A 72,089-nucleotide genomic window follows, 5' to 3' on the forward strand; every position below is an offset into this window, starting at 1 on the left:
AATATACCTGTTGTCCTTGTTTTTATTTAGATTGTGCACTGCCTAACAGGCAGTTTCTCTGGTATACATCAAAATATAAAACATAAAATTATGTTGGCAACTTTTCCACCCCGTTTCTGAGACTGAATCAAATGTAGGACAAATAATATTTCTCTTCACTTTTGCCTATTTCCCCAATCAGATGTTAATGTATTGCATCTTTCGGATTCTGACCAAGATAATGTAAAATTAAAGTACCCTTCCCTCACAGCTTACCCATTTTTAAAGTTTAAAAGTTTTTCTGATTTCCTCCAACATTATTGAGCAATGCAAACTTCATCACAATTTCTAACAGAAAATATTTAGGCTAAGAGTTTTGAGGTCCTGAAGATAAACATTTGAGTGCTTTCCCAACTTGGTGTGGAACCTCCTTCGTCTGGCATTTGTTCAATATGTTTTGGAAAGTTGCTTTCAGTTTCTCTGCTCATTGAAGCTGGAGCAATCCTAACAGTTTTCTCAGTTCAAACCTCTGGAGTTTTATCATTACCGTGATACCACATTCATGTTCAAAGTGCTGATTTGTGTTTCCCCTGTAAAGTGTTAAAATTTCTGTTTTTCTTGGTGATAACATTTATAGTGAGCTATATCAATAGTTTCTAACCAAAGAGGGAAAAATTAGGCACTATGATATCAGGAAGTTGAAAAAAAAGAGGATCAATTTCTTCAAATATTATTCCCAACATTTTTAATAGCCATTCTAACATTTTCACATTACTTGAAATTGGTATTAGATATTTATATTTCATCCTAGTGCTAAGAAGGCTTTGAGAATAGACACGTGATGCTGTGCAAAAGGGGATTGATAATAAAATAGGGTTAACAGACAGGAAATGCTTTGGCAGTGGATGAAACTGGATTGCTGCTCTTTGTTGCTCTAAAAGAACGACTGAACAACATAAATTTGATTGTGACTCCCTATAACTCCTAATGAACAGGTATGAAGATCGTAAATAATGAAAAGAACAATTAATTGCGTTTGAGAGTTTAAGCAGAAAGTGGACATGAGCGATTGAAACTATACAGTTGCTTCAAACTGAGGCCAAAATATTAGCAAAGTAATATGAATACCCCTTTATTGTTTACACTAATGCTTTCTTTGAGCAAACAGATGTTCTAGAATTGTAAATCAAATACATCTCATGAATGCTAACATCCTCTGGAAAATAACTAGTTTGCTAGAGTTGGATTATAAAGAAGTTTAATTCTTTAAAAGGGAATTTTGTAGCTAGCAGATTTACTAAATCCAAAAGTTCCCTATAGTGACATATTTTTAAATTTTTTAGAAATTAAAACCAGCATTATTAACATAAAAATGTCAGTGCCTGAGTATTTAAAATTACCATCTTTAATAATTCTTTTTTAAAAATATTCACATCTGAACTAGAATTATAATTGCTTCAACACTATGAAATAACATCATACAAGAGACCACAATTATGTCAAAGCAACCGTTTCACTCTGGTAAGGACAAAATACATATTTTTGAATGTGCAAGTCAAGTGAACAATCTGTCATTCATATCTTCAAGCTTTTCAATGGCAGGTCTTTTCCCCTCTGGCACTTGTGGTTTCGATGTATCACCCGCCAGGAAAGGACATTGTTCTGGAAGGTTTAACAAAAAAGTATTAAAATGTAACCACAAAAAAAAAAAAAATTCAAGTAGCATTAAGGATCTGCTTTAAACCCACAAAAGAAATGAAATCTAAGTGTAAGTCAATTATGACTGACATATGTCCCTTAACATATGCTAGATACTACTTGCTGCACATGCAGGAAGTTATTAAAACCATTTAACAATACAGTTTGCATGATGACAGCCAGATCAAGAAGCGCTGTCAATTAAAAAAAAAAAAAGAGATAGATAAATTCAAAAATTAGGGGAGATAGTACAGGGATGAAATTAAAAGTCCAGGTGATCATGTAAACGTTTGTGGTTCACTTGCTGGACTGTCAGTCACATGGTAACAAGCTGACAAAGAGCAAAACTTTCCCTGCAAAGAGCATAACTTTCCTCCTGGCTGCCCACAGCATGTCCTGCAAACTCAAACACAGACATGTGTAGAGAGGTGACTTTCTGTATTGAAATGGAGTCAGTGCTAATCCTGCAAAAGTTACTGGGAGCTGCAGGTGGTTAAAACTTTTGTATGTATGAGTCTGACTTGTGAAAATTTTGTTTGTGGATATTAGCATTTGGTTATTGTGAAAACTGATACTTAGTATAAAGATGTTCATGTTGCTTTAAAGATATAAACAGGTGAAGAGAACCCTGAAATTCAGAGCCTATGCTTTGGAAAACCTTTAAATAACAAGATGAGTCTCTTCAAGGATTTCCAGGAGTGAGAGAGAGAGAATGAGAGAGAGAATGAGAGAGGAAAAAACAGAGGGAAGAAAAGAGGGAGGGAACTGGAAGCAATATGTTTCTGGTACTCAGCTTCTTTTGCAGGAGGTACAGCTCATTAAAACACACTCAGAATGGTGCTGCTAGGAAAGCAGATTTTGAGTGAATGTTGGTGAGGTCTGCAAATCAGTTGAATTCTGCATCGTAAGCACATTCACTACCTCCTGCAGTCAGAGGGGCTGTGGCTTAGCACACATTTTTTTGCTGTGAGACCCAGAGTTGTTCACACAGAGAGACCAAAGCTCCTCTGACAGATCCTGTCTAAAAGCCATCCAGCCATGCTCATGTAACAAGAGGCTCCAACTAATGAAATTATCTAACATCTCTGGCAGGGTGGAGCTTCAGTGGGTCTAGGACAGCTCTATTTCTGTCTCCCCATATAGAGGTAACAACCAAGACATGAAATATAAATTATTTTCTATATTTTGATATCTAAAACTATTGTAACTTTGATAAAAGACTGTCCCCTCTCAACATCACTTCTTCTCTGTCCCTTTTTACCTTGATTTTTACTACTTAAATTGCAATTTTTTCAGTACATCTATTATGTACTTTCAGTACATTCTGTTATGGCACCTAAACAGTAACAGAGAGATATTAATCTCTGCGCTTAGGCTCAATGGGAAGAGAACTACAACTTGTGGTGTAAATGGTAAGAACATGCTCTAACCCTTTCCTAGCACATTCCATCCTACATATGGAACACCTTGCCCTGGATTGGCACTCAGCCTCATAAAGGCATTGCCTCCACTCTACATTGGAGTAGGACACAGAACAATTACAAAACTTCCCCAAGGTCATTGTGAAGTCTCTGTCAAAACAAGAATAGAACACACATGATTGCCAGTTTCTACTTTAGCTGTATAATGATTATTTTCCTGACACACAATATCTCTTTATGCATATGTCCTTAGTAATAAAATATAGGGAAAAGAAATACATCAGATATATGTGATGCAGTCTGTAAGCAGAACTCTCTCTAAACAATATGTCTTTCAAATTTTTCCATGAGGCATCAACATCTCTTTAAGGACTTTATCATCATTACTGACATATAATCATTCCTTGCAGGTGGAAAACATTGTGCTGAAAGATAATTGGGATAGTTATTGGATATGACTCCTCACTGGTTTTAAGGCAGTATGAAGGCATGATTGCATTCTGCTCAAAGAAAAGAATTAATATTCTCTGCATTTATGTCAGATTGAATGATTTATGGGTATTGTAAGTACTGCATTAGATTATAAGGTCTAACATTATCTGATAGGATGCAATGCAAACTTAAAATATGGATGCTTTCCCCTATGAGAGAGGAAAATCTGTTTTGGCTGTTGGAGTCATATTAGCTATTGGTTTATTTGGGTGGGGTAATTTGATCCCAACTTATGTGGAGGAAACTCTCATCTCACAGTGCCACACCCATTGTAAAGGGAACAAATGTTTTGAAAACCCTTCCCAAATAAGTGGGCATATTTATGAAAAAATTCTGGTCTCTGTAAATGACTAGTTTGCTGACACACTTGTGAGCAATACACCATTCTTAGGAATCCTGTTTGTCACAGACAGCTTGGGAAGAAAATGGCTAAGAAAACTCTGGTTCCCCAAATAAGGTCTTGGGCTTGAGAGTATGTGGTAGAAAAAGGGTGCAGTTAGAGGGAGACACTTCTCTAACCTACAAGATCTTTTAGGGAGAAATCCCTGCCTGTGTGCATGCTGAAGGGGAAAAATTCCCTATGCAGAACAAGAAAAATAGTATCTTTATACAGCTAAGAAAGCATTAATTTTGTTGATTCTCTGTTCTCCAGGACAATACTCACATGTGCTCTGTGTGGTGGTTCAGCTGTTTCTTTTCATTCAAAGATTTGTATCACACCTGAAGAAGATTAAACAGGTTAAAATATGTGCACTATGTGAACAGCAGGTGTGGGATACCAAGCAAATGAGGACAACTACATTTCTGTAACAAAGCTAATATTTTGTCTTTAATTCAAAATTGGTCTGACCCAAAGCCCACTAGAATCAATGCAAGTCTCTGCATTAACTTCAGAGGGTTTTGGATCAAGCCCAGTATCATTCCTGTTGTTAGGGCTCATTGTTTAATTTTAGCAAAAGAAAACTCTTTCATTTCCTTTTTTAGAATTAATAAAATTACAAGACTAAATGTCAGTTGTGCCTATTTTTTATTAAAAACTTCCTCAATGGATACTTTGTCAATAGAATTGTTACATTGTGGCATATTTTTAAGATCTCTTTCAATGAAAAGGGATGTTAGAAATTAACAGCCCCAAAATTTTCATCTCATCCTTCCCAGGATGGGGGGGAGGAGAAAAAGTAAAGAAACCAGACATATTTTTATTGCCTAGGAAGAACTTTGGCTATTGTTCTTTGCTGCTTTCATGGGATATAATGTCACTGTATGCAATTCTACAGGCATTTCCAGTCATTGTTTCATATAGAGAATTCCCATTGAAGTCAGGAGCACGCAGCTCCATGGCAGGATACGGCTGTAAGCACAGTGAATTTTATCCTAATGTAACAAGTCAGAGGACTGCAAAGTCATCACTAAGCCAGGTGATGACACCACTGGAGCTGAATTTCCTCTGAAAAAAAATAAGAAAAATATGAAGATACAAGATACCAAGTCTAGATCTCCCTGCTGTTGCTCCACAGCCAGAGAAACTCAGGTGAAGCGTTTGTAACCTTCTCACTCTTCCAGTCATCTCAAAAAGCTGAAGAGGAGAAAGCAAGCTCTTCCACTATACAGACAGAACATCTTTCGAATTCCAAAATTCCAGTTCCATCTTTCCCTGGACTAAACCAAAGCTTGCTGCAAAGCTGTCATGCCATATCTGCTCTCTTTCACAGACATCTGACAAAGAAAATCACATGGACCTTTGAAAGATGTATGAGACATTGAGTTTTTTACTTGTTTGGAGGTTTTTTTTGTTTTTTTTATTACAGTCAGCACTTTATTGCTGGATCCTTACTACCTCCAAAAGTCTGGTTTAATGGTAGCAGTTACCATCTCAGCCTAATTCTCAAGTGATCTGCCACCTGCCTCAGTGAAATGAAAGTGGTGTCCACCTACATATTTTCAGTTTTAATACATGTGAGTCCTTAACCATGGCAGCTATCAAGAAATAAGTCCAGAAGAAACATTCTGTTATTGGAGGGCAAAACTCAGCCAGCCACACCTCGGACACAAGCTGTTGGGAATATTGCAAGGTGTCCCAAACACTGCTTATGGCCATGAATATGACTACCTTCCTAAGTAGGTCCTAAAACCAAATATGTTGCATTTAAGACACCAGTGTCATGAATATGATTTCTCCAAACATTCAGTCTTACGGCTATCTTCAATTTTTCATTATTATTTTGTGCCTGAGGTGATTCTTAAAAAGAAATTCTGATGGAAATGATTTTGTCAGTTTTATGAGGAATGGAAGAACGAAGGATATAGTCTCATTGTAAAAGTAAAAAAAGGTGGTAACACAGCTCCTGCAAAAATGTCTGCTTCTGAGATGTGAAATTCAACATGGGTCTCCTGTGCATAGTTTCTGGGGAAAAAAAATAGATTGAGTGATAATAAACAAGAGAAAAATCATTCTTGTGCTTGCTTAGTAGACAAGTAGCCTGAGGAAGAGTGTGTGTGATATCAACCATGACAGGGGAGAAAGTGGATGCCATGTCATATTGGTTCTTGGCAAATCTGGATTTTGTCCCCCTTTGTGCCACTGGCCTCATAGGTGACACTGAGAAAATCACTTTTCTCTACTTTGTCTCTGCTTCCCAACTTTAAAATCAGGAAAACATATACTTAGCATTTTTTTCTTCTTTTTGTTTTTTATTTCCTTCTTTGCTATGAACTCTCATAGCAAAAGACCCCTCAATTAAGGATTCAGAGCTAGATAGTGTTGATATTATTATGGCCAGCCTAAACTAACATGAGAATAAATCAGAAATTATGACTCTACACATTTTTTAACACAAATTATACAGTGTTCAGTGTGGCACAAAATTGTTTTGTATAAGACGACAGAGAAACAACAAGGTAATATGGCTACTTTTCTTAAAGCAGCAATTTATTTAGGTTACTTCAGATTTATGAAGTCCAGTTTGTAAGTCTTTTATGTTTTCTCTAGTGAGATTACACAACTGCACTCCAGGAAACACAGAAGGCTGGAAACACCAAAAGAATGAAACACAACATTTGAAGTCAAGTTTTTCAAATAGAAGGTGGTTCCATTTTATGTCTGTTTAAAAAATACTTAATTGAAATTTTAGGAGATAAAATGTTGCTCCATTTAGTACTACATGTGGTAGTACATACATTTAGTGTATATGTGGGCACACATGTGCACCTATATACTTTAATTAATGTTTGGTTCTGTAAAGCATTTAAAAAGCAATAAAAAAGAATAAAATCTGATCTCTCAGCTTCTTTAATTGACAATATCTCATTAAGCTGAAGGATTCATTCTATTCCAAGTGCATGGCAAAAGACAAGTCAAAAAACTTACTTGGAGCCAAGGGCAACAGGGGAGTTGCTTTTTTCAAGAAACATGGCTGTAGAAAACTTGCAAAGTTTATGGAATCTCTCTGGTTTGTATTGCTTTATGGGATTTGACAGAGGAGTATTGTTTCCAGAAGTGTAACTTCTTAATGTGTTTCCCAGAATTCTGAAAATATTGTATGTAGGCAGTAGTGGTCTAAGGGTCACCTGCATCCTGCTGGAATAAACTTACCTATACATGGATAGAAGTGGGTAATGATATATAAAGATATACTCTTCTTTTTTTTTCAATAGATTCTTAAGAATTACTCAAAGCTGTTGAGATACCAAGGATGTTTTTATCACAGGGGAAGTATACTTTAAAAGCTTTTGTGTTGAGCAAAACTTTCTACTTTGCTGTTTATTAATATTTAGCAGACAGCACAACACCCTTCTTCCCCTGCCTCTTCATTTCACTAAAGGCCTCACAGATATCATTCAAATGAGGTCTGAATTTCTAATACAAACTAACTTGATCCAGAAGTCTCTTCTCAAATAAGCATTAGTACAGTTTCATATGCTATTTCCATGGATGTAAAGCACACACGACAAATATTTTAAACCACTGCTCTCCTGTGCTGGCCATGTGCAAGCAATTGATTCCTTTTTTAAAAAATAATTAGTTCTTTTTTTTTTAATAATCTGTGAGCTGTAAAGCACTTATCATGGCTGCCACCCAGACTTTCCAATAACATTAAAACAAAGCAAAACAAAAGAGCCCTCAAATATTGACTCAGTAATCTATCTCCCTCCCTCAAGGAAAGCTTGCCTGCCATAAAATTCCAATCAGTTGCACACACACAATTATGAAAATATGGGCCTCAAAACTTCATTCAAAAGCCTGATTACACTAAATATAGATCAACACGTAATTTCTCCTTCCTTTCTATTTTTAAATCAAGTTTTTGACAAACGTTGAAATTATAATGAATGGTTTAAATTGTTTTTCTTTCTTTTTTGCATCAGAGGGTTTGTGAAGGGTTTCATGGGTTTAATAGCTATGTATTCTTTATTGCTCTTTTAAAATACTAATAAAAGTGATGAAAAGGCATGAAAAATCATCACTGATTGCATAGGAATTCACTTAAAATACGATCTTTCCTTTGCTCAGTTATCATCTGTGGTGGTGTTTCCTTACAGAAATGGTAAAGGGCTAAAAGTTCTTAATAAAAAACACATGCTTTTCTTTACCCCACCACCACACTTGAATGTATTCCCCTGGGGAAAACTACACCAGGCTAACCACTGCAAGGCAGCCTTATGGTAAATCAGATCCTTTTTTTAAATGTATTCCCAGAAGACTCAGTTTAATACACTGTTTCTGAGAATACCTCTGTGAGATTGTCTTTTCCCTTTGATAGTCTTGCTCTTCAGATTTCGAAGCAATCTCAGCTGGTTAAAGGCAGGAACAGAAAACCCCATTTTGAGACAATTAAGCACTGAAGACCAGAATTACTGGTCCAAACCTTAAAATACAGTGACACTGAGAAGAAGCTCTTATCACACTTACGGCCAGGTCTCAAATAAAATGGACCCTCTAGTTAAAAAGTGAAAAATGGCTTGGTAAGGGTTTCTTTTTTATGTTTTGAAAGTAGATGTTCATTTGAGAAAATATCCCCATCCCCCGAATAAAATGGGAGTTACTGTGGTCTCAGCAGCCAGACTTGTCTTGGAGGAAAAAAAATTAAGCCAGATCTTCCATTTGAAAATGGCATGTTGGGGTCTGCCAGTGATAATTGATTCCACATAAAACAGCTTCACTTCCTTGTTCAGGAGCAGTGACATAGCCTTGCACATTAAGGGGGGCAGAGGGGGAGAAAAGGATCTTAATTCAAAGACAGAAAGAGAGCCTAGAACAAGCATTTGACCTTGCTCTGAAGGGAAAAAATAGTAAGTGCTAAATGAATTTTTTTTAAAAAAAATGTGATTGGAGAAATGAGAGTATCAGATCATCTGGGTTTCTGGCAAAGCTGATTTCCATAATGGTTACAGGGACAAAATGCCTTACAATACACTCCCCCATTGTCCACCATGCAAGCAGCTTCAAAAGCACACCAGGAAGGGACTTCTTCATGGTGGTGATAGGTACAAGGAAGGTTACTGGGTTAGGAAGAGGCTCCTTTCCTTTGTAATTTCTCTCTCAGACTGTGAGAGGTTAAAGTGGTTAAGCAGTTTTCCTTCACTATGTATTATGGCTCATTCCTACAAGCAATAAAATGAAGGAATTACTTGTAAGGGCAGAAATGTCATTATTTTTGCACTCATCCTGACCCCAGCATCTAAAAATACAAAATGCTGGAATCTGTGGAGCAGGTGACATTTTAAAAAAGGGCCCAGGGAAGTTTAATAGTGTAAAGGCTAAATGTACTTAGGAGGTGGAGGAACAGAAATAGAGAGATATCTCTGCTTCTGACCTAGGCCTAACAAGATTGGCCACATAATTCATTTCAATGACTCCTTGTCTGTGCAGTTTACCTCTGGGTTTAGACAGAAACATTTCTCTTTAGCATAATGGATCACAGTGTCAAGTTGCCTACCTTCTGCCTCAGAATGGGGTTAATTTTAGCCTGATCCTCATGTTGAACACACAAGGAATATATATGACTCATCAACCTTTGCCAAAAGCATAAGATACATTTCTGAAACTCAAAGGCTATCTGCTGTTTGAAAAGGTTTGCCTGCCTTGTATTAATCGAACTGAGCTTCCTTTAGGTCTCCAGCAGCCCTACAGGAGCTACACAAGAAGGTATATAAAATTTCTAAAACACTGTATAACAGTTCTGCAATCCCTTTTTTTTTTCTTCTTTTTTTCTTCCTAGCAGCTTCACCATACACCCAGCCAAAATCAAGTACTTAATTCTGCTTCCACAGGGATACTGCATTATTTCTAGTGTATTAGCTAGTATTTATCCTACAGGCTCTCATCTCTGAGCATGCTACAGCCTGGAGAATCATGCATTTGAGCAGGTGTTAAAGAATTAATGGAATGGTAAGCAAAATATCTTTTTACTCCTTTTGACTGGAAGGCAGACATGGCTAAATAGTGAATCACACAAGTAAAATTTCAAGGAATCTATGAGAAGTCCAGTAAGGATGGCCATGTAATTTGAGACCAATTAAGAAATTTTTCTGTATTCCCCTTAGTTTATTTTGCTATAATCAACAAATATCTGCTAACACTGACTGCCCTCCACTCTAATTTCCAACTCTTCTGTGTAGTCAGGCCACCTACAAAGGTGTAAGCAAAGTATTCAAAGGGCAGAATAGCGCAATCTTAGTAAGGGAATTTTAAGCACTTCCCGTCTCAGAGGACCTGGACTTTTTTTTTTTTTTTACATTACTTTTTCAGAGCAGATTTGACCTAAGGCTAAAATCCCTGCTACACTGCAGGTCATAACAAAAAACTCATGGGCTTCACCACTGTCAAATTTTCACTTGAGGACCCTGTAGCTCGCTTTGCTGCTGCAAACAGAACTGAGTCCAAAGAGCAGATATGTCAAGCAACGTGGTGTCATTTCTTAAGAGGCATCTCTTCACCTGCTGCAGTAGCAGCCTGTTTTGCATCAGGAAAGATGCAGTTCCCTGTGACGTGATCCTGTGTTCCACACGGGCTGCTCTGCTTCCCCAAAGCATAATGACTCATCAGATTTAGCCAAGAGCCCTACCAAAAAGCTTCAGTCACACATTGCTTTGCCATTTACTGCTGTATTTACCTTGCCCTCCTTACAGGAATGTTTTTCCCTGTGCCCATCTTCCCAGCAGAGAAACCAGGCAGACTAATGATGGGGTGCTGCAGCTTTGGCAGCATGCTTATGTAGCAGTGTCTTCCTTTCCTAGTTCAGAGAAAATCAAACCCCACCTCTTCTTCTCTAGCCCCACAGGGACAACCCTTTAGTCAAACCATGGCCACTGCTTGCTGTCAGAGCCAGCTCCCACCAAGGGCAACACCAGCTTTTTGCCACCTAGCCCCTCCATGCCAGCTGCAGTGGGAGTTGCTGTCACTGCTCTGATATTTTTTTTCAGAAGTAAAAGTCAACCCCTCTGAGATGTAGAGAGCCTCCTGTTATAAACTGGCATAGTTCCATTAAATTTATGCTGAGTTACACCATTTGCAACCCTAAGTCTATCCTCTTGTGTATATGAATTATGAAACAGATTTTAGTTACAGTATCCCACGTTGCTCCTCAAGTAATAAACCATATAGTATTCCCAATCTCCTTAGATGCATGTTCAGTAATACCTTATAATGTTTTTTATAGTTTTTCTACCTTCACTAATTTCATTAACTTAATGGTCAATGTCTTTATGCTTATTGAAAAACCTCAGGTTAAAAATGGTTGTTACAGAACAACAGAACTACAAAAGAAAATCATTGATTGGAATACAACTGGCAAAAATAAAGTTCTTTAGTTATAGTTTTTAAGCAGAGCACATAATCAAGCTCCAGATTTTGGATGCATATGAAATATGAACCCTAATCTAAATGAAAAGTAACCTCTGCTATAATGGGATGAAACAAAAACCATAGCTCCAAACACTCCTAAAATTTGGGGGTTTCTAAATCTGGATTTGAAATTTATGGCTTGTGCCTACTCAAATAAACTTCTATTTAAAACCATATTTCAATAAACTTCTATTTTGTGGTTTGAGCCTATTTAAGTAAGCCCTTTAAAATTGAGTTCTATTTATAGGCCCCCAATTTATTTACAGTATCATTTTTTATGATTTTAGGATTAGCTATATCTTTATGTAAATAAGAACCTTTGTTCAGAAGATATTTCTCCCTTCTTCATCCATGACCGTAATCTAGGGGATACAGCAGAAATGGTTGCATCATGTGTTTATTATTAAAAAATAAATCACTTATTGGCAGTGCTTCACAATAAGAACATACAAGAAAGATGAACATGAGAGGATGAGAAGATTTTAGTTCCTCTTGTTCCCATAATTTCTTTCTTTTCTTCTTGTCTTTGACTATTGCTAAAACGTATTTTTACACAATTTTAAAAACATCACCCAAAATTAAATTATTACATTTCTTTAAAATATTATTTCTGACAGAATATCTTTTTAGTTGCCATTCTTTATTATCCACTGCCATCAATGTTTGTCTTTCCTTTTTTCTTCTTTCCTCATCTCTTTCCTTTCATTTTACCCAAAACTCTAGCAATCTTTTTCCTTCTGTTAGTACCCCTTCCCTCCTGTTTGGGACCAAAAAACAGTGGTGAACTCAGGTGATCCTCAGAGATCAGAAGTGTATGTGACTGTGCTAGAGTCACCTTGCAGTATTAGGGCTTTTATAGCTTCCTTCTTATCTCCTCATTAGCACTTGAACTATACCTCTTTTTCATAAGACTCCAGGCTCTCTCTCAGGAGAGATGAGCAAAGAAATAGATGACAGTTACCACTTCTAGGTTTTCCAAAAGTTGGCAATCAAAGTGAGAAGTCATGAATCTACAGTACTGCTGCAATATCATTTTCTGTAGACCTAAGACACAAATTGTCATATGATTCCTTTAGGCTCCCTTACCTCATATGCTATGTTTTTGTTTTAACAAAGAAAAGGTCCATCCTTTTTTTTTCCATTTCAACTGAGGAGATATGACAAAAGGCAGAGTTTTCACGAACTAATTACAGTCCTTTGGAAATTACCTTTTGTGCTAGGAAAATATTTTTTTTTCCTACTGATGAGAAAGTAAGCAGTATGAATAAAAAGTACTATTTAAAGAAAGAGTACAGTTACATAACCTTTCCACAAAATTCAGATAATTTTTTAGCTCCATTTTGCAAGAAGTATGGTACTTCCGCAGAATTATACACACAATAATCTATAAAAAGTTTTCTATACAGAAAAAAATAATGGGTTTTTTTCCCTTTGGAAGAGAGTATTGCCTTATGTCAGTGCACATTCACCATTCAACAAAGCCACCACATTTTGCCATATTCTAGCAGCAGAACATGCCTGCATACACTATTGTGTCCCTAGCTTGAAAATCAAGGAGAAATGTGTGGACATACTTAATGACAGAACCCAACCCTTCAGGGTGCAGGTTCACAGTCACCATAAACTCATGTGGGGCCCCACTATCACTAAAACAGGTCAGAAAGTAGTTGCCTGTGCTGGAAAACTGTGATCATTATTTCATTTTTTTGTTGCTGATGAGGTCTAGAAGGACACACAAGTAGTCCTCCCAGCTTGGCACAGCATTTACCAGAACCACTGCCAGAAATTTGGTTGAAATGCAACCAAATCTGGTGACATTTAAAGAAGGTATGTATGTACCAAGAGGGATCATGTAAGTTAAAGTGTAAGTTAAATTATTTCACAAGCAAGATCTACACAAGAAAGCATTTACTACAAACTGTGTCTGCAGTGTATTCCCCACCTAGGGGTAGTGCCAAGAAAGCAAAGGCATGAACCAGCATTCAGGATAAGAATAGGGTTGAGGATTTTTCTACTGCTAAAAACTGCATGCAAAACTGTTATCTATTCTCCAGTATTTGGCCAGTGTGTGAGAGAACCCCACGGGTAGTTTGTAAGCATGAAGGTGGGGCTCAGGCTTTCAGGTTCCCTCAGCAAACCCAACTAGCATGGAAAACAGACCAAGATGTGTATGGTACCCTAAAGGCATGAATTATTCATATCATTCATTTTACCTGCTACCTCCCAGAACCCCTGAGTGAGCATTTCCTTTTCAAGCTGTATGTAAAATGCATTGAGAAAGCCCTAGTTGTTTGGATGGAGGTACCAGATTTGCATCTGTATTAGAATATTCTTCCCCCCTCTCTCTGTCTCCCCCAATGCAGTGAACTGAGTCATTATTTCTCATTTTAACAGAAAACAGCATATATAAGAAAAACCAAACATCATGTGAATCATGCACAAAATCTTTTTATTTTTTTCCAGGAAGGGTAGAACCCTGAAAAGAATTGTTAACAAATAGTGGCACACTACTTTTGGTGCCTTTGTGCCAGCCAGAAAAAAAAAAGCAGCAACAACAAATAAAAGAATCGCAAAGAGGCTCCATGGTTTATCAACTATACTGCTGAGCCTCTTGGCCATCACCGTAAATCTCTTCAAATTCTTGCTCCTGTTTTGATGGAAAACATTCAGTTCTATAATAACAGTACTTAGATAACCTGTACTTGACCTGTCTTTGGATAGTGATGATTTTCCATACAAGATGTTTTACTGTGATAACACAGTGATTCAGACACTCTATCTTAAGGCAGCTGGTGTACAAGTGCTTGGCTCTGGAAATTTTTTCTCCTCTGCTATTTGAATGTAAGCTGCGTGCTGAAGGCCTTTCATGCCAGGCACATTTTCAAAGTATTCTCCCAGTTAATGCATTTCCATTAGAATTCCACTGTTTTTTATTTCAAGAACACAGCACTGCACCCATGGGAACTGAGCTTTTCAGGTGTTAAAGAGGATTTGTTATAAAGAAAGTGATTATAATAGGATTTAATGTAATTGAAAGTCAAGGTACAGTAGCCATACACTGTATCACAGACAGCATTAAACTTGTTTTGTGAGTGAAGGAGTTTTGCTAAGTAAAACCAGGGTGGAAGACCTCCTGCTGTTGTGCTCCGTTCATTAGCCAGTACTGTCCTGACTGCTTTGCTCCCCAGAGAGGCAGGGCGAGCAGCAGAGCTGAACAACCAGAGGCTTGTAACAACATGAAAAAAACCTTCGGAAATAGCAGAGGCAGCTCCCACGGATTCAGCCCATCCACCCAAGTCCCCATCCTGCCGGTTGTCACCAGCTCTGGAAGAAGTGTTTCCAGCCACAACCCCAGGTAGGTCACACAGATGGCCTGGCATTGCAAGGCAATGCTTTTGTGCATTTTGCACAGCACCAATGTGAAACTAATTTGACTCTTCCACAAATTCACTGCATTCCTCTGTACCATCTACCCCGCTGGCAATCAAAGAAGTTGTCAAAACTCTCTGGAAGAACCCTGTTCCCCTTAATTGCTTTCCTTGCATCCTTGAAATCCTGTGGACAGATGGGCTTACAGTATCTCACATATTTAAATAACCCTTATTATCAAGTAATTGCCATTCTTCAGAATTTTCATCTTCTTTTTTTTCTTATCATAGCTTGCACTCTTTACTTTTGGCTCCATTCCTGCTCTCTCTCCATTTTCCAGAGGATCTTGCTTACCTCAAACAGCATTTTGAACTTTAATCCTAATTTGTTTTCTCTTTCTTCCTGCTTTCTTTTTAGCTGCTTCTGTGAGTGCTACAATGTCCTTAGATAACTTCTTTCTCGATTGGATGTGGGTAGTAGAAGTCACTGCTATTATCTTTTATTACACTTCTTCCCTTTTTGCTATTCTTCAACATTATGCATTCAGTAACTTCTCCAGATCAGAGGTCAGGAATTTAGACTCGCTAGCACTTGGGCACTTTTATACCCCTAGCTGACTTGGTCAAAATGTTTTTCATTTAAAAGACAAAAAAGTCTCTTTGAACAAAAATGTACTTTCAAGGAAAGAAAAATACATACTTTACAATGTTTTCCACAGCAAAGAAAATAGTTCCAGAAAGAAATCCATTCAGATCAGACCAACCCCAACTAGACTGAGGCTTTAACCAAGATATTGCTCCAGTTTTCACTTCTCACAGGAAATCTCAAACAAAAAGCCTGACATTTTTCTTTCAGATTTCCTAGAGATATAATTGGCATTTGGAGGTCATGAGAAACGTAGGTGACTGCATACATCTGCCCTTAAAAAAACAGCGACAGCTCTGTATTTTGGGTCTTCATGAATCTGGTACTTCACACTGAACAAAGATGTTTAGAAAAATTAAGCATTTCCATGCACTACAGTGAGAGCAATTTTCTCACAAGCTGTTCTTTCCTAACTGACATAGAATGCATGCTCCAATTTGAGTCAACCACAAATCAAACAACTTGGGGTTTGCTGCATGTATACAAATATGAACCAGCATCATAATCATCATTACACACCACTCCTTTGCTTGCTGCCTCCCTGAAACGCAGGCCTCTCAATGGTGTTGCATGGCAGCAACTGCAACAGCAAGAGCAGCAACCAGAGAGCTCCAGTTTTAAGCAACATGTTCCTGGATGGTTTGCTTTTCATGCCTCTCCCCTTCCACAGCTCAAAAGCTGCATGAGTGTAAAGAGCTGATATTCTGCTGCGAGCAGGCATCAACCAAGGAAGGTAGGCTCTCGTTTCAGAAAGGTAACAAATGATGTACCATCACCTGAGGAGGTGGAGGGTGTTGGTCACAGGAGAGAGGGGAGGCTGTTTTTTTCAAGGCTTCCTTGCTTCTTGTCTTGCAATTGCACTTTAACATTCCCATAGATGCGGCACGTAACAGGTTCATCATTCCCATCCTTCTCTTATTCTGATTACAGTCCAGGCAGCATCTGCAATTCTGAGCCACCTCTTTTTTTCCATTTCCCAAATGTGCAGTGACCATGCACTCCTAGCATTCCTCATACACAGGTGAGAAAAAAAAATGTTTGCACTATTATTTCTTTTATTTCTGCCACTTCACCTCTCTTTTTTGAGACAGAATTTGTATTCTTTCTTTCTGAGGAAGAAAGAAAAAAAACAACAATGAAGAAACTTCATGACCAAAAAAAAGTGAAATGTCACCAATAATTAGTTAAGATCACCAACCTGAGAAACCAGTTTAGAACATACATACAGACACACATACATGCATAAAACAATTAGTGTTTCAAGCTTAAAATTCAGGACCTTTGATGAAAATGTGCAGTGGTGAGAGGATCAATTTCTGATGATGTTCTTGAGGGGCAGAAAGAGAGATAATAACTTTGATGCCGGCTCTTTGTTTAAATGACTATTGTTTGTAGTTAGCTGCTATTTAATCTCCACTACAGAGAGGAACCACTACACAGCTAAACTCTCTTCTAATGAGATCATTATTTTCTTACCACTCTTCAGAATGAATGTCATTTTACATAGCAAAACTACAGAGGCAGCGTTTTAGAACAGTGCTACCTTTTATCTAACCAGCATAAGAGGCACTTGAGAAAAGGACAAGGAGGGTCAAGAAGAAAATGTAAGCGGCAGAGCTTCTTTGCCTGGCAGGCAAGGGAAGGACAAAGGAAGAGGTCCATGATAACAAGACTGACCGTCATTATCAGTGGAGAGGGGTCCAAGCTGCAAAGTTTCATAAATACTTGCAGCCGGTCTGGCCCAGTATATTAAAGGGATTTGTCTGGATTTAATACCAACCTTCGGGGTTTAGTCACATTTTTAACTACCACTACATATTTTTTAAGACTTTGACATTTGCCAATTATTATCCAGCCTGGAAAGATACCAGGAAGCTTAGCAGCGTCAGAAACCTCGCTGCTTTTGCGTACTGCCCCTTTAAAGAGAGAAGTCTCTCCCTCCCAGACAAAGGGGACATGCATGCGATATGTGCCATTTTGCATTTCATTTTGGCTGCAGACTCGGGGATGAGAGCCGGTGCATTCTGCTGCAGCGGTTTCAAGCCCTCCTGCCCGCCGTGCCCCTGGGCCAGATGTCGCCTGCCTTCCCCTGGAATGGATGTCTCCATTCTTCCCCTGGAGCTCCGGCAGCACAACCCAAACCTGTACCCGTGCCTCAGCCGCCAAGAAAGGGCGGCTGTGCAGTGGCACACCGCATCGCTGCTCGGGCTTGGGATCCTCGAAGCAGGGAGGGAGAGAGAGAGGGAGAGAGAGAGGGAGGGAGAGAGAGAGGGAGGGAGGGAGAGAGAGAGGGAGAGAGAGAGGGAGGGAGGGAGAGAGAGAGGGAGAGAGAGAGGGAGAGAGAGAGGGAGGGAGGGAGGGAGGGAGGGTGCGCACTCTTGGAGGCAGTCACGTTTAAAATTGCTGCGAGTCGCTGCTTTGGTGCCTGCCACTCGGATCAGTCAGGCAGGGCATTCATATTCATGGGGCTGACACTCTACCTGTGCCCCTCTGCCTTGTTAATAAATGAATGGAGGATTTCGAACAGGAATTTGCAGACCAAGTAGCTGCCTAGAGCCAGCTAATCAGAAAAAGTAGTCCCAGTCCCAGGGAGCAGGTAGAATATATACTGACAACCCTGAGCATTCAGAATCGTGAAACTGGCCCAAGGAATCATGAGAGCTACTTAAAAATCATGTGATTTTAATAAACAATTCGCATGGGAATGCTTTCATTTGCTTTTGGATTTTACAGATTCCCAGGATCATGTTTATAAACTTTTAGCCAGAATTTAAGGCCCTGAAGGCTCTTGTTAAAAAGGGAAAGACAGAAAGATCTGCATCCCCCCCAAACCACACCCCCCTCAATCCCAGCAACACGATCCACAAGACAACAAAAGATGTGATCAGAAATCCTACCACTTGTCAGATTTTTAAAGCCACCGGAACAAACCATCATTTAACCTCTTTCTCCCCCTCTCCCCATATTCCTCTTTAAAAGCGTGGAAGTTTTTGCGTTTGCACCTTCTGTTGTTTCATTTGTTCCCCCCGTGTTTCTCTAAATCTGAAATAAGTCATCTCTTCTGCCCTTTGTTTACGGGAGAGCGTGTTCGAGAAGCAAAAGAATCAATGCTCCACTCATCAAATGGAGGAGTGTTCGGCATTCATAACATGAATGGATGGAAATAAATGCCTCTGGCCGCCGCTCTCGCCCTGCTGTTCCGCGCTCGGGCTCCACCAGGCCTCAATCCGAGCGGTGTGTGGGGAAAGGGGCCTCTCTGGAGTCCTCCGTGCAGCGGTCAGAGCATTCAGGCATGTGCAGACATGCCAGTCCCGGCCTGCGCTTTTTGTTTTTGTTTGTTGTTTGTTTTAACAGCTGCTAATAATTATATTATCCTGCTACAGAAGTACTTCTGGGAAATGGGGATCTTTGAAAGCACCGAAGTGATAGGAGGAAGATGCCGCTTCCCTCCCCCCACTCCCCTTCACCATGTTAGTGTTCAGATACAAACAGCATTCCTGCCTCATTCCCCTCTGAAGTTAAAAAGACTTAAATTCTTTACAAGGAAGGTCATCCTTTCGTAGCCAAAACCCTGTTTGCTTTTGCCTTTCCACTTGCTTTCAAACGAAACAAAAAACAGCCCTGAGAGTGCGCAGCAGCCCACTTCACCAACTCAGAAATTAAGCATAACAAGCTCGGGGGGCGAGGGGGGGCAGACTGTGGTGCTTCAGTTTATTGATGCGTGTGCGTGTGTGTGTGTGTGTGTGTGTGTGTGTGTGTGTGCTCAGCACAGGGCACTTCCCTGCAGCTCTTCCACAAACGCTGTGCAGAGTGTTCCCAACGTGACCCGATGGTGAGTTGGAAAGCTCTGGGCACTGGGGCAGCAGTCACACGGTGTTCGGGACCTCGGTGTGCTCGCTCAAAGGAACACTGTCAACTGCCTTTAATAGTGTTAAATATAATTTATCGATTCTCCATTGTTTGCAATAATAACCTCCCTGAAGCTTGAGAATAATGTTTTCTTTTCCCCTGCAGATTTTGTCCTGTCAAACATTTCTTTTTTTTCGTGGTGTTGCTAATAGACCTTGAAATTAACATCGCATTTATGTTTAGGATCTATACCACGATTGTTTGTGCTGGTGTGCTGCGCTCATCCATCAGCAGAGCAAAATAGGAGAAGGAAGATGCATCTGAGCCCATTACCACCCTGGGAAAAAATGGGTCAAATTCTGCCCTTAGACGTAGGCACAGAACTGTCATTAAGGTCGGGGGAGGCTGGCTGCATATGTGTCACTGAGGCAGAATTTGGCTCAGTGCTTACTAGCCAACTGGTGAAGCTAGAGGGGGCACAAAATGTTGGGGGGTGTTTTAATATGTCCTATTTCATATGTCCTATTTATGTCCCAACTGGCTGTTGGGGATTTTTGTTATCATTCTGTGACATCAGGTATGTTTAAAGTGAAGAAAAGTATCTCTAATTATCTATGAAATTAAAATAAGCCTTAAAGTGAATTAAATTGGGACCTAAACCCTTTGAACAGTCACCTAAAAAAAATTACCAAGCTCAAAGTAAAATTCGAAGTCTGCATTTGTCAGACTTGCTTGTGCTTAATAAAATGGAAGTCATTCCACTTTACATTAGCAATTAGCATTAAAAGAGCTTATCATTTATTTTTAACTTTTTTCCCCACTATAACAAAACTTCAATAAAAGTTATGTTGCTATTAAAAGTACATTGTGTGAGAACCTCTGTAAAACACAGTTTCAGGGTCCCATTAGCAAGCAGGAATCAGGAAATATTTAAAGGGCCCCTTGTTATACCTGCTAGTATCTCTTTCTTTCCCATGGAAAATGAGAAATGAGCTGGAATGTAAACAGGGGGGAGGAGGAGAATAAGAAATGCACCAGAATGCATTTGGGATAGCCAAATCCTATGGCTTTGCACAAGGCCTCAGACTTTTAGGGAGGGGGTTTCCACCGCTTGTAGAGAGCTGATGATGCATGGAAGGCTGACGCTGCAAAACAGCCAGCACAGGGGGAAGGGAGCAGGGGGAAGGAGTAGAACATATAGCTTTTCACCTTTTGGTCTCTCTTCAATTTACTCTCTGTGCATGTTTTGAAATTACTCAACCTGAAGAAATAATCACACTTGTAAAACCTGTGTGTATCTAGAAATTGCCAGAAATTCATCTTTATGTAGTGCTCACACACAGGAAATAAAAGCTGGGTGATTTATGGCATTTTATTGCACTTCTTGGCCATTGCTAATGTTTTCTTCATTGAGAAATGGCAAAAGCTGCAGTTTGGATTTTTATTGTGCAGTTCGCCAGCCTTCACCCCAGCCCCCTTCCCTTTTTTCTTTCCTGGGTGAACTTGCTTTGAGTTTAGGAGATGAAAGTTTATGGAGGCAGATGAGTGTCAAGGGGACTGAATCCAAACACAGAGCCAATGAGCATGTTGCCAGATTTTATCTACCCTCACTGAAAATACAGTATCCAGAAAAAGATGAGTGATTATAAAGGAGAGTGACTTAGCCTCTAACTTACACAAAAATTCTTGGACGGGTTTCTGGTTTTCTTTTTTAAACAAACAAAACAATGTTTCCTGGTTGGCAGTTCCCAAAGTCTTTCCCTTTTTTTCCCATTTTTTGGCACATTGCTGAAAGGTCATGCTGATGTATTTCCAAAACATGCTCATTGAGTACAGCTTTGCAAAAAATAAGAGCCCCTTTCTTTAAAGCCTGATCCCTCTCTCATTTGAGGCAGGAGACAATATTTCAGCTGTTTGCTGGGATACAGGAGTAGAGCCCAATCAGACAGTCAAACTCACTGTACAATTAAATATAGACTGAGTAGCACCAGCTAACTCCTAAAGCTGCTGACACCATTATACAATCCTGTTTACCATTGCTTGTGTCTGCCAGACTATAATGGTTCAGTCTAACAATGCTTGTGCTACTTTTCAGCCTCAAGTGAAGATTTCTGATAATGAGGCAAGGGCTAAATCAGCTGTTTCTTGTGTTAAAATACTCTAGTGATAATGCCTTCAAAAGCCCTTGTTCCCCATGCACTTGGGGGGAAGAACCTAAAACTCAGTGTGCTTTATTCCTGGGATGAGCCATATTCCACCAAGATGTTGCCAGATGAAAATCCTTTTGAACATTGCACTGTCCTTATGCTCAACGGGCTGCAGTTTTAAACTGTTGAGTTTGTTTAAGCACCATGCATTAGAATACATACAGACAGGGCTGCTTAAACTAAAGGTGCACAAGCACGCTTTGCCTGCTGCTTGCAAACATTTGAGTTTGTTTGCAGGAATACTGTCTTGCAATGTGTGCACATGTACGTAGGCGCACGTGTGCGTGTGTGCGTGTGTGTGTGTGTGGCTGTCGTTGTTTATTTGGCTTAGGCAAGCAGGCAGGAGGATGGGTAAATGGACAAAGAGCTTAACTAGAACTCAAGGAACTTACACTCTGTTCTTGGCACAGCATCAGGTTTCCTGCATGACCTTGTATAAGTCACTTATTCTGTCGTGCGCCTCCATCGTCCTTGCCTGTAAGAACTTTCCTTCCTTCCAGTACTCTTATAATGTTAAAATCCATTAATGAACCATGCAAGAATTGGCCAGAGGGGCAGAGAGGAGGGGTAGCTGTTAAAGGAAAACTTTCTTGCTACTTGACTTGAAGGATCTCACTCCTTCTAGGTAACTTTAACTAAAGAATAAATAACATTATCAGTATCCACTGTTGTGTCGTAGTAGTGCTCAGAGGCAATAGTCATAAATTTGGAATCTGTTGTGCTGGGTTATGTGCAAGCAAAGGACCAAAGTATGATATATTTAGCCTCAAAATTACCATCAGAAGGATTTTCATAATCAAAGTCAACATTGCAGATCTTTGTGCCCGGCACTTGTTTTTCTAGAATTTTCATATTTAAGGGAACACAGTGTGAACTCACTGAACTCAAAAACACTGAAAGTTTCAAGTGCTGCCCTGATACGAAGCCTGCTGCTCTCTCTTTTAGTTGTTTTCAGTAAGGAGTGAAATCTTGCTGGCTTCTGGATAGGGCTTTTGTCTAAGGAGTTAAAGCAAACACCAGTGTGTTGCCTTTAAACTCCAGTCCTGATCCCAGTGAGTTTGCAGAGGGCTGAGAGGCTTTGAAAAAAGGCAGGTTTTTTGTCACCTTTGACACGCAAACATCCCGGCAAGTTACCTTGTTGTTTATTTCCACTGTGCAACCCCGAACACACTGCTTTCAGGGTGCTTACCTTCCATAGCATGACCTTTCAAGCAAATATATCCCTTCAAACTTTGGAATTCAGCAAGGTAGAATTAAAATCATTGACCTTTCATTCTCCTTTCCTCTTAGTCCACCTCCCTCTCATATGCTTTCCCTTTAATAACCAAGAAGCACATCTGCAGTTTTTGCTGTAAACACTGCAAAAAGCATTAAGGTTTTTAAGGTAACCTTGGCAAAATCCAAATTAGAAAATATACTGCAGGGATTCACATTTAACCTCCAAGTTATTCTATGGCATAGCTGACAGTTTGCATTCTTCAGAACTTTGTATTGTTTGCTTTTTTTATTTCCCTCTCTCTCTGTAAGCAACAGGACAAAGAAAAAACATACACTCCCCCCACTCCCCCCAAAAAAGCATAGGAACATTTTTCTCCATTAGCGGCCTGATACCTAAAATACACATGAAAAACCAGTTTCTTTTCTGTTCACTGAACTAAAAAGAGACACATTTCTTGCAATATTAGAAGAACTGTTAAATCAACAACAACAACCCTAACAACAAAAATGCCTGGGTTCTTTTAGAAAAAGTTGTATAGCTTATTACTTGATGGTTCAGACCTTCAGCTTCCTCCTCTCTAGTCAGGGCCACTCAGCCAAGAAACAACCTTCTCTGCTCAAGTCATCAAAATACTGTCATCATTTCCTAACCCTGCTAGTGCCATCACCTTGGATCGTCCTGCAGGGAAGAAGGAGGCCAAAATCAGTTTGGGGAGCAGGGCAGGCACAGCAACACAGAGGCAGTCATTCAGGATGGAAGGCATCTGCTCAGGCTCACTGAGAGAGCAAAAGAAAGAGAAAGATGCTGCAAAGGCAAGAGGTGGGGTTCTGTTTTTCTCAGAAACGTGCTGCACTGTAGGGCTGTGCCTTTTATTTTTGGCACAAATTGCTGTAGCAAATTATATAGCTTATCAGATGTGGTTTGTTAGGCTCAGTAAAGAAACCACTGCAAGGTCTTGTTTTCCTTGTTGTCTGCACCCGATTATGAGATCGGCACAAATCAGATTCCTGATGTTGCACAGGAGCAAGGTTGAAACTCCACGGGCCTTGTTTTTCCTGTAACCAAATTAAGTGTGATTGGGTTACAAACCAATTCAGCTCAGTTGGGTTGATTCCCTCTCTGACTTCACACAAAAAGTAGTCTGCCTGTTCACCTCGATGCTCAGGGATTTACTGGTGGATAGGAAGCTACGTGCCAATTTCAGTCATTGCAAAAGCTCACACAGCTCCTCTTCAAACAGCTGAGGGGGAGTGATGTGCCCTCGCTCCAGAGTTACATTTGGTCACTTAACTGTGAGAGCCCACAGTCTGCAGGGTCAAATCCTGCAAGCCCCTGTTTTCTTCTCAAGACCAGCCCTAAAGGATATAAACATGAATTAGAGGAGGTACAGAAGGGATTTCAGAGTACATTAATAAACAAGGCTTAGCTACAGCAACTAGGGAAGAAATACACATTTTATTCAGTTTTCCAGGCTACTGGAAAAATAACCTTAAAGTAAAGGGGTGGGCAGTGAGGTGATTGGCACCACCACTTCAATCCACTAGCATGTAGAGCCACATGCATTGCCTGTGTCCCACTCCACTAAGGTACTGTCACCACTGAAACCTGTTTGCCCCCATGGCAGTGGTCCCTAATAAGCAGATATACTCAGCAGTGAATGGCTGGTGCCAAAGGTAGAAGGGAACAAGAGGGAGAAGATAGGCCAAATAAAAATTCCTCAGCCACCCATCTGTTTTCAGGGGAAGAGAGAAAATATTTCATTTTATACCTGTAAAAAAAAATGGATTCATGTCACATCCTTCCTTGATTATCCCCAGCATTATGCAACTCAATAGATTTGCTGTCTTGATTAGACAGGCAGAATAGAATTTTAATTGTGAGGCTCTGGAAGGCAAAATGGAGAGATTTGTATGAAAAAACTGGGAGGCAGCAACATTATTGAAAGGCTGAGCTTTTTATAGTCAGTCTTTCTGCTTCATTCGACCATCTGCCTTTACTTGTGCTCTGCTGCTTGGGGTTGAGAAGTTGCTGGCTTTAAAAATGAGCCGCAAAGTTTAACCAGATAAATAAATGTGTGCAAGATCCCTCCCTACTAGAAGAACAGCCTTCAGCATTCCAGATACATATGCTGACAAAAAGAATGTTTTAATTTTAGCATTGTTTTTACTGTTTATCAAACAGAAATTATGCATGTAGTTGCTTGCACAAGTCACAGTTAAAAGAAAGTCCCTTTCATAAAGGCCTGAGAAATGCAGACTGACAAAACTATTTTTCTGGGGGGCAAACAGAGAAATAATTATTTTTTTTTTTAGACATATGCTTATAGGTATATTGGTAGGAAGGGTTTGTTGGCTGGCCTAGGCTAGTGTTTGCAGGTCAGGGAGAAGGTAGGAGTGTCTGAGTCAGAAGCCAATGCTAATTTAAGGAATCTGGGGCTTCGTTTATGTCAGAAATCAGAGCTGCCTAGGACCAGGTCAAAGCAAATGTGGAGCTTCTGATACCTTAATTCTACATCAGGGCTGAAATGTGCCAGTCATATTTACTGGCTAGGCAGGTGGGCAGGAAAGCCAGAAATTCTGGTAGACAAAACAGTTTGAGTAGTATGTGGTAGTCTCCACTACAGGGATTCAACTCATTTTGGGACATTAGTTGTAAACTGTGATTTTTCTGAGGTATAATTTTCTCCCTGTCTTTTTAATCATAAAAACACTGGAGACAGAATACATCAGTTCCACAAGTTCATACATGGATTGTCCAGATCTCAAATAAACAAATTCCAGCCCAAACAATCCATACTGAGTTCTGTAGGGTACCTGATTTAACTCACTATGAGCAGGCTCTTAAAAGGTCAGTGATGTGCTTTTTCTCTCCATTAAAAAAATCTAAAAGCATGTTGGGTTTGTTCCAACAGGAAAAACAATTTCAACCATAAACAGTTTCAAAGGGCTGGGAATAGGTTCCCTGCCCAGATCTAAGCTTCTCTATAGGTGAAAAAAATACAAAAATGCCTTGAAATACACTATTCTAATACTAAGCAAGCAATTTATATTATTTGGATAATATATATATATGGATTTGAGTGTTTTGTTCTGGCCTATAAAAGGGGCCAAGAGGTCCTAGTGTCCAGTTAGTCTAAACATCTAAAAACTCTGGAAGTTTAAAGCTTCTGATGTCACAAATTATGCTGGAACTCTCCTAAGACTATTCAACATATGGAGATTTCAGGAAATTTTGCCTTCTTGATGGAAACATTTTGTGTACAACACCTTGTTACCTCTCTTGGCAGTACAGCTGGCAGTACAGCTGGCACTGCCTGGCACTCAAGCACTGTCCAGTAACACCCTTGTTTCAGCTACCATTTCACCCCACTTCTGCAGCCACCTCTGGGGAAAGGCTTGCACGGTTTGTGCACAAACTCTGCTTGGTGTCATTTCTGCATCTGCACAGAAGATGCAGCCTCTAACTGTAATGTCAGCTTTTCTACACCATTTCTTCACTTCTGTAGGTTTGCAACTATGCAGGCTCTTGTGAGGGGTAAAAAACTGCACCATCACCTACTGAGCGCTATTTTAGGTGGAAACAGGAACACTTTGGATTTTTTACAGAGGTCAGCTTATCCATCACATTTTACTTACAATGTTTTTCCTTATCCTAAGGAATAAAGTGTTTATTCAAGGACTGTGCTCACACTTCACATGGAGTTTTCTTTACTGTGAGAAGGAGTCTTGCAGCAAGAAGGGAGAAAGCAAACTTCTAGCAAAAACAAGTAAAGAAGTAGCTATAGAAATTAAACTACACTGCCTTTAAACATTGCCAGAACAGTTGTAAATCTCATTTTAAGGCAGGTATAACAGACAATTAGGGACTGACTCAACAAAATAGATGCATAAGATGTGGTGCCCTTATACAGCAAAGCACTTATGTATCTGATTATATTCAGTCTTGCCTTTTACCTCTGCATTTATTTATGCATTTTGCTATGCCTGATTCTGAACAAGAAAAGCTCATCTGAATTTAAGACACTTTACTGAGAAGATCAAGATAATATTTCAACTGATTAACCAGAGTTAAGGGCTTCTCCTTCTCAGAGAAATGAAGGACATGCTGATACAACTGGATTCAACAAAAACTGCAAATGCTTGCTGCCATCTCTGGAAAATGGTACCTTTTCTTAGGGATCTCAAATGGAGCTCTCATGCCTGATGTCAGGCACCTGCATATGGAAATGTTGTTATTGCTGTGTTAAACTCTAATCAGTTGCTATTACTGTAGGGGTTAAGCAATCGAGTTTGGAATTTGAACCTGCACAAACAAAATCCCATGCACAGAGCAATGGGCCATCTACAGCAACAAAGAAAATGTATGGTCCAGCTGTTCCAAGGCTTCTCCTTTCTGTGCCTCACACAATCAGTACTGCTGTGCTTAATGATAACACATTTATCAAACTACACAGAAATATGTGTTAATTTTAAAATGTATCAAGTGTAAAAGAGAGAGAAAAGGAGAAAAGCATTTCTGCAACCTTCTGTTTGTGGACCTTCCGAATTTCTATTCTAAACACGAGTCTAACATCATTCATGGAAATACCAGCTCAGCACTGTTGAACAGCAGCCTGTTTCTTTATATTTATTTTGCCCCCCTCATATTTTCTTCCATTAAAGTTTTGCAATGTACACAAACAAACTGCAATGAGAAAAAAAAAAGAGACAAAAATGGAACACATAAAAAGGCAGGCAATAGAAATGACCTTTGCCACTCCTTTGACAGTATTTTGCACATTTCTCTGCTAGTGGCTAAGATTATTTTTTTTACACTTTCAGGCAACCGTAGATGATAACATGAATAAAATTGTATGGTGTCTCATGAATTTAACAGAAACATTTTAGAGACCATAATTGCTCTTTCTGGAGTGTACTTTAATTTAGAGATGGAATTCTTCCTGTGATTTATGTAGCAGTATATTTTATACCATGTAAGGTATGCTTTTAAAACTGCCTCCTCACATACACACCTATTTGAAATGCACACACACTCCTTCATACACACACTCACACAAACATAAATACACAAATCCATAGGCACATAGGTAAAATGTGGCTAAATCCAGTTATGAAGGCGGGTATCCATGTTTGTATAAATGCAGAAATTTCAACATATTTTATCCCTAATTAGATCACATTTTGGCATAATGCAGAGCCACAATAAATTATAAGCAAAAGGTAACAGCCAATGCTTTCCAGGAGTAGAGGTCAGGGGCAAATTTTGGGTCTTTTTTGGACATACCACGAACTTCTGATTGGCAGAAATAACCAGATGCTGATTGCTTTGTGGTTTCTCTTCCTTTCAATACACACCCAAGCAGAAGATACTCTGTGTGTAATGAAATGCTAAGGAGACAGAAACATGGCATCTACTTGTCTTCAAGATTGTCATCTTCCACAAAGAGAGTAGCAGCCCATTGTATTAGTTATAGTACAGACTGCAACAAACAGATTTATACAGCTGATGGGTCCATTCTTTCCTTCTGCCAAAACACTTTCTCTGCTACACATGGTGCAGACAGCACTGTGTGTTTACTGCTGCTCTCCACCAAAGTAACCATGTGAACATGCTAATGCCAGTGACCCAGTCACACTCTGCTATGGCTGGCTTAGTAGCCTGGGGACTAGAAGCCAGGAACTTTATTCCTTTTTTCTTCCACTTGCTGCCTTTCTGTTTTTCCTATCCCACAAATTTAACAAAGATTTCACAAATTTTCCCACTGCAGCAAAAGGAAACCAGTCTTGTGTCAATTTTTCCACACGCAAGTGAGGCTGGCCCATTGCACCCTAGCCTTCAGATGAGGCAGTGAGCCAGGACATAATACTCTGTGTATCCAAGTCTCTGGATGGCCATTTCCCCAGCTGCTGAAGTACAGCCAGAAGACTCCAGCCTAAAGGGCACTATTTGTAGTCCCCTGTACTGGAGAACAGCAACACCAGACTGTGATTGTCACTGGAGCAGCCTTAGGACCCTGACATCCTGCATCCCTCATAAGCTGGTTGACTAGTGGGCTAATGATCCAGCTTGAAACCTTTCCTCCACTGCAAAGATATTTAATTAGTAACAAGAGGTGGAGTAGTTGGAACGGAGGGGCAGAAGACAAAGAGCAGCAGAGTAGCCTAGTGCTTCAGACACACTCCTCTACCTCATTTTCAGGAAGAGAGAGAGGTAAACTCATGTCTGCTATCTAACTGAGCTATGGAGACAGTTTTCTTTAACCTAAGAACCAATTCTGTTAGCCTTTTTCACATTCACTATTCTTTCAAAAAATATTCCCATTTAAGTTGGGTACCTGTAGAAGAAGTAACTGTTTAGCATGAGAATGATGGGCCAAGGCCCCCTACAACCTAGGCATAAAGGACTGGGGCTTTTTCATTTCTTTTTTCTCCTCCAAGTGTCCTTCTGTGAGTCCCTCCCTGGAAATGGAAATGGTGTATTGTAATGCAGATTTCCTGCAGAATCTCACAGATCACTCTCTGCAGGGATTTCACTCCTCAGCTGAAATACTTTTCAGCCATGGTATTGTTCATTTATTCAACAGCTTTATTTTTAAACATGGAATACTATAATTGTGGATTACTAATTCCTTTTAAAAGCATTATAATGTTTATTTTTTGATTGAGGCTTGAGGGCTCAAGATCATTTAGCTGAGTTTTGTTGGTGTCTTTTTTATTCCATTATTTATGAATTTAAAATACACTATGAAAGGATTAAAAGTAAAGTAAAAGACCTCAAAACCCCACAAGTCTTGTTTTCCTTACTTCAGTCCCAGCACCCAGTCTGTTTTCTCTTTCATGCTTTCTGCAGAGAACCATTTTCTTTAATGTAATCACTGGCTGATTGACTCTTGCCTCTGTTTTCACTTTGCTCCTATTTTTGGAGGTCACAGAAACAGTAAAGGTTTCATTTAACTTCTCATTAGAGACCACACTTCAGCCCCAAGGCACTCAAGAGCCCAGAATAAGGCAGAGAAACACCATCCACCACAGCCCAGAGCTGAGGTGTAAGACTACAACGGGGAAGTGGGAAAACCCTTGGTCCTGCCCTGGATTCACCCCCGGGAGCAGCTCTGGTCTGTGCCCGAGTGCTGAAGTGACCAGCAGATGGGTCATCTTCAGCAGTGCTGTGGCATCTCCATTACTATGGCTCCAAAGAATCAGACAAGTCAAAAGAGTGACCCAATGTTGAAGAAGTCTCTCTCTGCCAGCAGGTAAAGGGAAGATCTCTGCCCTAACACCACTGGTGCAGCTGGTACAGAGGAAAGATTTTTCTGGGCAGCCATCTAAGCTTTTGTTGTGCAGCTGCTTCAGAGAGATTAATCCAGTTTTTGTGGAGAAAGGGGAAGACTGACCCACAGAAAACAAGATCCCTGTGGAGGAAGGAGGGGGGAAGGGTGGTATTAACTAGCTTCCCCCTCCACTGCAAACCAACTTTTGGTTTGAGCCTACTCATCATCTCAGAGAATAACAGAATTGTTAGGGTTGGAAGTGACCTCTGGAGATCATCTCTCATGTGTGCTGTATGCCTTACACTTCAGCAGTGGGAGAATACATTTGTCCTGGGCCTGCTCTTACTGTGGAAATCCATGGTAGAGCCTGAAGAAATCACTGTTGTCTTCATCATTCAAGATTGCTAGCAGTACCAGACAGGATGGCTCTGGGGATCTAAAGAAAATAAGCCCTGAACTACACTATTTGGGATCAGTTATTAATTCTTTTTTCAAAAAGAAGCAGGGAGCTTTGTCCTTGCAATGATGTCTACAGCACACAAAATTTGCAGTCTGGCTCATGGAAAAATCCTGAGGCATTAAACTGATGTTCAAAAAGTTGTTTGTGCCTTACTGTGCAGAGCAAAGTTTGAGATCTGTAGATATTAATTGGTCTCAAGCATGTTTAACTAGGGAAGACTTCATCCTGCTGAAAGAAAGTCATGGGATTGGGAGTTTTGTTGAATCTGAACCTCCAAAAACTTGAGTTGTAGTATTGGTCTGGAAGTAATGACCACAAGTATGTTTTTATACCTCCAAAGTAAAAAGTATCACTAATTGAAAAAGACTATTTCAACTTTACAGAAATATTAGCTATTAGTTATATTTATACACTGATCTCTGCTTTAATTTATCTATATACACTGAGGTCTGCCTTAAAATGTGCATGGGCAGTTTCCACTGATGCATGTAAACATAAATTATTTAATAAAATATAATTGATTTAGAATTGTAAAAAATAAGCAGCCTTGCAGAGAAAAGGGACAGCAGTAGACAGATACAATTTAAGTACTAATGATTCTGCCCTATGAGAGTAGCTTTACCCGGTGTATAATGTATGAGTGGTAAAATAGGTCAAACCCTGGAAGCATCCACATCTTTGAAATCACTATGAATACAATGGTTTTACTGCATCAACAATTGCATAAGAGCTCCAAAGCAAAGGCGCATGTGGAATGCAAAACATAATGAAAATCCTTGCTCTTGTGTTGCAGATTAGAGAGCTACTACAGATTTTGGATCCTTTCCCAATTTTAATACAGTTACCTTCCTGTGGCCAGTGCTTCTACGTTTTCATTTTGTGTGTGGCAGGAATTTTCTCCTTTGTTCTTTTTGTACCTTTCATAAGATTTCAACTGTTTGTGGTACATAACATTTGGCATATTAGCAATGATAGTCATTTTTATTCAAAGAAAAGTTTGGCCATCCCGTTTGTATTCTGCTAGAGCTCGCAGGGACGGGGGGAGGGCTCCATCCCATGATATCCCATCCCCCACAAACAGGGGAAGCTAGTTCACTGCCTACCTACCACTGCAGCTAAAGTTATGTCAGTGCCAGGTAATGAAAAGGCTTTGTTACTTAACAGGCAAATAATAGAGAGCCTTTGTGCAGGGATAATTACAGTGGTTTGGATATTCCTGGATTAACTCTTGGGATGAACGTTCATCTCAGTAAATCACTAATAAATACACAATAGCACCATATCTCTCTCTATTTTATACTCTAGTCATCTTGGTCATGCTACTCACAGGTTTATCTCGGGCTGATTATGAAGTACGGGCTTTGATGCCCTTTGCCCATCCTTGCTGTATGACTGTAACATAACAATTGGATCTTCCTGGATTTCACCTCCCTCAATCTGTCTTCTGATAAAGCAGCAACAAGGTTGCATAGCTTGCTGCCTGCTGGGAAGAATAACTGGCAAATATTTGCACAGCATTTCGAAGAAGCAGGGCCTGACTCATTGCAGCATTGCTTCAGTTTAGACATCAGTATTAACCATTAAAATTCATGTCATTATCATCTGACAAAAAGAACAGCTGCCGAGAAGCAAGCCCATAAAGGACCATGTACAATTCTTCTCTCCTTGCACTGTTTCTTACCTGCTATTTTTGCTGAGTTACCATTTGTTTGAGCCAGTTTGCCCTACAAGTTTATGTGGGGTTTCTGAGAACAAGGGAATGGATGCAGGGCATTGATGGGCACTAGAGATGCCTGGACAGAGAAGCAGGAATCACCTTTGCCTGAGCATCTTGCTACTGTGAAAACACTCCAGGTCAAAGACTGGCTTCAATAGAAAGATGAAAAGTCTTGAAATTATATAAGGAGCCCTAAATACTGATCACAAAGATGTGCTGCCTGTCATGCCTTTATCATTTATGTTTGTGCAAATCAACGAAAGCCCAACGCTTGGCTGTACAGGCAGCCTCTTATTTCACAGGTTGACCCCTAGATACAAACAGTGACATTTTGCCCAGTACTGTTGCCCTGGACTTGGGGTCTGACTGAAGAGTTCTTGAGGAAAATTAGGAGGCACAAGGTTCAAATACTTCTCTTATGTTTACAAGTAGTATTATTTAAAGTAAATTAGGCTACCTGACAGCCATTTCGAGTCAGAGGGCTACAAAATATCCCTCTTTGAAGGAAAAGTAAGACACAAAAGTTTATAGAGGGAAAAGAAAAAGTGGGCAAGTACTGCTATTATTATGGCATAAGAGTGCTGCAAAATTGCAGTGAAAATTGGAAATCCATAATTTTATTGCCAAACCCGGTTTTACGTACAATAATAGTCATGAACAGTGGAGATGGAAAAAGGAGACCCATTCGGTCATTTCTCCTGTCTTCTTGTTAATTAAGAGTGTCTCCTTGCAAGGATTTTGACTGTTTTGTTCATTTTAAAAATAACTAAAGCAACGAGGGTTCAACTCATTCCCTTGGGAGACCATTCAGCAGACTAACAGACCTCACTGCTATGAAATTTTTCCTCATTATCAGCATGGATCTTTCTTTGTTCACTTTCATCCCCTTATTTCTAGTTATACATGGTTGGACTATTTCTGTATTACATCAAATTCCATCATTTCTTTTCACATACACATTTCTTTCCCAAGGCAGATACTGGGCTAAATCTGAGCTCCATCCAGTGAAGAAACTGGATGTAAACTCAGAGTAGCAATTGGCTATAATAGGTCCTATTTTTACTATATATTGAGCACACAAAGAGAATTGCCTTTAAATTTTGAATGGGAAATCTGAAAATCAATTTTTTTCTTCAGGGAATCTTTTTTTTCCCCCAAGTATATGGCTGCCTGCTTCTCAAATCCACTTAAGCACTTAAAAAGCAGCTTACAGACACCAGATTCTTCCCCTCCAAGAAAACGGAACTGACATGCTGGAGCTGCAAATCACATAGTAGTTCACATTTAAAGGGAAGGAATGTCTTTTATTTACTACAGGACCAATACCAGGCATATCTTTGCTCAAATAGTTAGCTAGGGGTGAATGTGTTCTCTGCAAAAGGTCACAACAGGATATGTACCACTTAACTCTCAATTATGCTCTATTTATACCTCCCTCTGAAATTTTCCCTAATTGGGAGATTCAGGGAATTTTTCTCCATTTAGATATATTTTGAATATTTCACTGTCTCTGGGAGAAGGCATTTGTAGAAGAGTCAATTAAATATTATTGATGATGATGTGAAGTAGACAGTGTAGCAAAAGAAAGCTGTGTAGGCACTTAAACAATATTTTTAACTAATAATATACATGTTGCCCCTCTTTATTTTCACCCATTCTCACAATTTTCACCCATTTTCACCATTCTAACACCTTTAACATTCAGTCACCTGTAAAGAAAATTAAAGCTTTATTGAAAATTGTTTTTCTTTTACCTCAGTAAACAGTGAGGAGAACACATGAATAAAAATACAAGTTTTCAAGCCAGTGTTAAGCAGGGAGAATGTGCAAACAGACTGCCAGCAAACAAATGAATAAACACATTTCAGGAGCTTAATATTAACTTTAAATTGAGCTAATGAAATTATAAAGATATTTCCTGCTGTTCCTCTGAGAGATTTATCCTTTTCTTTGAAACACATTCTCCATAAAAGGATATCAGTCTCGCCATGACACCTTCTTTCAAACTGACAACTATTCTCAAGAGGGAAAAATAAAAAATAGGACAAAATATTCATGCCCGTAGCCAGACTCCTAAGACCAGGTATCCATAGTTTGGGTAGGAAGGAACCTTAAGGACCATCTAGTTCCAATCCCCTGCCATGGGCAGGAACACCTTCCACTAGATCAGGTTCTTCAAGCCCCATCCAACCTGGCCTTGAGCACTTGTAGGGATGGGACAACCACAGCTTCTCTGGACAAGCTGTGCCAGCACCTCTCTATCCTTTGAGTGAAGAATTTCTTTTTAACATCTAATCTAAACCTCTCCTCTTTTAGTTTAAAACTGTTCCACTTGTCCTATCACTATCTGCCTGTGTAAAAAGTCATTCTCTATGTTACAAGCCCCCTTTAAGTACTGGGAGGCTGCAGTGAGGTCTCCCCAGAGAGTTCTGCAATGCTTCTGGTTAGTAAGCCATTGTTTTTTTCTGTGTTGCTAACTTTCATTGGGGGATAGCTGTCAAAATACATTTCTAGATCCTTGCTTTCTGTTTCTGGCTAACTCCTCCCTTCTTTTATGTTTTGCAGTTCATATAAAATGAAACCCTGATGATTTGTAAACTACAAGTCCTTGTGAAAATAAGGACTCTCCCTTGTTCTTGTGAAAATAAATTCATTCTGCTCAACTTCCCTACATTATACACATTCTGGGATGACAGATTACTCCACTGTGAAGCCTCTGGGTCTAGTCAGCTGCATGGCAGTGAAAAGAGTGTGTGGATTACAGGTGGTAAAAAATCAAAGTGACAGTAAATAAATGGTTAAAACAATATTAAAGCACGTGTGTGTATATCAAGAGAGAAAAAAGCTCAATGCATTCTGGAGAATGATACAGTGCACCTGTGAATTTCCTAGGCTTGCTGTGTACATGGCAGACCCTTGAAATTAGCTGGTGTGAAAAATGTTCTTGTGGTTTCATTTCCTCTGCAGGGTTTTGGGTCAGGGTTTTGTCTTGTGGTTTTGCCTTTTGAGGGTGTTTGTTGTTTTTTCCCTCTTTAAGCAATGAAAAATGCAAGGGAAAGAAATTTACCAGTTCCAGCCCTCAAAGAGCATACACATACACATTCACATACACATTCTCAGCCTGTGTTTGTCACCATTTCCTAGCTCTGTCTATTACTGCACAAATCAATCTGCTTTATCATTCTCTCCTGAGAGCATGGTGCACAGCCTGAGATCTGTTTTAGAATATGTTTAAGTATTATATACACATCCATGTTTTGTCAGTTTATTTTTAAAAAAGCAAGTTCAGGGAACTGATGGTGGTAAAATTCATGGCAGTCTTTCGATCTTCTAGATCCACCTTCTACAGTTCTAGGCTGCAGAGAAGGAAAGCTCTGTCACTCATTAACTTAGTGCTTGATGTCCTAAACTACAATGGGAGGCAAAAGTGCTTGCAAGGGTTGCTGTCAATGTAAATGTTCCATTCCTCAAGGACCAAATGATGTGCAGTACTTTTTCCAGACAAGGGACTCAGGGAAAACAAAAAAGCCCAGATGCTGCTGCTCAGATTGTGACAAAGTTTAACCTTTCTCCTTCTCTTGTGTAACTGAGAGTAGGGAGCTTTAGAATATGTTCTCAGAGGCATGTTTTCTCTGGTATTTGGATGTTCCCAGTATTCCTTTGGACCTTTTAGGAATCCTTACATCAAAAGATGTGTAGTGGTTGAGACTGATGACACTGGAAAAAGTGGAAGGGCTCCCTGGGACCTTGATTACCTCCAGCCTGTAGGACAGAAAACTTAGGTGACTTCCTAGATCTCAGGGAAATTACTTCGAAACTGCATGAAACAAATCATTCCACAAAATAATTTCCACAGTCAAGAGTTGGTGATATTAGTCCATAAATCAAACTTGTATGGCATTCAGTCCCTCCACTCCACTTTTCTCCTTTCAGACATGTAAGCAAACCCAGGTTTCTTTACTCCAAACAGTAAATACCAGCCATTGACTTCTAAATTAATTTGAGATGTCTGTTTGTTTGCGGCTGTACCAGGGATGAAAGTGAAGTTGTTGTGATCATAAGATCCTTCAATTCTGAAAGTACAGTCAAGTCAAATATTTAGATTTGCTTCTGGTAAGCACTAATGTTTTTGAGAAGTCCCACAGATAGGCTTGGCATTCTTCCTTTCACTCCAGAAAGGATTTTGTGTCATCAGTTACACCCTAAAATACAGAGGAGCAATGCAAACTGACTTTTGCAATAACATTGCTGATGTAAGGCAGCAGTATATATAGATTTATATAATGGCTTGACCAGTATAACTATAGTCTCAGCTTTTCAAGAGTAGATTAAGTCAGTAATAACAAAAATTAATAAGTTCATAAAACACTACAGTATGTTCTTAGCAAGGTTCTAACAAAATCTGGTGAAATACCTAAGAGAACTTTTTTTTTATTCTTGGACAAAGTAGCAGGTAAGGTGGCTTGAATTCACTGTAAGTCTTGTCTTCCTAAGTATTGAACCAGCATCACTCACTGTAGGGCAGTGATATTCCTCCCAGCATCACTCACTGTAGGGCAGCTTCAGCAAAAGTACCTGTAGCTCCCAGTACAAACTAGTAGAGACAAGCACACAGCAGGTTCCTGGACACTGTTTTGTCTAAAGCTACTCAGCCATTCCATGCAGCAAAGCAGCTCCTATCTTAGAACTCCTGCTTTTGCTGTGACCAGAGGGGCTGCACTGCTGTTAGCAGTGGGGAGGGATAGGGACAATTTTCTGGGAAAAAAAGTAAAAAAGAAAGAAAAAAATAGGAAAACCTTTATGAAGGCAAGGGCATGGAAGTGACAGTTCAAACCAAGCAGCTCCAAAGTGCTATTACTAATTTCAGAATCCTCTAAAAGTGTGAATAAAAGCATGAATTCAAATTAATCAATTGTCTTTTAAAGTCGCTGAGGTAGCACTCTGACTATTACCTGTGCTTTTAGAGTGCATCTCAAATGTGTCATTCAGGCTTCTGAAGACAAGAAAGATACGAATGAATCACCTTGTTACAAATTAATCAACCCGGGATTAGAGCTAAAAATTTCAAAAGCACCTTAAAATGACTTAGAATTCTAATTCCCATTTTCAGAATTGACTTAGGCAGTTACATCCTGGCTCTAGTCAAAAGTCAATGGGATGATAACTCCTAAATCACTTTAATACATCCAGAAATGTTACTCCTGTATGTAACACAACACCAAGCACCTCCATAGTCCCGTTTGCCCTTCAGTGGGCATCCGAGGCTTCTGCTTTTTCATCCCTGATTTCAGTCCACATTTACCATATGTTGTGCCTTCATTTTCATTAAACATTTTGAAAGATGGAGGTTTCAAACAGTGAGCTACTCAGTCATTCATCTTTCCACACAGAAATCTAGCATCAGTAAAAGACCAATTTCAAACATTATTTTTAACTAATGAGGAAGCAATATTTTTCCTGATGTTGACAGCAAAAATCCATCCACCCATTTGTATGTTTTACAAGATGATACAGCACATACTACTGTCACATCTCAGACTAAGAATGTATTTTGGTCTTCTTCCAGTTACACGCCTTCTTCATAAGTTAATGGGCAATCATAGGATGGACAAAGTTTCATTTGAGGCCTAAGGAAATAAAGCAATTGTCGAACTATCTGGATGGTACTGCTCTTTCACTGACAGATTATGGTAAAGTCCCCTTTTATCCTTGGGGCATTGGAAATATCTTTATTTCTCCATCTCTGTCCCCTTCCACCCTGTGTCTGCCTTGTCCGTTGTACCTGCAGCATTATGTTGGGAGCACTTCTATCACAAATGTTTGATTCCACTCTGGCACAAGCTGTAAAAAATAAACTAAGGAATACACATGTCTAGATTACACCTATTCAGAGGCATATACAAACATAATATCTTGCTCTCTGACACAAAAAAGATGAACTTGCCAGTACTAATGAATGGCCAGTTAGAAAAAAGAATTAAGATAAGGCAGAGAGGCAGTTGACAAAAGCAAAAATCACATTCAGATCTGAAGGACAATTATATTCACAGTAAGTCAGCAGTCACCCTGGCTTTCAGCTCTTTTTATGATTTCTCTTCCCTGCCCCCACTCACCTCCCGCTTTTTTCATTGCTTAATTTTTAATTATTTTGCCCAAGACTCTGTATTTTTCACTCGTCCCTAGACAAAAGCACAGGACTTGGAGAAAAGGATCAGGGAAAGGGAAATTCCTATCCTGACATTTATTTCTTCAGTGACCTTGACAAAGTCACCGAATTTATTGTTTCCCTTACTGTAACAAAATGGACAGGAATGAAAATGAAGTCTTTTTCTGACAGTCACAACTGCTTTGTGATCCAATGCTGAGCCTGCTCTGAAACCCCAGCCTAAGTTAGCACAGACTGGAGCTGTAATTGTTATCAGCAATGCCTCGCCTCTCCCCTAGACACACTTTCTATGGTGGTCAATACCTGTTCAGCAGCCGGTCATGGTGGGAGAATAGCAATCACCAGAATAAATGCTGTGCCCTTTCTCCCAAGCCTGTTGCATCTCAATAAACTTCGCAGTGTCTCCAGCAAAGGGGGAATTCAAAAGGGTGGTCCCAAATCAGGACTCTGAAGGGCTTTGCATTCAGAATAAGACACTGTGGGAGTATCATGATGACAGCTGCACTTACATCACTGAAAATAATTATTCTGATCCATGAACACAAGCTAAGCCGTAAGAATGGTCTTGTAAGCAAGGTCTGTTTTAATAGAAACATAAGTATTATGCATTACAGTCTATTATAAATTGGTTGTAATTTTCTCTTGACACTCTGTGAATTAAACTAGTTAGGATACAAAAAAAAACAACAAATGCCACAAAGCAGAAAGCAAGCTCAGTGTCTGAAGGTTAATGATTGCTCATGAAAGCTACAGAAATAAATTATCTGCCTAGGGACACTGTCACATGATCGGCACAAAAGCTGCAACAGCCGAAAATGTTTATGTAGAGAAAAAAACACTGTCAGCATCACAGCGCCCTTCCCCCACCGCCGGAGCGGAGTCCCGAGCCAAACAGCTGCTCCTGACTGCTTACATTAAACTAATTTGTGCTGCAACATTGCAGCTGCTTAATTTTTAGACTGAACTTTATCACCAAGAAGTGTTACAATAACAAGTGATCCAGCCCTATCTCTCAAGAAATAGCAAGTTCCTCAACAACAAAGGCAGCTTAAGGTGCCGAAATTCAAGAAAGAATTAAGAAGACAATGACCAAACAGTATTTTAAATCTTAATTACATACTATTGCTTTTACTAGGAAAGGGCTTAAAAATGGGGTTACTTCTGAATTAATCAGGGGAGTCAGACTGGGGGAGTCAGACTATGTCCCTAAGCAGACAGGGGCTGTCCCATCCCAACATCGGGAAACCAATGACCGAGATCCATGGCACATGCTTATGGAGCACCAAGGTGGAAGCAAGGTGAGGTGCTGGGGCTTCAGAGAGTTGCCCACCTTTCCCAGCTGACCTCCCCTGCACCTGATGTTGTGAGGTTGCACTGCAGAGCCCCTTCATTTGCACCCCCTTCCCTGCAGCCTTGCCCCTTCTCTCCCCCACGTTCCCACTGGTTTGGGGTTTGGTGTCCTGTAGCATTTCTTGCCCATCTTTTCGGCCATAGATTCACCGATGTCTCCTTAAAATATTTATGGTACTCAACATGTAAAAAGAAGAAGTTCAAAAAAACAAGGGGAGGGGGGGAAACCCTAGCTCGTTCATATCCCAGCAGCTTGAAAGCCCTGACCTCCCCCTCACCCCTCCCGCTGCCTCCCTCCCACCCCAATCCGAAAAAATGCGTCCTAAGGCACTGGCACCGGAGGAAGTGTTTACAGAGAGTGGTGCGCCTTGGGTAACACAAGTGCTGCTCTTACAAAATGTCACATGTTGTTCCTCCCCTTTTCCTCTGAATTATTTTCCTCTGTTAACATGCAGGGCTTCGTCTTTTGCTGAAACAGACACTGACCTGAACTGGTGGTGATTCCTGCCAAATATGCAGGCACTGTTTTGCTACATTTTGGAATTCGGCGAAGTCCATGTGTCAGGCATTTGCTTGCCTCAGGAAACGCCAGTGCTCAGACCAAAGGCCTCCCCGCCCCCTCCCACCCCCAGTGCTTGGAATGCACAGAAACTTTTCAGTTTTTAATTAGTTTTAATATGATTAATGTTTTTAGCTGCATATCTTGTTACATCCGGTATGCTTGTCAAAAAGGGAAAAAAAAAAAAAAGAAAAGAAAAGAAAAGAAAAAAAAATGGGAAAGGACCATTTAAATGTACTGGTCTTAGTTATTAAGAAAACAAATGGAGATGTGGAGAAGAAAACCCACAACCCACCGAGAGAGCAATTATACAGTTAAACAAAAAGCTGTAGCTGCTCGCACTGGTAACCGGGTTGCAGATAGATTGTTGTTTGCCTGTGTGCCTCTCTGTGCCTGGGGAGGAGCAGAGGCACAGGGAATTGTTCATGGGAAAAAAGGGGTGCCCCAACTCTACACCCCACCTTTTCCAGCCTTCCAAACACCAGCCAGAAGGAGGAGATGCTAAATGAAATGATGGCTCCTTTCTGTTCAATTTAAAAGCATAAAATAAATGCAGAACCCCTTGGGGGGAAGGGGTAGGGGTCTTTGGTTTTTATCAAAATAACATTAGTCAGATTTTTACCCAACAGCAGGAGCTGATGGTATCTGGAGTCCATTTTATTGCACCCCAAATGTGTAAAAGTGGGGGTGACTGGATAAACAGGCCCCAGGGGCTTCTGACTGCTATTCATGGAACAAAGCTGCAAATGGAAAAAATATTTTAAGAAAAAAAAATGGGGTAAAAAAAAGAAAAGCAAAGTCCCTTGCACCCTTACCAGATCTTCCTCTCAAGTTTGGCCTTTAAACCTTTAAAACTTTATGGATATCTTAAAAGAACACCTCTGAAAGGAAAAAACCCAGCTACAAAACTGGAATTCATCTGTACAACACAGAAGAGCCATGTGAGGGTATAACTGCAACTGAGGTAAAGAAAAAGAAGGAAAGATGGTTAAGGAGTGTTTGGATCAGGAGTTTTAGGGAAAACAGGGGAATTGGAAAGGAGGCTACCTCAGGTCCAGAGGATCTATGGCAGAATAGAGAAGTATGAAAATACAAAAGGAGGAATCAAAAGGAAGCAGGAGCACACTGAAAAGAATATAGGTAGAGATTTACTTATCAAATAGTAGTCTCTTAAGTGAAGGAGCTTAAATATGCAGTGGGACTAAAAGCAAATATGGGGACTCAAGGATAGGTTGCAAAATAAATTGAATTTTCTCTCTCTGAAATTTCAGTAATGAATATCTTTTGTTACAAAACAAAACAAACAAACAAAAAAGGAACAAAACAAAACAAAAACCCAAACAAACAAAAAAACCCACCAGCATATGAATATGTTAAATGGTCCCATTTGTAAAGCCAGCAGGGTGGGGAAAGGTATTATCCCAGGCAAAGGTGAGAGGTTCATTTCCTCCAGCCAGGTGGGCCCAGGGGGTAATTCTGCATTCCCTTGCCCACATCTGTGCCAGGTGCCTCAGCCAGTGCAGTATTCCAGGGAAAATGCTGGTGCACCCCTGCCACCCTAATTCTCTCTGAATACCTAAAAATATTCCCAGCCAAATCTAGGTGAAACTATGCATGTGTCTACAAAAAAAATTAGTTTCACTGAATCAACACTTTCTAAATATTCTTCAGGAAAATCCCAGCCCAGCACAGTATTCATGAGAACAATGAATACTCAGCCAGCTCTACACAGCCTGAGCACACACACACATTTGTGTGATTCACTTATGATTATCCTGACTGACCTCTAATCCATTCCTTTACCCTTCTTCCTCCAGATGCATTTGCACACTGACAAACCATTTTCTTTTTAAATCAATCGGCCAGGAGAAATGTTTCTCCATCTGCAGAAATTCCTACGCTCACCATCCAATAAATTTACCCAGCTGTCTTTGTAGAGTGACATGGCAAAATAGCACATTCAGTAAAAGCCACATGAGAAATTAACTGCGTAAAAAAAAATAGCTTTATCAAGGATCTTTGACCTCTGAACATTAATCCTGCTCTCTGGGACTTATTTTGATATTTTAGCATAAAACAAAGTTCCAAAAATCTTTGATTTGCTACATCCACAAATTACTTCTAAGGACAAAGGCAGACTATATGTATATACATACATACATATATACATACTTATATATATGTGTGTGTGTGTGTATAAATATATATATATATATATATATATACATTATATACCAGAGAAATTGTATATTAATACAAATCATAACTTGGAGCCTGAAATTTTTCCAGCCTTGTATACTAGTAAAGGTAACTGAAAGGAGAAATCCTTTCCTTCCCAAGAGATCTTTGTGATTCTATTTAGCTCTTAAAACTTCTTGAAATATCAAATTTCAAACTCACAATATTTTAAAGTTATTTTTTATGGCTGCCTCAAAGGCTTTGGATAGATATACAGGTGGAAAATACCAGAGTTTACAAGCAAAGAGTAAATTTTTTTTTCCAATTTTTTTTAATATAACTGCTTTGAAAATATTTTTTCTGTTGGCACAATACATGCATCATATTTCATGTACAAAGTGAAAGGTATAGGGTGCTGTTCATACCAGCAAGAGATGACTCACTCTATTTTAATCATTAAGAATGTGGCTGTCCCAAATTCACACTGAAAAAACCACTTATCATGATGTAATATATTCTTTTTACGTACATATACAACAAATATACAACTGTACTCTTTACTGTCTAATTTTTCCATTTAGATACTGCACAAGGTGTACCACATTTATTTTAATTTCTAGCAAGAATATATAGCTTCTTTTTCTAATCATAACATAGGCTTAAGCAGTTAACAAGGTATGCATTAATTTCTATTTCAGAGCATTAATGCCCATAGTTACAATACTCACATGTATTTTTATCACAACACATTATTGGTGTGTTATTTTTTTAAAGAGAAAATAAGAATTAATGTACATGAAGCACTTACATTATAAACCCCTTGTTTTATATGGCACTGAATTTCAGCAATAAATTTTGTGTTCAAGCTACTTCCAAATGCTTAGGGATGAGGAAGTATTAGGATTTTGACCAGCTCTTGGCTTTTCTTCTTTTTCTCTTGAAAGAAAAGAGTATTAAGGAATAAAATTCTCAACCCCTAACCCTCTGAGACAGATGAAGCCTTTCAGCTACAGCTCTCTCTCTAGCAGAAGCAGATTTGCTTAATAGTTATAGATATTTCCTGAGTCATTTCTGCAACATATGACTTGCATGTTCCATCACTACCTCCCAGCCTAAGTCAGGTCCATTCCCTGAGGCAGACCATATGGGACAATTGGAGGTCTAGCCAACCAATTTACATTGCAGTAAAGATGCTTAGGTCCAGATTCTTCCCTCTGCATTTCTGCACTTCATCTAAGTTTATTTTCACAAGCTCCCAAATCACTCAGCTCTTATATCTGTTGTCTAAAGTCAATGGAGAAAGACAAATTGCTTCAATGTGCAGCCCAGCCCACATAAACCAGACTAAAAGTCCTTCTAGATTTGCCCATCTCTCTCCCTTGACTGCAGAGAAAATAAAAAAAAAATAAAAAAATAAATAAAAAAAAAAACCTAAGCTTCAGTCTTTGGCAACTTAGTTAAGCACCTAATTTTACAGAGATCTAATCTCTGCCCCTAGGAAAATTTTGTTGGAAAGAAACCTTTGATGAAAAATGGAAATTAACTTTTATGAGAATGTTATTATGATTTTGGTCCTTTTATCTAGATCAGCTCTAATTAAAACAAATAACTTCATCTTTAGTGAGAAGCTCTGTGCTTTCAGCAACAGGATGTCATAGGACTTCCTTAAGAACCCACTTCAATAAATCAAGCAGCCATGGTAAGCTCTGTTTTGAGAACTCAAGGTATTGCTTGTTGGAGGAACATTTCCATGCACCACTCAGAAGGCAAAAAGTTGTTGCAAGGTGAAGATCTGAAATAAATAGGCCCATTTACCTTATCAGCAGGAAAAACACAAATGAAGGGACATGTGGCACAGCAGACTAGCCCGAACTAGGCAAGTAGTCTAACAAGCACTGTCCTACAAGGCTATCACTTCTTCCTTCACCAAGCACATTATTTTATCCACATTATATGCTAGAGTTGAGGGATTTCTAAACTGATGCCTAAAACACTCCTGTAGAAATATGGCACCCAACAGTATCCTCCAAGACCATCCAAGAAGGAAGAAAATAACCTCAGGGCAACCATTTTGACATTTGCTTTGTGCTAGGGTGGTTCAGCTGGGTGAAGCATGTAAAGCTACGCCTGAAAGCATCTCTGTTGAACGCGCCATTTACCCATATTCCATCAATAACCTGCAGACTGAAAATCAGACATGCTTGCACAGCTGGCATTGTCAGATTGTCAGAGGTGTGCCATCGATTCTGGAGCAACACGAGCCCCACACCATTGCCTCTGCTGTTGACAAAATACCTCCTCCTAGCAATCTTTCATGGAGCATTATTAACTGCCCAAGTAATGCAGTGAATCAGGAGAGGCTTTCACCAGTTAGAAAAGATAAAGATCCAAACTGATAGTGCCCCCACCAGATGGTGAAAATGGTCCCAATAAGCCCAGAAACCTCGGAGACAGCAAATGACCAAAACTGAAGGAGTGATGATACTGGATGTGATTTCTGAGATAGTTATATGTTAATTCCCCTTGCCATTCTGAATGTAGTAATTGAAAATTACTAATTGCAGAGATGAACTGTCAGATATTGTCAAAGGGTTTTTTCATCACAGAAGACCATAGTTTCTATAGAAAGACAGCCTTAGACACATGAACATTTTTTTGCTGAAGGGGACCTCTGATTCAAAAGGGAGGGGAAGATTCGAAATGGAGAAGGGGGATGTTTCAAGAAAGCCAAAGAATATTTCTCATATATATGAGATTTTAATCCCCTAAAATATAATTTTAGAATAATTTCAAGACAGAAAACATATTAAAACACCATATTTTATATTTCTTAAATAAATGGCTACAGTTTTGGGGCCATAATAAGGACACAGAGCATAAACAACAAATTGAATAAGAAAAACAAGAGATTGCTTCCCTTGTCTAAAAATCCAGCAAATCACAATGAATCTTTAAAACAGAGTACAAAAAGAGGAAATTAACTTCAGAACAGTCTCACACTGAATCTAATTACTGTTGCAACTAGTTGCTAAGAAGAAAGGGATCATTAATTGCTTTTTACAGTTTTTTCTTCTAACATTTTTGACCAAAAGCTGAAGCTGATGCTCAAAATATTTCTGAGAACAATCTCTAAAAAATCAAATGTTAAACCTTGAAAGGATCCCTTTTTATGCTTTATTATTTAAATTAGAAAGCACCTATATGTTCTAGGACTGTGATAAGACAAATCATGGATTTAATTATATAATGTGTGAAGATTAGAGTGAGTTAGAAGCTACCTGGCAAAATGTCATTTTTTTAAAGAAATGTTGACTTATCTGAAGTTAAACAACTTCAGTTTGGTTACAAAGAAAAGGAAATTTTGGCAACTCTCCCAACTCAAAGAACCTATAGCAAAAAAAAAAACAAACTTGAAGATCTGATCCCATGTTTTGTTTTATTGTTATAAAACTTTTTATTAGAGTTTTTAATTAGCATATATTACATGAAGTTCTTAAAACTGTGCTATTAAAACGTTCCTGCTACTGATTTTGGCACAAGCTCATTTACATTCAGGTCTGTCTAGTTTAATATAATGTAGATACACGACTTAAAAAGAGAATTTCAAAAAGAGGTCTGTGCCTTTAGAAGACATAATTTGCAAAAACAAAATGTAATGAACAGAAGTGACCACAGAAGATGTGAGAACCTCAGTAGAAATCAGAGAAAAGAAAGTGCTTTTCAACCTAGAAAAATTCACCCAAGTCTGAAGTCCCATTTTCCAGCTCTGTCCCATCCCTCACCTCCATCCCCATTCTTCACCCATCTTGCTGCATGCTCACACTTCCCCAAAATATGTGTCCTGAGGAGTGAGACTGCACACAAGCTCTTACTGCTGAGCAACTTGTGTTAGGAACAGGTTATGGGTCTCTCTGTGGGGACTTGGAGCCTGCATGTGACTCACACCACCTTGATTATAAAACTTTGTCAAGGCCCCTCAGAGATTGGGAGCACTGCTATGGAAATGTATTTTAATATGTCAGGCTAGACACCAAGAAAAGCAGGAATAAAAAACTCCCTAGATTTGCATTAAGTATGCTTTGAAAAAATTACTGGTTTACTTCCCTCATTTTCTACAATTTCATGACTTTCTAAACAAAATGTGAAACATATTCCAAATAAATGTGGAATAAATTATTTTTCCTTTGCATCAGAACTGTTCATAAGCAGCACCTTCATCTAAGAGTAAATTGCTGATATAGTGATGTAACTTAGAAGAAAATATCCTGTTTGCAAGGGCAGTAGAAACTGGCCTTCACCATGAATTGCCACCATCACTAATGAAAGTGGCTAGCTGGATGGCTAAGGAGACCTCTCATCAGGGAATGTTAATGGAGAGGAATCAACCTTATATGCAATAAGTGAACAATCAGGTAATGGAGTCAAGGAACCATATAGGCAAGGTGGAAAATAAATGCCAGGGACTTGAGAAATCTAATCAATGCCTGATTAAGCTAATTGAAGCCTGGCCACTGAAAATTAATGATTCAGAAAATTGCTCCCAGAACAGAAAAAAGCAAAGATTGCTGGATCTCTCATAAGAGACAGAAGGTTCAAATGTGAAAGCAGTTATCAGGAGATTAATACACGGTACCCAGGGTACATAAAAGTTTGCTATCTCACCTTTTGCCACATTAAGTATATTGCTTCCCTGCTGCTTCTCCCAGCCCAAGCATCCACCAAGGCTCTGAAGTCCACTAGTTTGATTTTTTTAACTGTAAATCTAAGGGGAACACCAAAGCTGAAAAGAGCAGTAGTGTTCTAATTACTCCAGAATGTCTTCCTTTCCAACTTCAGTGAAAACAAAGGGCTTGTGTTCAAACTAAAAAACATGAAGTAGTGATGCTAAAAATAACTATGGCATGAAATGCAACAGACACTTTATCACAAACTTAGGTACAGTTCCTCTAATCCTAAATATCAGTGTTGTCAACTAAAGGATCCTTTAGAAACCCTTATTGAATTGGTAGGCTTTTGTTTTGGTTCCTATAATGTGTGTATTCCTGGATATACATAGGCAATGGATATACATGGATATACATCCCATTCCTGCGGGGATCTGTAAGAGGTCATTAAAATTTTTCTTAAAAATCAGGCCTCATATCAGAACACTTGCACTTATTACACAAAAGCCTTCACCTCTACAAGAAATTTTCCCAAGGTACTGTGTTTTGAAGCCATTAAGTTGGAAAAATACTTACAGTTGTACCTTTCAATATTTAGTGCTTTTTAGGCCAAGAGATCCCAAACCAAATTCTTGTGGTTTCGATAGAGTTCATGCTAAGCCATGAAAACTAGGCTGTAGACTGTCCATAGAAGTATATCAAACAGTACCATAATTCCTCCATTAAAAATCTGAAGAGGAAAAAGTGCATGCCTTTGCTAGTATTCATTTAATTCTCTATTTTCTTCTGAATTTTTCTCATTCTTTCATCTGTACCTCATTACTCATTTGAGATTCTGTCTTCATTGGACTCACATTTTTAAAAGCCATCTATGACAAAACTGAAGGTGTGACATCAGTCCTTTGGCATAAAATTATTTAGGGATCACCACTTTTAAACCAACACCGATTTTATCCTGCTATTGTGGCAATTTTGATGCTAGCTTTGCTAGTTCCACCTTAAATTTGTCCACATTTCTTTAACCTCAATTAAATTAATTTGGAACATATTTATAGTTTAATACATCATTGGTCTTCCATTTTCCAAAAGATGAATAAATAGACCAACTTCCACCCATAGACTGGATTCTGACATACTCCAAAGGTTATTTTTTCCCCCTGAGGAAAATGAACTCCTTTCTTTCTTTCCTTCTGCTTTGTACTCATTTATCCACAGAGGATGCTACTTTCTCAGAGTATTACTCTGCTCAGAATATCAAAGATACTAAAGTGTTACTATGCCTAACTCAGACATGCCCTGATGCCTAATGGCATACTTGTATGCAATTAATATGCAGCTAAAGAGATTCCCAAAGCTGGCTGAATGTGACACCGCTAAGCAGTGAAACAGAGGAAATGGGTGGGGTTTAGGCATCAATTCAGCTGAAGCAGGCATTCTGCCAGGCACTGTAAATCCTATCAGAACAAAGGGAACAAAAAATTCACTCCTTGGGATCTCAGAAATCCACCAATTTTAACAGTTATTTTTAACAGAGAGAATGTAAGATCAAATCTATCTTCTGCACTGATTCAGAAGGAATACTTGAATCTCAGACTTCTTTCTCCTCTCATCACCTTTCTAGGGAAATTAAATCCTTTTGTTTCCTTAGCTGTCACTTCGAGAAGTATCAGTGATTATGTACAGAAATATACTTTATCAAATGGTTTTTATTCATCCACTGTATCATTTATAGATTTAAGGAACTAGTGAGGTGCAATAATCCTTTGCAAAATTTGTGTCATTTTTTCCTTACTGTCTCATCAAACTCTGTTTCTGAGTTTTTTTTTATAGCTTCTGTATTTTTAATCATCCTATCAGCTAAGTTGCCAGGAACTGAAGTAAGTCTTACTGCTCTGTAATTCTCCAGGTTATTATGCAGGCTTTTTATAAATATAATATTTGCTATCTTCCAATGTAATTGCTGACTTAAGTAAGAGAATGCGTGCTTCAGTTAGCAGCTCTTTTACTCCTAAATTCATTAACATATCTATTTGTGCTCCATCCACCTTGATGCTGTCCTTAACACATTGCTGGCTTTGGACTTTTCAGCAGACTTTCACCTTCCCAACTGGGTAGGAAGAACTTCCAAGTCTCCATTACGTTGAAGGTGAAATTCCTTGACTTGACAGTTGTCAAAACCCCATCTCTTGAAAGGAACTCTTTCTTTCAGGATCTGCCCTGTCTTAATCTATCAGCTACCAGTGCTGTCCAGTTTGGGTCAACGTTTGTCATGGAAATAGAACACATACATGGAAATGGAACTCACACATAAAAATAGTGTGGGCAATACTCCTCAATTGCAGCAAGTTCTGTCGTGTCCCTAACATCTTTTGAACAGAGATTACTGCCGTGAGTCTACACTGAAAACAAAACAGGAGGGAGAACTAAACCAGCCTTCCCCCCACAGTGGGCAAAGACTGTACTCTGTAGAAGCAGAGCTCAAAGGTTGTTGGAGTAGCTTTGGAAAGTTCTCCCCTCTGTTTGCATCTGCCTGGTTGCATTCATTTCCTCTAAGTTACTGTCCTGAACCAGAATACCTTCTTAATTACCAGTGCATCAAATTTCTCTTATTTATCTGTCTGACCTAATGTTGATTTAGGAGGACACCAGGTCAAAAGCCAACTAAACGTACTGTTCCAAAATAATTAAGGAAAGCACTGTATGCTGAGCTGCTATCAACTCCTTTCTCCAGACTGTGCAATCCTCTTTTGCCTTCTGCCAAGTGCTATTGCACAAGAAACCCTTTTCTGAAAATACTGGCCATTTCAAGTAAATCAAATAGACTTTGCAACATTCCTATGAAAATCTATTGGCTTTACTTCCTAAGTATGGGAGTCTTCCCTAGCTACTGTAAGACTACTGAATTTTACCATGAAAGGCCCTCTTCTAGATCAAGTCCTTCATCAGCCAGCTCTTTATGCAGACAAGCATTATTCCTCAATGCCATCACAAGCTTTATTATGAAAGGACCAAGGGAATCTCACCTGTTACCACCATAATACACATTTATTTCATAAAATCTTCAGTCTTAAATGTTCTCAGCATCAAGAATCAAGGTCTTAAGTGTTTACAGAAACATATACAGAAAGCATAAAAGGGCAGCAAACATGATTGAATTAAAATTTCCTATGGAATTCAAACTTTTTGCATATATTTGGTTGTGGGTTTGGGGTTTTTTTTCACAATTCAGTCAATTTTATTCAGATTTATCATTGATTTAGCAATCTACAGAGAAGTGCACACATGCACTGGGTACAGCACAGTAAGATCTTTACATGGAATTTTAAAAGAAAACTTTAAAAACTGGAAAAGGACACACCATATTAAAAAAAAACAGCTGAGATAATTATTTCTGTTCACTACAGTCAAAAATCAAACTGGTTTTGAATTAGATAGTGAATACATACATAAATTCTATGTCATATAACAAAAAGAAGCATTTGTTTCCTTTAAATTAATTTCTTGTAGTCCTTATCCACAACTACATTGACTGAAGTTGACAAGAGTAAGTTGCAGCTGGAGATCAGGTGTTAAAAGACAAACCCACTGAAAAGCATAAATTTATTCTCTATCTGCACTTTTATTACATGAAACAATTGCAAAATGCCACTCAGGAAATGCCATCTCTGAGCTGACTGATAAGATCATTTCCTTATCACTTTTTTAGCTCTTGTCATTCCTCCTTGCCATACAAGTCACAAAAAAATAGGCCAAGAGGGGGTGGGGATAAGTAACATTTATTAAATCTACTAAAAAAAGGCAAGTGTGTGTGTATGTGTGTGTGTATATATAGATATGCTTTAAGAATATACATCTGACTAATTTTTTACCTATCTGTGCTGACATGTGAAAAAACAATATTCGTATTTATCTGAAAACGAGTAGTTAAAATGAGTCAGCTTTGCAAGCAGCCTACATGATGCTCCTGATAAGAGTTTCAGGAATCTACTGGTATCTACAGAGGAACTGAAGTATAAATATTAAATAATTACTAAGAATGTATTCCACCTGAGCCAGTAAATGATAACTTTCCAATCTGAATTCATCTTCTTGCAACAAAGAAAAGACTCTCTGATTCTCTTAACAATTTCATGGTGTATCCCAATGCTACCACAAGCCTTGAGAGATAAGGATTTTCTTCTGTTAAGAAAATCAAGTTATTAAATTGGTCAAAGATGACTCTACCAGAAATGTATTCAAATCTTCTTTATTAATTACCATAGGAATTTAGTTTGAGAGTCAGATATAAAATTTTACTCGGCTTTTGCAGATAAAATATATTATGTACAAAAATTCCCGGGATTTTAATTTAGTAAAACCCCAACAGTACTTAACCGAGCAAGTTATTCTCAGTACAGAGAGGAGCACTGCAGGACTGATTCATTCTTTTACAGTGCATTAGTTTAATCACCTAGGAGATTTCTAACAGATGATGAAATCTAAACAGGAGCAGGAACTTCAGTTATCTTTGGATGAATATATTCAGTTTCACATTCTGTCCTAGTACCGAGCAAAACAAAACAATTTAAATACACTTCAGTTTCATCCACACAATTTATTTGACTTTTGTTGGATTTAAAAAGGCAGAACCAGATATTGTATCTTAATGCTGCTGTTAAGTTCAGGTTCTCCTGTTAATAATTCTCTTGAAATAGAAACCAATGGGATTTTTTCTTTTACTATTCTTTGACATACAGTAATTGTAATAACACAGTAAAATTTGTTTAGGATAGACAAGTGAGTCAAACTAATGATTACAACAAATTATAGAGCAGCCTTCTGTTATGCCCTATACCCTTTCAAAAATAATTTGTTATATTACACAGTCTCCCACTTATCAAGCAAAAATCCAAAGAGACTCTCAAGATACAGTGACATATTTTTAACAACTTAAACAGAAGTTTGAGAACTCTAGCTCAAATGAGCAGTCAAAATCAACAAATTAATAAAATCCTATTTTCCCTATACAAAGAATACTCCTTACTGGTAAGAATATACTGGATCAGGCCCAAACTATATAAAAACAAAAAACAGCTGATAATAAAATATGATAACCCAAGTTAATAAAGTGCGTAAAAAAGAATGAATGTTTAATGCTACCTTGACTATTCCCACTTTTTCAGTGTCTCTAGGAGATGTAAATGTATTTTGTTCTATAAGATCCTATATTTTAATAGATAATGCCAATGTTTGGATAAAAAATTACTCTTCTAGGTTAATATTCTTCATTCCCTTATTTTTTGTGTGTGTGTTCCATCTTTGAAATAGAAGAATTGTTCATAACCAAAACTCTCAGTCATTAAAAATATAACATGCCCTATCTAATTTCAAGACCTGTGTGTAGCAATAAGTAACTGGGTGCTAACATACAGGAACATACCGAGAGGAGCTGACATGCAACCAAATTGAACTTACAAAAAAAGTTTTGTGGTTTGAAGTTCAGACAGCTCTTGACCCATAGTGGAAGTATGTAGCAGTAAGTCTGTATCTCCTACATCTTCCTTCCCATTCTACATGATGCTGATTGTGTCAGAAGAGACACAGTCAAGCGTCCTCCCACCTACTCATCAGATGGCTGTGCCATCAAGGGATCATGGTTTTCACTGGAGAGAGGATCTTCCCTGCACACATGGGAGGTGAGGAAAATGCTTTCCCATCTGGTTGCATGAAGTCACTTGCAAAGGAGAACCGAATCCAGAGAAAGTAGAAATTAAGCAAACATGTGGAAGACAGATATTTTGTTGCCTTAATTCCCAGGTCCAGTATATTTTCATTTACCATTCTCTGCAACTTTGTAAATTTGAATCCAATACTGCTTTTAATTGTTGACAAGGAAAGCTTTGCCATCAACTCATTATGCAAATCAACCAGCAACTGTTAGTTATAAGGTTAGATGAGTTCCTTCTCCACATAAAATCAAATGATCTATGCAAGCAAACTACAGACAGGTCTTACCTATTCTATCCATCTTGATCTCTGTGCATTTAAACAACAGCTGCACATGGAAAGGTCCAAATGAAGGACACAACAGCAGCAACTAATATACTAAAGAATCAATACAATATTTATTAAGGTGATCTGTGAGAAAAACAAGAAAGTTGTTAACCTACTCCAGTATAAACAGTTTTCAGAAATGTCTTCCTAGGTCACTAAAAAAGAAAATGTTTGGTATGAAGTAGATTTAAAACTGAACTTTCACATAGGAATATTACCCTGTAAAAAGGGAAGGATAGAATATACTGCCACACATAATGTTACAGACACACTTCTAGTAAATAAACCTCCATCTGGAGCTCCACGTTTAGGAACTGGATACTGAACTTTGGAAGAATAAATTGCATTTACTTTTAAATATTTTCACAGACATTTTTCACACTGATATAAGAATTATGTAAACAGCTGCTAAAATAAATCACAAGTATTTAGGTTGCAAGCTGTCTAGAGTACACACTGTCTTTATGGTTGAGAGCACCCTGTGCTGTGCACCCTGTCACACGGCCCCTCTTGTTACCTCTTTCAAATGCAGCACTCGGTGGAAATGGGGATCTCAGAGCACAGGTCTTTAAAATGCTTACATACATTTTAAGATATTACACCTGCCAAAAGACCTTGTACACTAATTAAGCATGGCAAAGTCCAAGAGAAATTCAGATTCCCATTGTACAGTCAGAGAAATAATGCTCCAGAGGCTAGTTAAATAATTAGGTCAAGGATTCCTTGACCCGTGTCACAAAATCATTTATCCAACCATAAATCCAGATAAGCCTTTGTATTGTGATTCTTGGTACAAATTGTGACAGGGAACAGAAGATACACTACTTCAGTGCATCTGTGTACAATTTCTCTTTAGTTCAAAGGCACATTCAAAGATTAACATCAGGAAATTAATTCTGGGGCTGACCAGAGTTAGGTTGACAAAATACCTGCTTGACTCTTTAGCCAAACATTTAAAACAGCATTTGAACAGTCAGTGCTTAAAATAACCCCTTCTTCCACTGCAAAAGTTAGTAAGGTGCTGTGGAGTAGATGTACAACCATCTAAATAGTGACCAACCATTCATTACTTGGCCATAAAAGAATCTAAAAAGGCACTGTACTTACATCTCTCTCTCAGGAGTCCACATCAGTAAACAGCAGCACATGAAAGAACCATTCTGGATTCTCCTCTCCTTAATAGCTGTGGCAGTCCTTTCTGCTTCACAGGTTTAATTCAGCTGTTACATGACCATCATTATTTCCAAACAAGGAGATCATATCTCCACCCCTCTTGATGAGATTTTTTCATTTTGTGAAATCTATGTAAATATTTCTGACTAAAACTGGAATGCCAAATGTCCCATCCCTGCAGGTGAAGAAAATCCATTATTGGCTTCCCAGTGTTTGGGCTCTCACTTCAAGCGTGACACTGAGGATGAATGAAACGTGACAGTCACAGAGGGATTAATTTTAACAGCTCCATTTACATCCAGGTTCCATGACAGACTAAGGAATAACTAAAAGAACTAAAATGCAGATCAAGGCAGAGAGAAACCTACAGAGAACCAGCAGGAAATATCAAGCATGGGGACTTTGATGGAATTCACCCTATCCAAAAATGACCCATAGTGTTTCTGTACCACTCAAATTCTTAGAAAGCCTGCCTGTATCACATGAAGAACCCTCAGTAGCCAGTACCTCCAGAGAGGTGTATTGCACTGCACGGATGTGTCAACTCAGGTCCCAAGACAGTGCCATCAAATTAATGTAGAACAGGGATCTAGTTAATATGTCCTGCCCTTCAGCAGACAAATATAATATCATATTAGCAATGTTACAGTGTGAGCATAAGACATTAACAGGGTTATACAATTTGGCAATCTCCACATTGCATCCCATTCTGAAGTATACAAGTGCTGAATCTTACCTGGTGTACTTTTAAAAAACATTTTAATATCCCTGACACTCCAGCTTACATTCCCATCCCAACACCCACAGAACACTTTAAGAGCAAATACACTTTATTTTAAAGCCTTGGGACCTGACTTCAGGAAATTGTCTCAATCCAAATACACTTTGCTGAGTGTAAATTCAAAGCTTGGAGCAAGGCCCATTGGGTAATGAACCTCGGAGGCTATTAATCCACAACCTACAATTTGTAAATGTGCAGGATACTGACTCAGTAGAAAAAAATAATTTTAAACATCTGTGGTATTCTTTCAATTTCAGATTAATTACACTGCTCAGATTGTAATGTTAGCCAGAAATTTCAAGTCTCTCCACTGCTATGTAGAGAATGCTGTAGTTTCCTTTGTGTTTATCACTGCTCTGCTACAGTAGGAGGCTTCTTGCCCAACGCAAGCTTATGTTCAGTTCTGTGTCCTACATTTATTCCGCAGCTCACCTTGCCTGCCTTTTCTTTCTCTCTTTGTCTGAAGTCCTTCTGAAACTCTTTGTTATACAGCATTAATTATTATTATTACTACTTTTAAGACAAAGGCTGTGTACATACCCCCACATCACTCCATCAAAATGGTGATATAAATTAAAATCCAAACAGGCTGTTTAATCCTTTTGAGAAGCTAATAATTATTTTCAATCAGCAAAGACTATTCTGCCATTCCAAAGAATGATTAATGAGAGCAAATGTGTTTGTAATTTATTAGCAGCAGCTTGGGGTGTGGGGAGAACAACTTAGGAATGGCAGCCATAGCATCAACATCTGATGATGTGAAGGCACTTCTGTTGCATATTATAAAGTCAAACATAAGGCTGCCTCTTTGGTGATTTATACTCTGCACAGTGATACCGAATGCCTGGGTTTTTTTCATGAATGGCTTTGCAGTTTGGTTTTTTTTTTTTGTTTTTTTGGGGTTTTTTTTTGTAGAACTGTCATGGAATAAAAAGAAATCGACGAGTATGTGCCTCTTCCACAACACTCACTCACCCATCAGTATTCGTCAACATATGCTTCTCAAGGAAGAGAAGTATATCACAATAAAACAGGAGGGAAAAGGCAAACAAGCAGAAGGAAAGCAGAGGATTGACTGGACTGAGATAGGAGGAACATTAAATCCCTCTATCACAGTACCTGGTGAAATAGCTTTATGTCCTGCACACAGTATAGTGTCTGAGAACTCTGTAGACTTGAATATGTAATTTCATTTCCACAACACTCTTGCAAGAAGAGAATATGTCTATGTCAAAAACAGGAAACTGAGAGATGGCAGAGCTGAAAATTCCTTAAACAACATTATGTTCTTATCTGTTCACTTAGTTGCCTAAATACTGCTAAAAACATACTCTTGAGGTTATGCCCCCACAAGAGGACTTTGACAATTAAGTGTCACTTTATGTTCCTGGACAACCTGACAGTAGCTAGACTCAGCTTTCATTTTGTCCTGAAAGTACCTTGTTTCTCAAGCACGGAGCTTTCCCCTGGTCTAAACAGCAATGAAACTTAGAAACTAGAAAGGCAATTCCTATGTCTAAATCACCAAAGCATTGCATTTCTCAAACAAAGTAATACATGCAGTACATCTAAAAGCACAAAAATCCAGCCTGAGGTGTTTCACACACATTGTACTTGTAGGGTCAGGAAGAATGTCTGCAAATGCAGAAAATCTTCAAAATTCAAAACAATAACATTTTTGCATGCAAAAACATCTCTGTGGGAATATTCAAATTGATACTAAAGCACCTCTGAATGGATAGCATATTCCTCCTAAACAAGTGATAGGACCAAGCTGGAACTATCTGAAACCCCTATCTCTTGCCTCCCTCCCAGGAGGGTGTTTCTTTGATAGCTGGGATCAGTAGCAGTACCATCTGCCCCTTCTTTTGAAGTTGTGTCACTATGCAGAAAAAAAAAAGCAAAACTGAAAGAACCAGAAAGAAAAATTAAGCACAGCATCTCTTTTCTCCCTTCTAGTAGTCCCAAAATCTTGTTTTTCTTCTTTGTCTTTACCTTTGTATTAATGTAGAAGGATGAGAGGGAAAGCAATTATGACCCATTTTATAAATAAGCAATTATTTCTGACAATTTAGTGCTTGAGGGACCCCATCTGGAGCACTGTGTGTTGTTTGGGGTTCCCTAGGACAAAATGGACTCTTACAAAGAGAAAAGTTCCATCTCTCCAGTGAAGCACGTGACATAGGGTGAGAAGCTGAGGAAACTGGATTTGTTCAACCTAGATAAAAGGCATAAGGAGAGTCTAGTTTCTATTTTCAGCTTCCTAAACAGGGTAAAAGAGACAGAGAAAAGTCAGAGACAGCTTCTTCTCAGCAGTGCACAGCAAAAGGCCAAGATGCAATCCTCAAAACTTACATCACAAGACACTGCAATGACATGCAAAAAGAAAAAAAAAAAACAAAACAAAACATATGAAGAATAGGCAGAAAAAGGAACAGGCTAACAAAGAGGTCATGAGACTTCCATTCTTGGTAATATTCAAAGTTTTCCTGCACATGATCCTAAGCAATTTTACCAAATGTTACCACTGCTTTGAGCAGGAGAGGGTTGACCAGATAACTTCTAATGATCCCTTCTGTCCTAACCCATTCCATGACTCTGCACAGACTTTCTTATCATATGATAATTAGGAAGATGCAAGTTTGAAGTGGTGCAAAAATAAGAAGGATATGACACAGAGGATGACCTTTAGTGCCCAACTTTACATCCTCATTTTGAGGAAGCAATGCCTTAGCTGATGAGCTGTTTTCCAACTTGCACAACAGTTCCTGCACAAAGGAGAAATGAGCGACACATCACAAAGTTTTCTGAGCAATCAGAAAAAAATTAAGATAAATAATTCCAAAGAAATTCCCCATGCAAACGTGGCAGTTTCTCTTCAAGGCAGACATAACCCACATGGGCACTGAATGTGGCAGCATTACAGGAACAACACCTTCCTAAGAACGAACTAGTCTTGTAGTATTTTGCCTGTATGTTAGACACAGATACACTTCCTTCACATCAGCTCTCAAGTGGCATGCATGGCTTCTTATTCCACCTCATTCTTACTTAACCAATGTATTTGCAGTGAACAACACAAGCAAAAACACCATGGGGGAGTTTTTTGTATGGCAAGCTATGAATCATATTTTTTGGCCCTTCTTTTATAATCACAGGGTACTGGCCACAGCTGGAAGCAGAACACAGCTCTCCTCAGATCAACGGTCTGCTCCGATATGACAAATTCTGTGTTTTCATTCTGTTCCCTTTGATGTCTCTCTCTTCTCAAGCCTCATCTTGTTTTCATTCTATACATTGTATTTGGTGAATTAGACTACAAAGTCTTGCAGAAGACATTGGTTTGAACAAGACTTCAAAAAATGGCTTAGTGCATCTGGATACCTCCAGTTGTCTGACACTTTAATATAACTGGATTTTTACAAAATGATGGACACCTGCTCTTTGAAAATCAGACTCCTCTTAAGCTGTATGAAGATAAGCACCACAGAAGTGACGCACCTGAAACTAATAGACACTTCTGAAAAATCCTGTGCCTTTACTGTGATTGATAGAGGACTGTGTGCATTTACAGCATCCTTTTAAGAAAGAGCCACATGTCTGGCTCAAGGGTAACAGCCCCACCAGTTTCATATGCAGCAACCTGTCATAGGGCACCACTATGTTAATCTATTCTGAATAAATGAGAAGAATGCTAAATTTTTAATGAACAGTGTTTCCACCTGTCTCAAAATAATGAAAGAATGTAAAGCTGTTCTTAGAACTTTACAGACAGCAAGAGCAATTAGATGGTATCGGCACCTATAGCCTTGGACTGATCACACCATCACATTCCGTGCAGAAAGAGGAATTTTAAAAAATTTATCTATTTTCCTAAAAGAAAATTATTTTTTGAGATATTACTCAGGGCTGCAGCATGAGGGAAAATAAAGCTATGTTCTGCAGATCATTCTGTACTCCCACTGTTCTATAAGAATATGAGGTTCCTATGGGCAAGGGACAAAGACCTACAAAACCAGTTCAGGGGCTCACAATCACTTCCCACCTAAGAGAAAACCTCAGCTACAAAAGAAAGTGAATGTCCAAAGAATTACCACTTGAAACTCTCCATCTCATAACATAAAGTTCTGGAATGTTTTTCCTACCTCATTGCTGTCATGTTGGCAGGGACATGACAGGCAGTACAGAGGCAAGAGCTTCATGCCCACCTTGGCAAAAGCAGACCATCCATTAACAAGCTTCTTGTTCTGCCTTATCATTTGAAACAGCTTGTGTGCATTATGGATGAAATGGTATCTCTTTGCTAAAAGATAAAGCAGAGCATCCAGTCCATGACAGGACACTTGTATGCTTCTCTCATCAAGTCAAAATGGTGTCAAATTTCTTTTGTCTGTGTTTGAAATGCATCTTCCTCCCTCAAGAATGTTTTCAAGAACACTGATCATGTAACTCACACCAGATTGTGACACTAGGCTAGTGCAACTTACATTTATGAAGCAGAATGATTGTTCATCGTCCTCCTGCCTAATGAAATCAACTACATGAATAAATCCAATGCTAATTAAGAATACTATTTATCAGAGTATGGATTACAAAAAGACAGTGTTTCCAGTTGACTGAGTTGTGAGAAAAGAACTACCTTGCAGGTCACAAGGTGGCCTGGGGCTGCTTAACTGATCCTGCCAAGCTGCTGTGGATGTGAAGTTTGAGGACCTGCTGGCAGCACCAGCACTGCTCATACAGTGTGGTTCTCTGGCTGCTGAACAGACCAGACAGAACTCTTCAGATGTGAACTAAAAGCAAAAGTCTTATTCTACATACTCAAAAGGCTTAACTGGAAATGCAGTGCAGTATTTCAGGGGTAGAAAAATTAAGTTATGAGGGAACGTACTGAATTTGGTTCTATGTATCACTCAGAGCAGGTTTGTCCTGGTTGTTAAGAACACAAGAAGGAACACAAATCAGCTTATCAGAGAGGTTAAAATTATATTATAAAAAAAAATCACTATAAAAAGTGCGAGAGTACTGAAAGTGAGGCGAGAGAATGAAATGGAGACTGATTTTAGTGAGTTATGTAGGGCATGTATAAGAAGAATCACTGAGAAAAAAATGTGTAAAGGGCATGGCAGTGCAAAATAATATGATGTAGGAATACTGAAATCTGAACTAGCAGAGACCTTGACAGAGGACATAAGAATGTATGAGGATCTGAAATAGATTTTTACAAAGGCCAGCATTAAAATAAGTAGATAATGAATATGTCCTAAAATATAGTTCCTGTGTACTAGAGAATAAGAGAGAAAGATGGTAGTATAGAATCTGCCATCATCATGGTAAAAAAAAAAAAAAGACAAAAATGCATCTAAATCAATAAGGGCTTGGAGTACTATTGGTCTTAAAGGGTTGATACCTGAAAATATTCAGTGATCAAGTAAACAAGTTAGCACAAATAAGAAACACATGCTATCACATAAGGTGTTTATCAAAGAATGACTCCTATTTTTGCCTTACCTGTAAATAAAAACAAAAAAACACAAACTCAAGACAGTACAGGGAGATAAATCTTTGGCTGTTACCAACAGACATTAAAATCTTTTCTTCACTCTCCTTTTTTTTTTTTTTTTTTGCATTACCATGGTTGTGCAGTGGTTACACACTGATAAAAGTCCCTCATGTTTCAGCTGTCAGATTTTAAATATGAAAATTCAAGACAGTCCTAGAGAGAAAAGTTATGCACATGTTTTATTTGATTCAGAATTAAGTACTCTGCACATCAATCAACTGTTCTAATAAATGTGAGATCAGACAAATTATAGACAAGTACTTTCTACATTCAGAAAATCTCCTTTACTGTGATGGCTGCCCTGGGAAAAATTGAATTCAACATATATTTCATAAGACACTTTAATCATATAATTCAGGACAACTTGTATTATATAGGACAATTCTCACAACACTATCTAAAGCAGATGTGCTACCTTAGTGAAAAAGGTGGCACAGTGGTGCAGTTTACTCTGAGGGTTAACTGCCAGGCTCAGTGCAGAACTAGAAGTCCCCAGTAAAGATTACATGCGACTGCAAATGCATCAGTTAAAAATTCATTGTGAAGAGAGCCTAGATAAAACTGTGGAGTCTTCCACAAAGGCAAAAGTGATAGGCAGGTTTATAAATAAAACAAAGACACATTGTTTTACAAAAAAATACTATGCCAACTTGAAAGTGGGGGGAGGTGGATGGAACCTAGCAGCTACACAAAGAGACTAGTGATGCACATTGCTGTCTCTTTAGAGCTTTTGTCAAACTATATTTTTCTTAAGCTTTAGACAGGACATATTACCTTTGAAACATGCCGAATAAACTGTCTTAAAGAATCATGGGGAGCCTAGGTTCTAACAGGTTAGCATGGGTTAAAGTTGGTTGCACATGCTAACATCACACCTCTAAGTCTTTGTCTAGACAGAGCATTAGAATAGATAACTTGTTTATAGGGTGTAAGTATACAGAATTAGATAACAAACAGTTCCAATAGCTGTAAACAAAAAGTCAATGTGCTGACAGTGGATTGAAGAAGACAGAAGTAACAAGTTTGGCTCCTTGGGAATGCCTGTCTAGCTCTCTGTTGCTTATTAATGACCTTGAAATGGCTAAAAATATGTTGTAACTGTAAATTACAGGAATGCCTCATTTACTTAGTGAATGTGACATAGCATTGAAGCATCTGCATTGACAGAGGTAATGCCATCAATAAATGCATCAGAAGGACTTGTGGGAGCTCATCCCCTTCAGCATTAGCTGCTTGGCACATTCTTGTCCAGTGCTCAGTGAGAAAGCACAGGCAATTTGCTCAAGCATCTGTGGAAAAGGTAAGGGGATTGTACACTACACTGGAAGGACAGAGACACTGAGTGTAGATGACCTGCAGGGAAGTTGCGTTTATAGATTCAGCCTTTCTCCAGCCTTTCTCACCAGACAACTTGTCAATGCACCAAAGTGAATGGATTCCTAAATTAGGTCAACTAACCTCATCTTGCCAATCCAAGCTTCCAGTCAGGGAAGCCTAGGTTTGAATGTTTACTTTCCTAATAGCTTTAATGTGCAGAGATGCTCTGTGAAAAGCTTTTTTGGGGCAATATCAAACTAACCAGTGCCCAATTTGTATATAAAAGAAAGTTTATCCATACAAAAAATACAGAGATGTTTTCAATTGCAAACACTATCACCTTGCTGCTCAAATTTCTAATTGTGTAATATTTCAATTTAAGCAATATCTAAACTCTGCCAGTCATATCTCAGGCACAGAATTGAACTAACCTGCTATCAGACTGCCATCAAGAAGATCTTTTCCTTGTGGTAATAGTTCACCAAAAGTCAAACCATACTCAGTCCATTTCCTTTGATCTCAGAATTGTAATTTTCCTTTTAATCCAACTTTTGAGGGTTATTATTAAATCTCCTGAATCTTTCCATGTTTCTATTCAACTGACCAGTTTGGGTGCTGGGTAGTTTAAAACCCTCCCAGAACACATCATAACAACATATTCCCCCAGGTTTTCAAAGCTCAGTCTGTGCAATGTACCTGAGCGGCGTTGCCGTAGCCATGGCATATAGTAGGTTGCTTTACCTGTTAGTTCAGTGTCCTTATGTCCTGCTGAAACAACATGTGAGAGGAGAGATAAATGAATGGTGGAAGTTGATCATCAGGATCTCATCTTTTTTCACTGAACAAAAAAAAAAGGAAAAACTAAATATATGTATATACCTATTATAGATGGATAAGTGCACAGGTACTTTCTCACTGGGTAAAAATAGCCTGTGGTATTCTCTGTGCTTATAAGATGGGCAGGAAGGCCCAGAAGGCTGTTAAAATACAGAGGGAGTTTCCTCAAAATGATCCACGCTTGATAGCTGGCTTATTAATTGCAGCATGTTTTATTTGACTGCACCTCCCTCTGATTCTATAAATAGGACTGTCAGAAGGCATCGCTGTATCAGCTGGTTCCTCTCTGCAAGTTAATCTATTATACAAGAAAAGGACTTTACAAATGGCTACATTAAAGACATCTAATGAAGTCAAAGCAGCTGTTTTAAAACATATTCAAACAAAATCTAGTCAATGAGATCTGGCCTCTGAATTTCATGTTGTACTATTAGGTATGTAGAAATTGAGCTTTTCAGGGGAATGAATTCTTTAAATTAAGTGAAAAGTCAGGCTATTTGAGCACCTCATTATACTGTGTATTGAAGATCTTTCTCATCCATATTATCCTATTAAGGATTGCAGTGATACCACAACTGTATTCACTGGTGTAATAAAAGGACACACACAGCACTCAAACCAGTGCTTTTGATACTTCTATCCTTATTCAAGCTTGGTTCCTATTTATCTCAACAGAAATTTTGTCACAGAATATGGAATTAAGCCATGTGTTTTTAACTCAACAATATATTACATCCTGCAAAAATGTAATTTTCTGGGCCTTACAAAATATCAAAGCTTCAGATCATTATTAATTACTTATGCATGCATATTATTCCTCCTTCCTACAGACAGATCTTCTTTGAAGCAGAATGGGTGCATTTCCTTCAGGCTATTCTGCCTTAAAAGGGTCAGCTTGAAAACCACATTTTTGTTACGCCTATCAAATGTGGTATCCACAACAGTGAAAATAACACTTAAGGCTACTGAAACTGAAAGAAACAACAAAGAAATATGTATCTTTATCTCTGACATTTGATTATGTGCCCAACCTAAGTAAGCTCATATAGGCATGTTTTCCATGTGCAAACTCTCATTTCTCTCTTCCTCAAGGATCTCCTGCATCTTAACAGTGAATTAAAACCTTTCTTAATATTTTTAATAATACAGAGTACATTAGTAAAGTGAATTTTAACAGAACATGTGTATTTCTAACCAAGAAATTTTTAGGAGGGTCCCTTATAGTAGTTCAGAATAAAAAGGCAGGTGGCCATAGGTAGATTTTACACTAGAGTTTTAGTGATAAAATTTGGGCATATATTTTACACTAAGAGTAGATTTTTACACTAGAGTAGGTTTTACACTGGTAGATTTTACAGTAGACTTTTAGTGACAACATATGGGCATATATTTTCCATTCTTAGCCATTCTTAGCCATTAAATGGATGCCCATTGTATCTAATAGAAAATTTAATGCTCAAGAAATCAGAGCATTCATGTAAAACAACAATCCTACTTTATTATAAGTAATTTTGAAATCTGATATTAATATCAGGGGGAGAAAGTGGAAACTATTATTTTTTCAGGAACCGGTTTAATTCATTGTTCTTTGGCAAATCTGATTCCAATCCATCACAATCTAGCACACTAACTTTGTTAAACTCAGAAAATCAAATTAACAATTATTTCTTTGTGTTGCAGAAGCAATCGGTAATTCCTGGAATACCTTCCACAGTAGCAATATCATGATGTAGATATATAGATATATGTAATGGTCATTCTTCAAATGATAAGAAATTACATCAATTAATACGCTTTTCTCTAATTTAACTCTATAATTCCTTTCCTTCACATTCTTTCTCTCATATTCCTCACATCTTTTCTGCCCACTCCCTACCTATCCTCTCTCATCATGATGTTCCCTCTCCCATGTCCCCTCTGTTCTCCCTGCCCTGCCTCCTGTGTGTTGAGCACCAACAGTACCACCCTGTACACCAGACATTACAACTCATCCTTCAGCCACGGCATCCAGAGCCTTTTCTTCATTGCTGATTTGCTTTCATATACTGCAAAGCAGTGTGTGGGTCCACGTGCCAATTCAGTTGTCTGCACACTAAGCTGGACAATCTGCCATGGAACCTCTTGGAGGAGTAATTTATCCACCACCCTGGGGTGCCTTGGTTTCAGAATTACAGCCACATGGATTACACATAGGACTGGGAGCCCAGAAATTCCTGAGTGCCAGTAGTAGCTTTAAGTAATGATTTTTTAAACGGATCCCAACAATTCATTAATCCTCTTTGTCTCAGATTATCTGCAAAGATCAGTATCATAATGCTCTGCTCACCTTCCTCGCAGAATTTTGCAAAAAATATGTTCAAGTTTCATTTATTTCCAGGGGAATTATGCTTTTCCACCTGAAGGCAGAACTCAACCCTTCTGTAGTCAAGATATAAACCTCAAGTTTTATTATAGTCTTTAAGAGACACACACAAAGTCAAAAGTTGAACAGAAGGCTGTTACTCCCATTAAGAAGAGATGTGACAGGAAAAAGCAAACAGGGAAAATGAAGAAGAGTGTTCCCTTTAAATTAGGACAAATTTGGGTGCCAGATTAGAAGATGGAGCAAGAAGATTCCTGCTTTCAAGAGAAAGTATGTTAAGTGCTGAAAACACTGACTACATTGTTCATGAACACTTCATGATTACTTAATGACTGATTACTCAGTAATGTTCACAAGGTCAGCAAAACCTTGGGTATCTGTCATCCAAATGCCACTTCCATGAATTTAAGCGAACAAAATTGCAGTAACTTTTAGTATCTGACATTTTTAAAGGCCGTATCCCTTTATGATATTGTTTATTTATTTAAGCATAGTCAAAATCTAACAGGAAAAAGAACTATTCACACCAAAAATGCAATTCCTAGAATTGCATTTGAGTTATGTGACATTACAATATAAATTATAACACAGAATCAGAGAATCATTTAGTTTGGAAAAGACCTTCCTTACAAGAAAAATGAGTAATTAAAAATGCCAAATATATACAAGCATGAAATATACATTTTTATTGCCAAAACAAAGTTCTTATTATAGAAAGCAATTATTAAGCTATACAACACTTCACATTTTATGAACTAAATCTACAAATTGAGTGCCTAACTCCAAGTTTAGGTGCCTCAGGTTAACATTTCAGCAATACTGCAACCCACAGATCCTGCTTATATTTGAGGGCAGAGCAGGAGATCAACAGGTAGGCACACACTAGGCTGTGAAGCCGCTCACAGCCCTACCTCATGCCCACTCTGCTGGAAATGTCACATTCAGCCTTTGGTGGGGGAGGTTAGGAGGGTGCAGCAGGGTCAGGGCACACATCTGTCAGGATTAGGTATATTGGGAAATACATTCTGAAGTCTCCTCTCTGCCTGATTCATTGAAGGAACTTGAACCTATTCTCCTCTTTCTCCAGGAATTGGTCAAATGTCAAAGCCATTCAGTGTTTTGAAAAAAAATCAGTCTCAATCTGTCCCACTACAGCTGCTTCACTTTGTACATTTCTTGGAACACACACATGAATCTGAGTCCCCCATATGACCACCTTAACTATCAGGTTAGTTTCAAAGGCTCTAATTTCCACTGAGGAAGAATAACTTCAATAGGAGGTACTTGCTCAAAAATATGCTGTGGCCTCAGATATTGGAAATGTATACTCATATATGGCTCCAAATCAGACCAAATACAAACATGGTCTGAATACTTGCCTTCTATTTTGCATTCAATAAAATAAAATAAAATAAAATAAAATAAAATAAAATTTCTCTATCCTAACATGTGATACACTGGTTTTCAAGGGATTTCACATTGCTTCATGGGAAATTATATATGGAGTGAACTCCACTAAATATTCTGAGGAGAAAGAGTACATCATCCCAGCATTGTGGAGCTGAGGTCCAACCAAACTATTCACAGAACCAGAGAAGTGACTTCTTGGTCTGAGCACCAAAAAGCAGGGGGGAAGAAAAGGACAAAGAAGCACTGATCAGACCTTGAGCAAGCCAAGCATGGGCAATTAGTTCTTCACAAAATGGTACAGAAAAGAGCTTGCATACCAACAGTGTGACAGCCAGTTTGGGAGCCACCTTACGTATGGGTAAATATTCCCTGAGGACACCAACCAACCTCCAGAATAATCTTACTTCCTTCTAGCCCCAGTTCAGGAAACTCCAGTGATTGCAACAAGAAGATGTTAACTTGTGGTACACTGAACCATCTCCATCTTTAAAAGCTGCCCACACAAGAACTTGTCAGCAGCCTTCCACTAGCAATAATTTGGTTGTAAGCAAGAAAATTTAACCCAAGCTTGGCCTGAGTGACACAAACCATTTAGTGACAAAGGCTTAGGTTCTCTGCACTTAACCTTTCCTAAGATAAAGGAATAAATGCACTTACACCTTTGGACAACACAGCCCAGTGCCAGTTCATGAGCAGCTCCTAACACATGGAAAGCCTCATGCTGCACATACCAGGCTGCAATAACAAGAGTGCTTGCCTTCATGATCCATATTCCACTGTTCATAGGACTGGGGATTGTTAACAGTGGTGTATAAGTGTGTACCTGGTCATAAAAAATTAAATCATTCTCAAATGCCTGTTCCTTCCCTGCCAAGAGCATGATAATTCACCTGGAAATGACATCTGCTCTGAGGTCACTTTGGTGGAGAACACCATCTTGTGACACCCTCACCTTAAATTTGGGCTTGTCTACACATGGAGTTGCTCCTGATTAATTGTCCTTGATTAATGTCATGTGTGGTCACTGCATCCACATGCAGCCCTGCTCAGAAATAGCTCTAAGTGTAAACACGCCCTCATTCACAATAGGAGCAATGGCCCTGCCCAGCACCTTTTGGAACAGACACTTAAGAAACAGTGTAAGGCATTCATCAGTCAATGGCTCCAGCCACAAAACACCCTCAGAATATGCACCTAACATGATGGAAAGCACAGTCCCGGGTATTTTTTAAAAGCCAGTGATGCTCTCAACTAAATATTCACTGTTCTGACAGATATCCCTGCCCTCACAGAACTGGAGGAGCCATAGGAGATAGTCCCAAACTCATTCAAGCTTTGCTGATTTTGGCCAAGCAGCAAAGAAAGGGGTTTGTGTTGACTGCCTGAAGCAGATGAGGCTGCACTTCCCTCAATATCAACCCCCAAACTCCTTTATTCCTTGGTAGCCACTGGATCTGGCAGGCTCCTTCTTTCTTTGCTGTGGTTTTAAGCTCTCATTCTTGCTTGAATTATTTTCTATCCACATATTTCTGATGCACAGAGACATCCTTCTTTCTCAGCAAGTTTTGGTTTGGTTTGGTTTTCCCTCAAAGTTTGGTCAATTATATAGTATTACAGAGAGCCAAACCATTATTACTCCAAGTGCCACAATTCAAAAGTACTTTCTTGAACAATTATTTACTTGTTTTGTTTCTACTGAGTACCTACACTCAGTTCTGTCATTGAACAGAATTTAAAGAAAAATTCCCAGCAGAAGTCATTAAATTAGGGTCACCTAAGCACTTCAGTTTTATTTATAGATACAAAACTAAAGAAGTACTTACATTTTCTAACCAAGATAAAACATATTTTGATAGAGATCATATCTGTTGAAACTTTATTTTCCAGGTTTTATCCTAAAATATTTCTAGTTTTATAATAATACAATTTCATTTTACAGCCTTTAATAATCATAATAACAACCCTGCAAATATAAACCAGTGTGATATTACCTACATTTTCTTCTTTTTTTTTTTTTAATCTTTCTTGCTAAGTTTTGAGTGTTTAGCTTTTCTAGGGAGGGGTAAGTGCAGATGGGGGTTTAACTGCCTGTTTATTTCATCTGGAAAATGATACCTCTGTTGTTAGATGTGGCTTTTGAATTCTCTTTTAACAGCATATCACTTGTTTTAGACCAGGTGTTGACTGGTCAAATTACAGGAACATGAAGTATAATTTGTACTTGTCACACAGGCAGCCTTTTCTTAAAGGCATTAAGTACTATCTTTTTCACCTGATTCAGTGAATAGATATCTAAATGTGTGGTGCGCAGTTACACCCTCTCAATGTGCCTCCGCCCACATCACCCTGTGGATGGTGCTTTGTTATCTCAGCGCTGGAATCATGCTGGACCCAGCTGGAAAAGAGGCAAAGTGATGTGGGTGGGTCAGAGCTCTTAGAAACCATTCCTGGTTTTGTAAATAGGAAAAAGCAATTTTAATTCAAGATGATGTATTTTCCAAGTGATTAAGCCAGAGAGAAAGATGATTTATTTTTCCAGTGGAATTGGAAAAGGCATGTAGGGAATCACTAATGCACTCATGGGTCCAAACTGCCAGACAGGAGCCTAACACTATATTCCTAAAATTTCAGGCTAAGTTTATCAATAGCAACTAATTTGATATTATAAGCACAGATAAGTCAATCAAAAGTATTGGTATTGAGGCCCCTTTATTTCCAATTCGAGCAGTTTGGGGAAAATTCAGACTCAGTGTAGTCCAATCCCCTGAAGTGAGCATGTGTTGCCCCAGGCATTTCCAAGTTGTTCAAGGGCTGCATTACAGGCTTGGACCATCACCAGCTGTCAAAGTGGTTTTGGTGTGCGAACAGAGCAAAGCTTCTGGTTTCATTTCTCTGAAAAGAAGCAAAATTTAGTTAGCTCATACCAAAAACACTTTGCAAACTAAACTGGAGCTGTCTAAGTGGAGACAATTGGGGAAATAACTATGAAACTGCATTGCTGCTCCAACCTGGAATGCCATGCACAGCCTTAGGCATCTGAAAAAAGAATTCTGATTTCCAAAGCAGCCAAGTGCCAAGAGTACCCACTTACTGTTTACTTTACAAAACAAAAACATAACATTAAGATACATAACAATGGCCAATTAATTATTTTTTTTAATCCCATGCAATAAAAATATTGAAGTCTCATCTATTCTTTCTAATGCCTCGTATGATAAATTACTGAATTAGAACTCCTAAGATGTGGTTAGAACAGGGAATGGGAAGCCAAATATTCAGGCCAAAAGCTACAAAGGTCTAAGGCACTAAGCAGCTGTGTAGATGGCCAGCTCACATTGAAATCACTCAAGCACAGTGAGGTGCCTAAATAACATCGTGCCTCCTGTCTCCTTCTCTACCAAATAAACTAGGGCAAATAATCTTTAGATTTCTGGGGTTAGATTAATGGATCTTTGCTCAGACAGTTATATAATAATTTTGCACTTCAAATTCAAAAACAACTGAGAGGCTTTCAGACTGTAGATAAACTAATAATACACCGCACTTCTAGTTTGTTATTCAAGGGATGTTACACAAAGGGGGATGGATTTTGCAGCTCTTGCACTTGAGCAGCTCCTATTCAGGGCAATGGGCGCTTGTGTGGGAAGAACTGCTGTGGAAGCAGTCCCCATAATGCACTTATTGACAAGATTAATCCTCAGTCTTCCTTCAAAGGGATTGCAAGCTGCATCACCGTCCCAGTGATCTTAGATGGTTTCTGTGTATTTTCCCATATGGTTTTAGCAAGAAGTTTTGAAAAGTTATATGGCAAAAGCTTGATTAAAAAGAAAATAAAATCTCTAAATTGGGTCATATGTAGGACATTCCTCTTGGTAATCTCTCTGTATTATAGAACAGCCTCACAATTTAAATAGAAGTCAACCCAATTTACAAAATTGGATTGGACAAAACACTAGAGAACATGTTACAGTATAGGGAGTCATCATGCATACATAGTACAGATGCACTGCTGAATGACCTAACTTGCCCATTTGCATCTCTAATTTCTATGATATAATCTCCATTCCACACTGCAATTATTAGAGAAAGAAATTAATTTCTTGGTTTCAAGGAAGTTGGTAGAGGAATAAAGAGGTGAAGAGAGGAAATGGAATTTTGCAGAGCCATGATTCCAAAAATAATTCAGAAAGGAAAAATCCTGTAGAAGAAGAGGATAGAAAGTTATGGAAGAGGATTGACATTCAGCATGCTGTTAAAACTCTACATTGCTAGAATAGTGGCAACAAAGTTACTCCTTGTTTCTATTGCATTCCAACTGTTTTGTTCTCTTCCACTATTCTTTGCCATTTGTTTTTATATTTACTGTTCCATATACCAATTAAGAATTCTTAGCAGATCTTCCAAGCAGTAGAAATTTAAATTAGATTACAAAAAGACCTCAAAAGCAGAATGAGATTTTAAATGGATCATTGAAACTAACTGCAAAATTCTTATCAGAAGGGGGGAAGGTAATACTTTTTAAGAGTGCCTTAAAATTAATCCAAAATGAGTGTCACTTATTTTCAGCATGTCAGATTTGGAAGGTCTACTCTGAGGTTAATGTGAAAGTGAATGTAAAAATATTTTAAGCTTTTTATTCACCAAACTAGAATACCATGAAATGAAAACTTCAGGAAACCAAGGTGGTATAAAAAGCACCAGTCATAAGGTAAGTACAGTGCCCTAAACTATATTCCATTGAGGTAACTGAATTGGGGTAAGAGTTGCTGCTTCTCCTTCTGCCACATGGAATAGTAAAAAGGGTATCCAGATGCCCATTTCTTGAAGGAATCTGCAGTTCTGTCATGCAGTTACTCCGTGTTGTATAAGCTGGCAAAATTGGTGGTCCAACCTTACCCACACACTACCAAACTCACATCTTTGCCTTCTGCCCTATGCTGGCATGATGGTGACATGTTGACCAGAATCACAGCTCATCTTGACACATTTATACCTGTTATTTTTCACTAGCAAAAGCCAACAAGTAGTAAGCAAGGCAACCTTCAAAAATTGCAATGTCTGCTGTTTGGGACGCAGTGGCCTTGTCTGCACCAGTGTTTTCTTCTGGAGTCTCTGAAGACTGACAAGGCTGGTCTAACCCCATCAGTATCAGGGATGCTCAGGGATGCTCAGTGCACAGCTGCAGATGGAACTCCCTAGACAGTGACCATTTCAACTCCATCCACACGGCCAAAGGTTAAACAGGAGCTGTGCCTCACCCATTACCAGTGCTTCACAGCCAGTGAATTAAAAAGAAAAAAAATTAAAATTAAAATTAAAAAAAAAAAACACCAAAACACCCACATCAAATCCCCTTAAAGAAGAAAGTGTGTCCCCTCCTGTGAAAGGTCTCAGTTTCAAAGAATCTCTGCTCTCGGGTGCTGCACCACTTCCCACACACTGTCACAAGTCTCTAGTACTTGGTGCTGTTATTTTCTGGCACCAGGTGATCTCAAATCCTTTCTTTTCTCTAAGTAATTTTCCATTG

The 72,089-nt window shown here is 38.8% G+C and overlaps 2 long non-coding RNA genes across 2 annotated transcripts in view; both read right to left on the reverse strand.

Annotated features, from left to right (window-relative positions):
- Nucleotides 1-494: 494 nt before the first annotated feature.
- Nucleotides 495-38,806, reverse strand: LOC135296763 (uncharacterized). The gene is made up of 3 exons (XR_010358769.1): nucleotides 38,639-38,806; nucleotides 4,255-4,310; nucleotides 495-1,641 (listed from the first exon to the last, which is right to left on the reverse strand). It is a non-coding gene; the product is annotated as an uncharacterized LOC135296763 (long non-coding RNA).
- A 30,303-nt stretch (nucleotides 38,807-69,109) lies between these two features.
- The window catches only part of LOC135296766 (uncharacterized), a 13,551-nt gene continuing 10,571 nt past the window's right edge, over nucleotides 69,110-72,089 (reverse strand). The window contains exon 3 of the long non-coding RNA XR_010358771.1: nucleotides 69,110-69,454. This is a non-coding gene — a long non-coding RNA (uncharacterized LOC135296766). The remainder of the gene's footprint in view (nucleotides 69,455-72,089) is intronic.

Source organism: Passer domesticus, chromosome 3 (assembly GCF_036417665.1).
Source record: "Passer domesticus isolate bPasDom1 chromosome 3, bPasDom1.hap1, whole genome shotgun sequence".
In the NCBI taxonomy this organism is placed as follows: domain Eukaryota; kingdom Metazoa; phylum Chordata; class Aves; order Passeriformes; family Passeridae; genus Passer; species Passer domesticus.